This window comes from Triticum aestivum, chromosome 7B, assembly GCF_018294505.1.
Source record: "Triticum aestivum cultivar Chinese Spring chromosome 7B, IWGSC CS RefSeq v2.1, whole genome shotgun sequence".
Classification (NCBI taxonomy): Eukaryota; Viridiplantae; Streptophyta; class Magnoliopsida; order Poales; family Poaceae; genus Triticum; species Triticum aestivum.
Genome location: NC_057813.1, coordinates 217,429,933 through 217,502,021, shown reverse-complemented (window position 1 = coordinate 217,502,021; position 72,089 = coordinate 217,429,933). Strand labels below are relative to the sequence as shown.

The window sequence follows — 72,089 nt, the reverse complement described above, 5'->3', positions numbered from 1 at the left end:
TCGTGGTGCTCCTGGATGTTTTCAGGGTATGTAAGTATATACAGGCGAAGGAAGTCGGTCAGGGGAGCCACGAGCGGCCCACGAGGGTGGGGGGCGCGCCCACCCCCCTGGGGCGTGTTGGGGAACGTAGTAATTTCAAAAAAATTCCTACGCACACGCAAGATCATGGTGATGCATAGCAACGAGAGGGGAGAGTGTTGTCTATGTACCCTCGTAGACCGAAGCGGAAGCGTTGACGCAACGTAGAGGAAGTAGTCGTACGTCCTCCCGGTCCAACCGATCCAAGCACCGTTACTCCGGCACCTCCGAGTTCTTGACACACGTACAGCTCGATGACGCACCCCGATCTCCGATCCAGCAGAGGCGCGGGGAGGAGTTCCGTCAGCACGACGGCATGGTGACGATCTTGATGTTCTCCTGTCGCAGGGCTTCGCCTAAGCACCGCTACAATATGACCGAGGTGTAATATCGTGAAGGGGGGCACCGCACACGGCTAAGGAACGATCTCAATGATCAACTTGTGTGTCTAGGGTGCCACCCCGCCCCCGTATATAAAGGAGGGAGGGAGGAGGAGGCCGGCCCAAGGGGGTGGCGCGCCCTAGGGGGGGCAAACCTACTCCAAGTAGGTTTGGCCCCCCTTTCCTATTAGGAGTAGGAGAAGGAAGGAAGAGGGGGGAGGAGAGAAGGAAAGGGGGGGCCGGCCCCCCTCCCAATTCGGATTGGGCTTGGGGGGGCGCGCCCCCTCCCTTGCTCCTTCTCCCTCCCTTCCACTAAGGCCCAATAAGGCCCATATACTTACCGGGGGGTTCCGGTAACCTCCCGGAACTCCGGTATATTCCCAATCTCACCCGGAACCTTTCCGGTGTCCAAATATATCCGTCCAATATATCAATCTTTATGTCTCGACCATTTCGAGACTCCTCGTCATGTCCGTGATCACATCCGGGACTCCGAACAACCTTCGGTACATCAAAATACATAAACTCATAATGAAACTGTCATCGAAACCTTAAGCGTGCGGACCCTACGGTTCGAGAACAATGTAGACATGACCGAGACACGTCTCCGGTCAATAACCAATAGCGGGACCTGGATGCCCATATTGGTTCCTACATATTCTACGAAGATCTTTATCGGTCAAACCGCACAACAACATACGTTGTTCCCTTTGTCATCGGTATGTTACTTGCCCGAGATTCGATCGTCGGTATCCAATACCTAGTTCAATCTCGTTACCGGCAAGTCTCTTTACTCGTTCCGTAATACATCATCTCGCAACTAACTCATTAGTTGAAATGCTTGCAAGGCTTAAGTGATGTGTATTACCGAGAGGGCCCAGAGATACCTCTCCGACATTCGGAGTGACAAATCCTAATCTCGAAATACGCCAACTCAACAAGTACCTTTGGAGACACCTGTAGAGCACCTTTATAATCACCCAGTTACGTTGTGACGTTTGGTAGCACACAAAGTGTTCCTCCGGTAAACGGGAGTTGCATAATCTCATAGTCACAGGAACATGTATAAGTCATGAAGGAAGCAATAGCAACATACTAAAACGATCGGGTGCTAAGCTAACGGAATGGGTCATGTCAATCAGATCATTCAACTAATGATGTGACCTTGTTAATCAAATAACAACTCCTTGTTCATGGTTAGGAAACATAACCATCTTTGATTAACAAGCTAGTCAAGTAGAGGCATACTAGTGACACTCTGTTTGTCTATATATTCACACATGTATTATGTTTCCGGTTAATACAATTCTAGCATGAATAATAAACATTTATCATGATATAAGGAAATAAATAATAACTTTATTATTGCCTCTAGGGCATATTTCCTTCAGTCTCCCACTTGCACTAGAGTCAATAATCTAGATTACACAGTAATGATTCTAACACCCATGGAGTCTTGGTGTTGATCATGTTTTGCTCGTGGAAGAGGCTTAGTCAACGGGTCTGCAACATTCAGATCCGTATGTATCTTGCAAATCTCTATGTCTCCCACCTGGACTAGATCCCGGATGGAATTGAAGCGTCTCTTGATGTGCTTGGTTCTCTTGTGAAATCTGGATTCCTTCGCTAAGGCAATCGCTCCAGTATTGTCACAAAAGATTTTCATTGGACCCGATGCACTAGGTATGACACCTAGATCGGATATGAACTCCTTCATCCAGACTCCTTCATTGGCTGCTTCCGAAGCAGCTATGTATTCCGCTTCACACGTAGATCCCGCCACGACGCTTTGCTTTGAACTGCACCAACTGACAGCTCCACCGTTTAATGTAAACACGTATCCGGTTTGCGATTTAGAATCGTCCGGATCAGTGTCAAAGCTTGCATCAACGTAACCATTTACGATGAGCTCTTTTTCACCTCCATATACGAGAAACATATCCGTAGTCCTTTTCAGGTACTTCAGGATGTTCTTGACCGCTGTCCAGTGATCCACTCCTGGATTACTTTGGTACCTCCCTGCTAGACTTATAGCAAGGCACACATCAGGTCTGGTACACAGCATTGCATACATGATAGAGCCTATGGCTGAAGCATAGGGAACATTTTTCATTTTCTCTCTATCTTCTGCAGTGGTCGGGCTTTGAGTCTTACTCAACTTCACACCTTGTAATACAGGCAAGAACCCTTTCTTTGCTTGATCCATTTTGAATTTCTTCAAAACTTTGTCAAGGTATGTGCTTTATGAAAGTCCAATTAAGCGTTTTGATCTATCTCTATAGATCTTAATGCCCAATATGTAAGCAGCTTCACCGAGGTCTTTCATTGAAAAACTTTTATTCAAGTATCCCTTTATGCTATCCAGAAATTCTATATCATTTCCAATCAATAATATGTCATCCACATATAATATTAGAAATGCTACAGAGCTCCCACTCACTTTCTTGTAAATACAGGCTTCTCCAAAAGTCTGTATAAACCCAAATGCTTTGATCACACTATCAAAACGTTTATTCCAACTCCGAGAGGCTTGCACCAGTCCATAAATGGATCGCTGGAGCTTGCACACTTTGTTAGCTCCCTTTGGATCGATAAAACCTTCTGGTTGCATCATATACAACTCTTCTTCCAGAAATCCATTCAGGAATGCAGTTTTTACATCCATTTGCCAAATTTCATAATCATAAAATGCGGCAATTGCTAACATGATTCGGACAGACTTAAGCATCGCTACGGGTGAGAAGGTCTCATCGTAGTCAACCCCTTGAACTTGTCGAAAACCTTTTGCAACAAGTCGAGCTTTGTAGACAGTAACATTACCGTCAGCGTCAGTCTTCTTCTTGAAGATCCATTTATTCTCAATTGCTTGCCGACCATCGGGCAAGTCAACCAAAGTCCATACTTTGTTCTCATACATGGATCCCATCTCAGATTTCATGGCTTCAAGCCATTTTGCGGAATCTGGGCTCACCATCGCTTCTTCATAGTTCGTAGGTTCATCATGATCTAGTAGCATGACTTCCAGAATAGGATTACCGTACCACTCTGGTGCGGATCTTACTCTGTTCGACCTACGAGGTTCTGTATTAACTTGATCTGAAGTTCTATGATCATCATCATCAACTTCCTCACTAGTTGGTTTTGACGTCACAGAAACCGGTTCCTGTGATGTATTATTTTCCAACAAGGGAGTAGGTACAGTTACCTCATCAAGTTCTACTTTCCTCCCACTCACTTCTTTCGAGAGAAACTCCTTCTCTAGAAAGGATCCATTCTTAGCAACGAATGTCTTGCCTTCGGATCTGTGATAGAAGGTGTACCCAACTGTCTCCTTTGGGTATCCTATGAAGACACATTTCTCCGATTTGGGTTCGAGCTTATCAGGTTGAAGCTTTTTCACATAAGCATCGCATCCCCAAACTTTAAGAAACGACAACTTTGGTTTCTTGCCAAACCATAGTTCATAAGGTGTCGTCTCAACGGATTTCGACGGTGCCCTATTTAACGTGAATGTGGCCGTCTCTAAAGCATAACCCCAAAACGATAGCGGTAAATCTGTAAGAGACATCATAGATCGCACCATATCAAGTAAAGTACGATTACGACGTTCGGACACACCATTGCGTTGTGGTGTTCCGGGTGGCGTGAGTTGCGAAACTATTCCACATTGTTTTAAGTGTAGACCAAACTCGTAACTCAAATATTCTCCTCCACGATCAGATCGTAGAAACTTTATTTTCTTGTTACGATGATTTTCAACTTCACTCTGAAATTCTTTGAACTTTTCAAATGTTTCAGACTTATGCTTCATTAAGTAGATATACCCATATCTGCTTAAATCATCTGTGAAGGTGAGAAAATAACGATATCCGCCACGAGCCTCAACATTCATCGGACCACATACATCTGTATGTATGATTTCCAACAAATCTGTTGCTCTCTCCATAGTACCGGAGAACGGCGTTTTAGTCATCTTGCCCATGAGGCACGGTTCGCAAGTACCAAGTGATTCATAATCAAGTGGTTCCAAAAGTCCATCAGTATGGAGTTTCTTCATGCACTTTACACCGATATGACCTAAACGGCAGTGCCACAAATAAGTTGCACTATCATTATCAACTCTGCATCTTTTGGCTTCAACACTATGAATATGTGTATCACTACTATCGAGATTCATCAAAAATAGACCACTCTTCAAGGGTGCATGACCATAAAAGATATTACTCATATAAATAGAACAACCATTATTCTCTGATTTAAATGAATAACCGTCTCGCATCAAACAAGATCCAGATATAATGTTCATGCTCAACGCTGGCACCAAATAACAATTATTTAGGTCTAATACTAATCCCGAAGGTAGATGTAGAGGTAGCGTGCCGACCGCGATCACATCGACTTTGGAACCATTTCCCACGCGCATCGTCACCTCGTCCTTTGCCAGTGTTCGCTTAATCCGTAGTCCCTGTTTCGAGTTGCAAATATTAGCAACAGAACCAGTATCAAATACCCAGGTGCTACTGCGAGCTCTAGTAAGGTACACATCAATAACATGTATATCACATATACCTTTGTTCACCTTGCCATCCTTCTTATCCGCCAAATACTTGGGGCAGTTCCGCTTCCAGTGACCAGTCTGCTTGCAGTAGAAGCACTCAGTTTCAGGCTTAGGTCCAGACTTGGGTTTCTTCTCTTGAGCAGCAACTTGTTTGCTGTTCTTCTTGAAGTTCCCCTTCTTCTTCCCTTTGCCCTTTTTCTTGAAACTAGTGGTCTTGTTAACCATCAACACTTGATGCTCCTTCTTGATTTCTACCTCCGCAGCCTTTAGCATTGCGAAGAGCTCGGGAATCGTCTTATCCATCCCTTGCATATTATAGTTCATCACGAAGCTCTTGTAGCTTGGTGGAAGTGATTGGAGAATTCTGTCAATGACGCTATCATCCGGAAGAGTAACTCCCAGTTGAATCAAGTGATTACAATACCCAGACATCTTGAGTATGTGCTCACTGACAGAACTATTCTCCTCCATCTTGCAGCTATAGAACTTATTGGAGACTTCATATCTCTCAATCCGGGCATTCTTCTGGAATATTAACTTCAACTCCTGGAACATCTCATATGCTCCATGACGTTCAAAACGTCGTTGAAGTCCCGGTTCTAAGCCGTAAAGCATGGCACATTGAACTATCGAGTAGTCATCAGCTTTGCTCTGCCAGACGTTCTTAACGTCGTCAGTTGCATCAGCAGCAGGCCTGGCACCCAGCGGTGCTTCCAGGACGTAATTTTTCTGTGCAGCAATGAGGATAATCCTCAAGTTACGGACCCAGTCCGCGTAGTTGCTACCATCATCTTTCAACTTAGCTTTCTCAAGGAACGCATTAAAATTCAACGGAACAACAGCACGGGCCATCTATCTACAATCAACATAGACAAGCAAGATACTATCAGGTACTAAGTTCATGATAAATTTAAGTTCAATTAATCATATTACTTAAGAACTCCCACTTAGACAGACATCTCTCTAGTCATCTAAGTGATCACGTGATCCAAATCAACTAAACCATAACCGATCATCACGTGAGATGGAGTAGTTTTCAATGGTGAACATCTTATGTTGATCATATCTACTATATGATTCACGCTCGACCTTTCGGTCTCCGTGTTCCGAGGCCATATCTGCATATGCTAGGCTCGTCAAGTTTAACCTGAGTATTCTGCGTGTGCAAAACTGGCTTGCACCCGTTGTAGATGGACGTAGAGCTTATCACACCCGATCATCACGTGGTGTCTGGGCACGACGAACTTTGGCAACGGTGCATACTCAGGGAGAACACTTCTTGATAATTTTTAGTGAGAGATCATCTTAAAATGCTACCGTCAATCAAAGCAAGATAAGATGCATAAAGGATAAACATCACATGCAATCAATATAAGTGATATGATATGGCCATCATCATCTTGTGCTTGTGATCTCCATCTCCGAAGCACCATCATGATCACCATCGTCACCGGCGCGACACCTTGATCTCCATCGTAGCATCGTTGTCGTTTACGCCATCTATTGCTTCTACGACTATCGCTACCGCTTAGTGATAAAGTAAAGCAATTACAGGGCGTTTGCATTTCATACAATAAAGCGACAACCATATGGCTCCTGCCAGTTGCCGATAACTTCGGTTACAAAACATGATCATCTCATACAATAAAATATAGCATCATGTCTTGGCCATATCACATCACAACATGCCCTGCAAAAACAAGTTAGACGTCCTCTACTTTGTTGTTGCAAGTTTTACGTGGCTGCTACGGGCTTAAGCAAGAACCAATCTCACCTACGCATCAAAACCACAACGATAGTTTGTCAAGTTGATGCTGTTTTAACCTTCGCAAGGACCGGGCGTAGCCACACTCGGTTCAACTAAAGTTGGAGAAACTGACACCCGCTAGTCACCTGTGTGCAAAGCACGGCGGTAAAACCAGTCTCGCGTAAGCGTACGCGTAATGTCGGTCCGGGCCGCTTCATCCAACAATACCGCCGAACCAAAGTATGACATGCTGGTAAGCAGTATGACTTATATCGCCCACAACTCACTTGTGTTCTACTCGTGCATATAACATCAAACCATAAAAACCTAGGCTCGGATGCCACTGTTGGGGAACGTAGTAATTTCAAAAAATTCCTACGCACACGCAAGATCATGGTGATGCATAGCAACGAGAGGGGAGAGTGTTGTCTACGTACCCTCGTAGACCGAAGCGGAAGCGTTGACGCAACGTAGAGGAAGTAGTCGTACGTCCTCCCGGTCCAACCGATCCAAGCACCGTTACTCCGGCACCTCCGAGTTCTTGACACACGTACAACTCGATGACGCACCCCGATCTCCGATCCAGCAGAGGAGCGGGGAGGAGTTCCGTCAGCACGACGGCGTGGTGACGATCTTGATGTTCTCCTGTCGCAGGGCTTCGCCTAAGCACCGCTACAATATGACCGAGGTGTAATATCGTGGAGGGGGGCACCGCACACGGCTAAGGAACGATCTCAATGATCAACTTGTGTGTCTAGGGTGCCCCCCGCCCCCGTATATAAAGGAGGGAGGGAGGAGGAGGCCGGCCCAAGGGGGAGGCGCGCCCTAGGGGGGGCAAACCTACTCCAAGTAGGTTTGGCCCCCCTTTCCTATTAGGAGTAGGAGAAGGAAGGAAGAGGGGGGAGGAGAGAAGGAAAGGGGGGGCCGGCCCCCCTCCCAATTCGGATTGGGCTTGGGGGGGGGCGCCCCCTCCCTTGCTCCTTCTCCCTCCCTTCCACTAAGGCCCAATAAGGCCCATATACTTACCGGGGGGTTCCGGTAACCTCCCGGAACTCCAGTATATTTCCAATCTCACCCGGAACCTTTCCGGTGTCCAAATATATCCGTCCAATATATCAATCTTTATGTCTCGACCATTTCGAGACTCCTCGTCATGTCCGTGATCACATCCGGGACTCCGAACAACCTTCGGTACATCAAAATACATAAACTCATAATGAAACTGTCATCGAAACCTTAAGCGTGCGGACCCTACGGTTCGAGAACAATGTAGACATGACCGAGACACGTCTCCGGTCAATAACCAATAGCGGGACCTGGATGCCCATATTGGTTCCTACATATTCTACGAAGATCTTTATCGGTCAAACCGCACAACAACATACGTTGTTCCCTTTGTCATCGGTATGTTACTTGCCCGAGATTCGATCGTCGGTATCCAATACCTAGTTCAATCTCGTTACCGGCAAGTCTCTTTACTCGTTCCGTAATACATCATCTCGCAACTAACTCATTAGTTGAAATGCTTGCAAGGCTTAAGTGATGTGTATTACCGAGAGGGCCCAGAGATACCTCTCCGACATTCGGAGTGACAAATCCTAATCTCGAAATACGCCAACTCAACAAGTACCTTTGGAGACACCTGTAGAGCACCTTTATAATCACCCAGTTACGTTGTGACGTTTGGTAGCACACAAAGTGTTCCTCCGGTAAACGGGAGTTGCATAATCTCATAGTCACAGGAACATGTATAAGTCATGAAGGAAGCAATAGCAACATACTAAAACGATCGGGTGCTAAGCTAACGGAATGGGTCATGTCAATCAGATCATTCAACTAATGATGTGACCTTGTTAATCAAATAACAACTCCTTGTCCATGGTTAGGAAACATAACCATCTTTGATTAACAAGCTAGTCAAGTAGAGGCATACTAGTGACACTCTGTTTGTCTATATATTCACACATGTATTATGTTTCCGGTTAATACAATTCTAGCATGAATAATAAACATTTATCATGATATAAGGAAATAAATAATAACTTTATTATTGCCTCTAGGGCATATTTCCTTCAGGGCGCGCCCTCCTACCTCGTGGCCACCGTGTTTACTTCTTGACGTCCACTCCAAGTCTCCTGGATTGCGTTTGTTCCAAAAATAACTCTCCCGAAGGTTTCATTCCGTTTGGACACCGTTTGATATTCCTTTTCTGTGAAAAATTAAAATAGGCAAAAACAACAATTTGGGCTGGGCCTCCGGTTAATAGGTTAGTCCCAAAAATAATATAAAAATGCTTAGTAAAGCCCATAAACATCCAAAACAGGTAATATAATAGCATGGAACAATCAAAAATTATAGATACGTTGGAGACGTATCATGATCCTGCCATGGTTAGCAGCAATAGAAACACAAAAGAATATGATCCTACAGACTACTAGGAAGTGGTGGTGATGGTGGTGTGTCACAAATCCTTCAAGCGAATCTCAAAGTCTTACCAGTTCTAACCCAGCAGCAGGTGGTGATCGGCAACCATTGTAGTCAAAACTCTCAAAGCTTGGATAGAGCGATGGCCAGGCGGTGTCAAACGCACGATGTAGATGTATGTGGAGCTGGGAAGGCTTATAATATGGTAGAAAAAAGGGTCAGAAATAATCAATTCAGAGATGCAAAGTTGAATAAACGCTTAACGACGGTACTGTGCTGGTCCTAGGCTAGACCGTTCTAGAGACGCGAGCCTAGAACACTAACAAAATCACGGCGCGACACGTAATCAAGGGAGGAGCATGCTCTGAAAAAAATTCTCTCTTTTTTTTGCTCCGCAACAAATTTTTTTCAAAAAAGTCTACAAATGGTCTAAAAACTGCCTAACCAGAATTTTCCGGACTTAGTTTTTTTAAATTGGAACTATTTTTCTTGTACGGGTGGCACTAATGTTGGGAAGTCCGACTTGGTCATGACTCGGAGTATGGCGTGATCTGGAAATCAAAAACAAACCAACAAATATTGTACTTGGACTAGGACTGGTGGCGGAGATGAATTTGGTGGAAACTCAGACTTGTGGCGGATATATGTAGGGCGATGGAACACGGACTGGTGGAGAATCTCTGATGGAGGTGGACTCGGATTATCATGATGGCGGTGAATATGTGGTATATGGCAGCGGTGATGACAATGGTGGTATATGGCAGCGGTGATGACGATGGTGGTATATGTTAGCAGTGATGACGATGGTGGTATATGGCAGCGGTGATGACGATGGTGGTATATGGCAGCGGTGACGACGATGGTGGTATATGGCAGCGGTGATGATGATGATGCGGTGGCGGCGTGACAACTTGTGAACAGAACTCGAAACTCTAAAGGACTAGACACTAAGACCAGCAACTCGACACGACGATGCAACCGCAAATTCAACAAAGCAAAAAACTGAAAAAGAATATGCAATGGCTCAGACTGGTTCGGATAGGATGAACTAACCCTAATTTTTTTTGTGGCTTTTTCATGGACTGTAGGTATGATAACAGACTCGATCTAAACTACGAAAAACTGTAAAATCTCACCGAGCAACCTGGAAATCTGATACCACCTGATAGAGGCAAAGGTGTCCCGTCTTTCGATGAGATGGTGATTATTGTTTCGGAGGAGTAGACTTTGACGATCCGACTACGTACGTGCGAGGACGCCGCGCCTTAGCAATCGCTAAAACAAATTCGAGATGTTATTGACCACGCCGGAGCTCGATCAACCTGACCACGAGGGTCTATTTCCTGCGAGCAAACAAATAACAAGCAAGAAATTGAGAATTGCAATCTGGATATTGCGAATATAAGATGAAAGCTTTATTGATCAAGATGGGGTTCTATGACGTCTTGGTCTGGTCGTTGAACACAAACGAAGTACGCGAAGTTGCAGCTATGGTGAACTTTTAACCTAAACAAAACCCAAAGTCTAAACGGTGCCCTAAGGGCTGTATATATGGAGGAAGAGGGGGAATTTCGTGGCCCTTGGTGGAGGGGTCCGAAACCAACCCTATATCTTGTTTCCCCATACATACGGACTCTAAAAATAGCCTATACTTATGTATTTCGAAATTACATGGGTCTGGCCCAATAAAAAGATGACGCAGCACCTAGAATAGCCTCCGGACGAATTTATGAAGTGGCATCTTGTATATTTCGTCCAAGGCTTCATGCACTCATTATGGTGGCTTCAAAGTCTTGAAATCATCACTTGTAACTTCGTTCTTGTTCCCCTTGCGCATGCCATCATCTCCATGCTTGGTCTTGCTCCAGTGTTCATCCCTCTTATGCATGTCAGGCCCTTCATTTGTAAGCAAAACAAATGTATCCAATTTAGGCAGCATAATATTCTCATGAACATTAGAATCATTACCAAGAAACAAAAGTACCTGATAATTTTAATTGGCGTGCGTGAGCTCTAGTAATTGGTCCAGTATATGTAGCAGTAGGGGCTGTGGATGTAACAATGGTATTGATGTCCTCATCACAAATCTCTCTTCCTCTTTGGCCAACTCATGTCGTAGTACTTCGAAGGTGTGTGAAGCCACCAAGTCGACGCGTAGTCATGGAAGTTTCTTGTGGTGCACTTCACTTGATCTTCGGAACAAACTTGATGTAGCTTGAGGTAGTCGTCCATCAAACGCTCCCACTCGAGATACTCCTTGGGTTCTTGAGTCCCATAGAAAGGAATTTCATTGTCGGTGTCGAGGTCGTAGTAGCTCGTGGAAGTTGCGGACTTGAGCTTGGGGGGCTTCTCTTGAGCGTAGTCTTGAGGTGCTTGTTGGCGAAGATGTTGTATGTCTGTAGGTGAAGATGCCTTGAAGTTGCTTGGCGAAGATGCCAAGGGAGATGGTGAAGTCTTTGAGCGGTTGTTGGTGTAGAGCTCTTGACCTTCATGTTCTTGTTGGTGATGGTGTCGATGTCGATGTGATCTTGCCGGAGATGGTAGCTCGGAAGGATGTGCTCTTGAGCGTCTTCTCGAAGATGAGGAAGATCGCTTGTAGGACTTGATGAGGGCTTTGATCTCCTCCATTTGAGCTTGCATCTTGGCATCGAAGTTGTTGTTCGTCGCATCGAACTCATCATTGTTGTAGATCGAAGGTGAAATTCCTTGCCTATCCATCACAAGACTCGAGTGGAGGTGAGTAGGAAATGAGATAAACAATACCAAGTTACCTTTTCCCAAAGTTGAGGATGTATCCCGTTTCACTTAATGTGAAATGAAAGAATAGTGGAATTGGTACCGAACTTGTTCACTCACACCTATCAAGTAAAGCTTATGGTGTAGCTCGGTCAGGATAGTGGCACAAAATGGGCTAGGGGTTATCAAAGCAATGGCAAGGGAAATATACAATGGTGTCGTCGAGGTTACCGTCCGTGGCGATGATGAGTGGCGGTGTTGCCGAAGTGGCGATGAGTCGACCCGTTCCTAGTTAGCCGAAACACCCTAGGAAACGGAAAAACGGCAAACTCGAAATCTCCAAAGGCAAATGTCAAATGGTGGTAGTGGAGAGCGGTGGTGGTTTGCACTTGGCAATGTGAAAGTGGAATGATGGGTTAGGCAAGTGGAAGTTGAGGTTGCCGTCCCTAAGTAGTCGAAACACCTTAGGAGACACAAGCCACAACTCACACAAGCACAAACAAAATTGGGTTAAGTTGGGTTGTTGAAAGTGTATGCACGGCAAGGTTATGCGGAAGTGGTGGTGGTGGTTGATGAAGAAGCAACCATCCCTAAGTAGCCGAAACACCTTAGGAGACTCAAGTCACAACTCAAACAACCACATATACAATGGTGAACAAAATGGGTTAGGTTGCGGAAGTCTGTGGTGACTATGCGGATGATATGGTGGAAGCCCTAGGCAAAGATGCCAAAATTCACAAAATTTGATGGAGTAAAATGGTGTTGGTAGTATTTTTGTGGGATGGGGGATGTCAATAGCTTCAAAACGAGCTAAAGAACGTCAAAATCGGAGTTCGGATGAATTAGTTATGGACGAAACAAGAATCAGACGAAGTCTAAAACTACAGGTTACTTACGTCCGGGAATGGTTGAATGTTCGGTTGTCGGACGTCCGGTAAGCTTGGAAATTCGTAAATTTGGTTCTGTTGGCCGGTTCCGGTCATCCTATGGATGACGGACGTCCGGTGCTTCTGGGGGGCTCCGGACGTCCGTAAAACGCCGGTCGTCTGGTGGGTCGGGGTCAACGCGAGATCCGAGATCTGGGGCGCGATTTTGGGTGGAAAATGGAGATTTCGGGGTTAAAATTGATGAGATTTCATGGATGAAAGATGGGGAAACTTGGGGAGATTCTAGATCCACTAGTAACACAATGAATCCACGGATCAAAATCAACAAAACATCATCAAACCAACACAGAAATTTTTGGGGCTGTTTTTGGTGGGGATTTTGGAATTTAGGGAAGAACACAACAAAATCAAGCTAGAAAAAGAGGGGTAGGGGCTCCAAATACGTGATCAACGTGGCTCATGATACCAAGATGATGTAGGGTAGAACCCTAGAGGCTGATATTTCACGTTTGGAGCGGATCCCTACGATGAACACGAAGAACACGGGGAAGAACGGAGAGAAATCACAAGGGGAAACACTCAAGAACAAGCCCAATCACACATCCACTAGACAATCAAACACACAAGATCCACAAGGTACATAAACAACAAATAAAAATATACAAGGTAGAGTTCATCTCCAAGAGGAGGTCTTGATGGTATCCTAGACGGATCTTCCCACGAGGGGGTCTTGATGATATCCCGCAGGATCTTCTCACATGGAGGTCTTGAACTCCATGGGAGTGGTCTCTCTCTCTCAAGAGGAGGAGGTAGGATCAAAGCTCACCTAAGAATGAGCTATCATGTTTTCTAACCTTAGAAAGGAGGTGGAGGTGGTCTATTTATAGTCTAAGGCACGAAGGGGTAAGTCGGAGAGGGATACAAGGCCAAAGGCCCGCGGCTGCGCAGACAGGCGTCGGACGTCCGGTGGGTGTCGGACGTCCGAAAGCTCGGGACGGTCCGGACGTCCGGAAGTTTTCGGACTTCCGTAAATATCGTTCTGTCGCCGTGGCACCGGTCGTCCGGAGGCGCTCGGTCGTCCGTGGCCTGTGACATGGAATTAACAGGTCAGATGTCTTAGCAAGAGGACTTAGTCGTGGAGCCATCGCAATGAGATTAGCAAAAAGGGGTTAAACCGGATAAAGGACACGGGAAGTTTATACTAGTTCGGCCCCTTGCGGTGAAGGTAAAAGCCTACGATCTAGTTGTGGTGGAATTGATGGGGTCTCGATGAGCAGGGAGCGAATCCGCTTTACCTATCTCTCGAGTTATTGTTTCTTGTCCCTGAACCGCCACCGGGTCATCCCTTTATATACACAGGTTGACGCCCGGCGGTTTACAGAATACCGAGGCCGGCTCATACACGTGTCCGGCTCGGTTTCTACCTTTCCTAACTTACAACACAAGTTTACACATCTCATGCCGGTTTATGTTTATGGGCTCTAAATTGCCTTTGGGCCCTGGGCCTCTAAGCTTCAATGGTAGAGTGCCATACTCCTTGTCCTCATGAGCTTCAATAGAGATGAGCGTAAACCGGCCCCACCCTAGCGGTTTACACTCAGTAGTTATATCCCCAACATTAGGCCCCAGATTGATTTGAACCTGTTCATGTCAATCTTCAATACTTAGAAAAATTCCTTGAACATCTTTCTATGATCCTTGTAAACCGCCATGACATCTCCTCCATGTGAGCTTGGTAAACCGCCATGACATCATCTTCTAAAATTGCATTAAATCGTCATGACGTCATCTCTGTATAAAAACCTGTAAATGCTTCTTTTATTAATTAATCCCCGAAGACCGAGGCGACAGCTGTATCAGATATCCTATTTTTGGCTCCTCGATTCTAGCGCCTGTCATTTATCCTTTTGCCCTTATAAATAAGACCGGGGGTCCTTTCCATTCTCCCCCTTGCCTCTTCGTCTCTTCTTCTTCCACGCGACCCCGAAGAGCTCGAGCTCCGCCGCCGCCATCGACCTTCGCATCTGCACCGACAAGGCCGCTGCATCAACCTGTTCTTGACCAGATAAACTGCGACGCATCTCCACTACTCCACCGCACCAGTAAGTACTCCTCTTCCCAAACATCAGATCTGCATTAGGGTTCCACTGTTTGTTGGTGTTCTTCTGTTTGTCGGTGTTCTTCATCTTTCTCCTCTCCTGGATCTCATAAATAGATCTGAAACTGATAGCAAATGTGTGCGGCAGCAGTTCAGCACCCCTAGTCACCCTCGAAACCACTTTGTACTGCATGAGGTCCCGTCCTAGCATATGCGCTCTTCTGCTCTCGCGACCTTTAGGTTTAATTTTTTTCCCTTTTATAGAACTGCGGTAGATCCGAAATTATTACATCAAGTTGTAAAACCTATTTGTGCAACACTTAGGAAAATTTCATATCTGTCCCTTCCGCACCATCGTAGGCGGTTTAACTGTTAGAAATTAATAATCCGCCAGATACCATTAGCCCTCTCTTAAACCGCCATTTTCATCGGAGCATCAATATCCGGTTTAACATGTCTATTTTCCTTATTTAATCCCTTCCCTCGACCTGACGCCGGTTTATACATATCAAGCTTAAACCGTAATTCGGCATCTGAACTTCTTTTACAGCTTTTCATCAAAAATGACCAAACAGTTCTTCTCCTGCAATTGGGCTCCCTCCCGGGTTACGGAAGAGCAGCTTGCCAGTTATGATGTGACTGGCAATTTAGCAAAACAAGAGACCATCCATTGGAGAGCCCCGGGTACTGAAAACCCTCCTGAACCTCAAGAAGGAGAAGTAGTTGTCTTTGTACATCATTTGGACCGAGGGTTTATCCCTCCCGGATCAAAATTTTCCGGGATGTACTTGCCATCTTCCAACTCCACCCTCAGGATATTGGACCAAACTCTATGTCCAACATTTGCAACTTCCAAGTCTTTTGTGAAGTTTATCTGCAAGAAGAACCGACCGTTGAGTTGTTCAGAGACTTCTTCCACTTGAACCGCCGTACTGAGTTTACTGACGGCCCCAACACTGAACTTGGCGGGGTGTCAATTCAGAAAAGGAAAGAAGTCAACTTTCCTCTCGCCAAACACCACAGCCAACCCAAGGACTGGAATCAAACGTGGTTTTACTGCCGGAATACCGCTCCTGAAGATGAAAATCCTCTACCGGGTTACCATGCTCACTGGCTCAGTAATGAACATCCTCTGCCTCAATGGCTTACTGCCAAGGAACGATCCAAGTATGCACCACAGATTTCTAAGATCCGAGCCTTTATGGCAAATGGTTTAACCGGCATTGATCTTGTCCGTTGTTGGGTTTCATGGAGTATCTTGCCCTTAAGCTGGCGTCCCGGTTTAATGTGCGAGTACACAGGAGAGCTAAAAGATCCTCCACGCCATATTGATGTTCAGTTAACTGATGAAGCAATTACTGAAGCTGTCAAAATGATGTTGGATGAACCGATATCTGAATGCAGCAAGACTGGGTTGCATCCTTTTTATGCCTCCCATAAACCGCCAGCGGTAAGGATTGTATCTTTCTGTTTTTAATTCGCCCTCATTGTTGAAACTTTTTTGATAACCTGTTTATCTTTACAGAGCAATGACCCTTTCTAGAAAAGGAAATCTCAAGACAAACAGGTGAAACCACAAGACAAACCGGTGAGAGCGCCTCGTGCTAAGAGCAAGGCCTCAAAAAGACCAGCAAATAAGAGAACCGCCGAGTCCTCTGATCCGGCCGAAGCTGTTGATGACTCGGAATCAGAGGTAGAACTTGATTCCCTTGGCTCATTTTTCATGCACCTTATTGACAATGATCATTATCAGGATGATGCGGAAGCCAGCCGTGTTGATAATGTAGAGGTAAGTCCCCTTTCTTTCGATTCAGATATTGTGCCAGTACGAAAACTCCGTCGCGCAATCCGGAAAGTGAAAGTTCTCATCCTCTCACTCATTTGGATCCACACTTTTCTTTGAAGACACAACACCCTGAAGCTTGTCGCACAACCCGGCACAGTGGCCAACAAGTTACCTCCTCCGGTTTACCGGACACACCGGTTCGGAAACACCGTGCAGAGGTCTCTTGTACTTCTAACAAATCTTATCCCAAAGCGGGTTACTTCCGATACCCTCTTAATCCGTCTGATTCCAATTATCAGGGCACTTCCAATTCATCCTCTGGAGACTCATCAACCACGTAGATGCCTCCCCTCAAAACCGTCCCTGTGTAAGCATAGTAATTTTAGTTTTGCTTTCTTGCACCGGTTTATCATTCTAACCACTTTTTGTTACTTGCAGTGCCAAAGCCCGACTCAGCAAAAAGGCCAAGCTGACTGCTCCCACTGATGACAATCTGTCTTTTGAATCAGAGAGGACCTCAGAAGCTGCTGATCGAGATGCTGATATTGCTCTGGATGATCCAGCACCACAAGGTCAGGACACTTATGTCGATCCACCAGAAGTTAATCCGGCTAGTCCTCATGTTGATCCGCCAGGCCCAGTTGCCGATCCACCAAGTCCAGCTGCTAATCCTCCAAGCCCACCAAGAGCCCCTGCTAAACCGTCCAACACAGATGAGATTATTGATGGCAGGACCGATGATGTGGTGATTACCGGTTTCGGCCACACTACTCCTGGCGACCCTGTCGCTTTATCAAAGCACAGTGCCAAAGAGGAATTTACTGCTGTGGAAAAAGGAAAATGGAAGACTGATTTGTCAATTATGCTCATCTCAATGCTCAAGACATCCATTCTGGATATCTAAACCGCCTGTATACAAGTCATGATTACGAGGCCGGTTTAGTCAATCTGATGAAGGAGCACTATGAGGTAACTTCTATTCAAACATTTTATAAAGTTTTCTTTGTACTTTATATCAACTCCATTGTAGCCCGCAAGGGCCAGTTTATCTCTTCAAGATGAACCGGGACTTATGATAAAAAAATTCAACTGTGTAGCCCCCAAGGGCCGGTTTATCTCTTCAAGATGAACCGGGACTTTCTGTTGCAAAGCCTATCCTTGTTGAATTCCTTCACCTCCGATTTATCTGATCAATTAAGCATTAGCCCCCAAGTGCCAAGATTAATACTTATATTGAGCCTTGGGACTTAAAAGATTAGTTAAGAAGAAGCAATCCGCATTAGCCCCCAAGTGCCAGGTGTATAACTTGTTATGTGCTTGGGACTTTTGAGAAAGTATTAACAACTTTATTATCTGTCTTTTGCAGGCTGACTTGAGCAACAAAGACTCCCAAATTGCCGATCTTCAAGAAAATATCAAGTCCCAGAAGCAGAAACTTCCAAGGCCAAAGAGGAATTAAAGGGTGCTTTAACTGCCATGGAACAATTGAAGGATGGCTTCAAAAGCAAGCGGACAGACTGGGAAACTAAGAGGGCCACTCTGTTAAAACGGGTTGAGGATGTTGAGGCGGCTCTCAAACCGGTAGCAGAAGAGCTAACTGGGCTAAAGCGTCAGATCAATGCTATGACTTCTGCTATATTTGGTAAGTACTCTTTGCAAGAGACTTTCTTAAACATCTTTGAAAGCTATCGGTTTAACAGCAAATTCTTAAATCGTTGCAGGTAGTCATGTTGCTCATCTGGGCTCGGATATGCGGATGAAGTTGGAAGCAGCCTATACCTTGATAGAACAACTATATACCAGTGCTCAACGAGTCATCTGCGCGGCCTCATACAATAAACCAGCACCAACCTTGATCAAGGATACTTTGGCCAAATTATCTATGACTCCTGCCCAGATAGAAGAGGTAAAGAGATCTGCTGCAAGGGCTGGCGCTCCATCTGCACTGACTCGGGCCAAAGCTTGGATAGCTGATCTTGATTCGGAAGACATCGGAAAGGGCTATCCAAGCCAACAAGAAGACGGGTCGGAATTTGATAGTGAAGCCCTTAAAGCCTTGACAAAGGAGATGCGCCCGCTTGCAAGCAGATTGGCCGAAGAAGTTGACTTGTCTGTCCACCGGTCCAACTATGACGCGGACAACAAACGGGTTGATGCATCTGTGAAAGAAGTGCAGAATCTTATCCCACCAATCCGTAAGCACACTTATGCCCCTGACGTTGAAACGTCCAATCTTATAAGTGATGAAGCTGTCTTCCAAGCTTTAACCGGAATTGACTGGGCAACCGTTGACTTCCAGCCATTGGGTGGGGAGGAGGAGGTTGAACCGACGCAAGGTGATCCGCAAACTTCTCATCAAGCCGAAGAGGAATCCTAATCCAGATGCCAGTTTATCACTTGTGTACCGTCCTCTGTAGAAAAACAATGATCTTGTTGGGCGGTCCAAGCGCCTTGTAATAGGCTAGTTTAACACACTTGGTCTGTTATGCCATCGTGCATAGCTTGAAACATTTGGTCTGCTATGCTGTATAATCACTTTCCTGAGATTGCCACTTTGTCATAAGATGCATTGTGTCCTTATGATTTTTATCAGTGTGATGCAATCCTGTTTTCTGCATGTCATAAACTGAAAACTTATCCTGGCGGTTTACCGTCGGACGGGTTACAATGCCCAATATGAAGTCATAGTTTATAACCAAGGTTGTAAAGATAATAAAATATGAAAATACCTCATACCTATGATTTAAATCATCTCATTGGTTTACCAATCATTTTTGTAGTAAGGGTTATAACCCAAACCCTGAGTATTAACAACTCTCACCATGCTGTGCTGGTATATAACAAACCACGCCGGGTTATGATAAACACCGGATGATCATCCTGGCGACTTACAGTCAATGCCAGACCGGGCTAAGAGCACCGGTTTATAATTAATTTTGTGCTAACAACTGATAGTTGAAAGCTGCGCCGGGTCATGAAACACCGAGCTGATGAAGTGACTTATAATCAGGCCAGGTCAATGCACGCCGGTCTATCTTAAAACCTTATCAAAGGAAAGAGAACTTGCAAAAAACAAAGTCAAATAAAAACTTGTAGTCGAGGCTTTTCAAGGGCTGCCAGACCCAAACTCGAGGCTTTTCATGGGCTGTCAGGCCACTGAGTTAAACCATTTGACAAAGCCTTTTAAGATGGGCCTCCAATTAACCAATCGTCGTTCTAACTTTGACAAGTTCAGGGTCTGTATAAGATTGACTTGTCAAACGTTCGGCGGGTCATACCAGGATTACCTGGACGGAGTGGCTTACTTGATGAAGGCGGGTTAACCCGGGGTTTTAGGTGAATACACTTGGCTTCCAAGCCTGGCTTGATAGCCTATTACAAGGGTCCCTTCAAACTCTTTGTTGTTGTGCACAAAGAGCCCCCAAGTAACATTGTGAGCTGTGCTCAATGGGTACCTATGTTTGAGATGTGCGTGGCAACAGGCTCTCTTTGGTCCCTTGGGTGTGAAGCTCCCAAGCTATGTTGTGCCTTTATAAGCCGGATTACTGGAAAACTCTGCTTTGTAAGCATGAGCCCCCAAGTAACCAAGGAGACATATAAGACGAAAACGGCAGAGGCCCTGCCTTAGCAAGGATGTCGGTTTATTTATTGATCATAATATGTACATTGTCAAAAATATATACATAGTAGGATCCTATGGCTCAGGTGTAGTAAGGACGAAGATGAGCTATATTCCACGGCCGGCGAGTCTCCTCCTCTGATTTGCGCGAGTCTTTGTGCTCTCGAACATCGATGAGGTAGTATGACCCGTTGTTCAAATTCTTGCTGACCACAAAGGGTCCTTCCCAAGGTGGAGACAACTTATGCATGTCAGTCTGATCCTGGATAAGCCGGAGCACCAAGTAGCCTTCTTGGAAAGTCCTGGTTTTAACCCGGCGGCTGTGATAACGCCGCAGGTCTTGCTGATAAATCGCCGAGCGAGCTGCCGCAATATCCCGCTGTTTATCTAACAGGTCCAAAGCATCCCGGTGTGCTCTTTCATTATCCGCTTCAACATAAGCTGCCACTCGGGGCGAGTCATGACGTATATCACTTGGGAGGACTGCTTTTGCTCCATAAACCATGAGGAAGGGTGTGTAACCTGTAGATCTATTGGGGGTGGTGTTAATACTCCATAGAACGGAAGGCAACTCCTCCACCCAACAACCCGGCGTCTGCTTCAAAGGGACCATGAGTCGGGGCTTGATACCCTTTAAGATTTCCTGATTAGCTCTCTCTGCTTGACCATTTGATTGGGGGTGGGCTACCAACGACACATCAAGCCCGATGTGCTCACGTTGACAGAACTCTTCCATAGCTCCCTTGGAGAGATTTGTGCCATTATCTGTTATAATGCTGTGTGGAAAGCCAAACCGGAAGATTACATTTTTCATGAACTGAACCGCCATGGCCGCATCACACTTGCTCACTGGCTCTGCCTCCACCCACTTGGTGAATTTATCAACCGCCACCAGGAGGTGGGTCTTCTTATCCTTTGATCTCTTAAAAGGTCCAACCATATCTATTCCCCAAGTTGCGAACGGCCAGGTAATTGGAATCATCCTCAACTCCTGAGCCGGAACATGAGCTCGGCGTGCAAACTTCTGTCAGCTGTCACACCTTCGGACCAGATCTTCCGCATCAGCATGAGCTGTTAACCAGTAAAAACCGTGCCGAAAAGCCCTAGCCACCAAGGATTTTGAACTGGCATGATGACCAGAATCTCCTTCGTGGATTTCACGCAAGATCTCACAGCCTTCTTCAGAAGAAACGCAACGCTGAAACGCCCCTGAGACAGTGCAGTGATGCAACTCGCCATTGACAATAGCCATGGACTTAGAACGTCTGATTATATGTTTGGCCAAAAATTCATCCTCTGGTAACTCGCCCCGGTTCATGTACGCCAGATACGGCAATGTCCAATCAGGGATAGCATGAAGAACCGCCACCAGTTGAGCCTTCGGGTCAGGAATTGCCAGATCCTCCTCCGTTGGTACCTTGACCGACGGATTATGCAGAACATCCAGAAAAACATTAGGCGGCACCGGTTTACGCTGGGATCTGAGCCGGCTTAAAGCGTCTGCTGCTTCATTTTTACGTCGATCAATGTGCTCGACCTGATAACCCTTGAAGTGACCAGCAATGACGTCCACCTCTCGCCGATAAGCCGCCATGAGTGGGTCCTTGGAGTCCCACGTACTGGATACTTGGTGAGCCACTAAATTGGAGTCACCAAAGCAACGTACCCTGATTAAGTTCATCTCCTTAGCCATCTGCAGACCGTGGAGCAAAGCCTCATACTCAGCTGCATTGTTAGTACAGGGAAACATTAAGCAGAGAACATAACAAAATTTGTCACCTCGAGGGGAAGTAAGGACAACTCCAGCCCCCGAGCCCTCCAATTGTCTGGATCCATCAAAGTGAATAGTCTAGTATGTGTTATCCGCTTTATCCTTCGAGGCCTGCAACTCTGTCCAGTCGTTGATGAAGTCTACGAGCGCTTGGGATTTGATTGCAGTATGAGGCATGTATTTCAACCCATGAGGCCCAAGCTCAATAGCCCACTTAGAAACCCGGCCAGTTGCCTCCTTGTTTTGAATGAGGTCTCCCAATGGAGCAGAACTGACCACAGTGATGGGATGGCCTTGAAAGTATTGCTTGAGCTTCCGGCTCGCCATAAACATTCCATACACCAGCTTCTGCCAATGGGGGTATCTCTGCTTGGACTCGATAAGCACCTCACTGATATATTAAACCGGCCGTTGAACCGGATATTCCTGACCAGCTTCCTTGCGCTCCACAACAATAGCCACGCTGACAGCTCGGGAATTAGCAGCCACATATAACAGCAATGGTTCCTTATCAATGGGGGCAGCAAGGACGGGCGGCTCGGCCAACTGCTTTTTCAAACCCTCAAGCGCTGCATCAGCAGCATCACTCCAAACAAAGTTGTCTATTTTCTTCATCATCTGATAAAGCGGGATCGCCTTCTCTCCCAACCGGCTGATAAACCGGCTTAGTGCTGCAATCCGACCTGCCAGTCTTTGAACGTCATTGATACACGCCGGTTTAGCCAGGGATGTGATAGCCTTGATCTTTTTCGGATTAGCCTCAATGCCCTTGTTGGACACCAGAAAACCCAAGAGCTTGCCTGCCGGTACACCAAAAACACACTTAGCCGGATTGAGCATCATTTTATAAATCCTTAGATTATCAAAAGTTTCATGCAAGTCAGTTATGAGTGTCTCTGCTTTCCTGGATTTCACCACGATATCATCCACATAATCATGAACATTACGGCCAATCTGACTATGAAGGCAATTCTGCACACACTGCTGATAAGTCGCCTGAGCACTCTTGAGTCCAAAAGGCATAGATACATAACAGAAGGCTCCAAAAGGAGTTATAAAAGTTGTCTTCTCCTGGTCTTTAACTGCCATTTTGATCTGATGGTAACCTGAATAAGCATCCAGGAAACTCAAACGCTCACAACCCGCTGTAGCATCAATGATTTGATCAACACGAGGGAGGGCAAAGGGATCAGTGTCACGCCCAAGATGCGACCCTATCCTAAAGGAACTCGAAGGTCCCACCAAGGATAGAAGCGCATCTTGAAGACGCTTTTGCAAGGTGGATATCATTACATCAACATTACATAATAGATGGGGATACATACAAAAGGCATACAATGCCACAAGAATCCATCAATACATCATACAAGAACAACATGCGACTATGGATGAATCATAAACAGAAACTCAAACAATATCCACCCTGCTAGCCCAGGCTGCCGACCTGGAACCTATCCCCTGATCGAAGAAGCAGAAGAAGAACTCAATGCAATCAAGCATCGCTCTCGCGTCATGATCATCGTAGAACCTGTACCTGCAACTGTTGTTGTAGTAATCTGTGAGCCACGAGGACTCAGCAATCCCATTACCATGGGTATCAAGACTAGCAAAGCTTAATAGGAAAGGAAGGGGTAAAGTGGTGAGGTTGCAGCAGCGACTAAGCAATGATATGGTGGCTAACTTACGCAAATGAGAGCGAGAAGAGAAACAAAGGAACGGTCGTGAAGCTAGCAATGATCAAGAGGTGATCCTGAACTCCTACTTACGTCAAACATAACCCAGAAACCGTGTTCACTTCCCGGACTCCGCCGAGAAGAGACCATCACGGCTACACACACGGTTGATGCGTTTTATTTCGGATCTGGTGACAAGTTATCTACAACCGGACATTAACAAATTCCCATCTGCCACATAACCGCGGGCACGGCTCTCGAAAGTTTATACCCTACAGGGGTGTCCCAACTTAGCCCATGACAAGCTCTCGCGATCAACAAAGGAATAGACCTTCTCCCAGGAAGACCCGATCAGTCTCGGAATCCCGGTTTACAAGACATTTCGACAATGGTAAAACAAGACCAGCAAGACCTCCCGGCGTGCCGACATCCTGATAGTAGCCGCGCGTATCTCGTCTCAGGCCACGATCAGATGAGCACTACGTACAACTAGAACCAGCCCTCAAGTTTCCCCGAGGTGGCGCTGCAAGTGGCTCTAGTTTGGACCAACACTTAGACAAGCATTGGCCCGGGGGGGCTAAAATAAAGATGACCCTTAGGATGCGCGACTCCCAAGGGAAAAAGGTAATAGGTGATGCAAATGGTAAAACCAAAGTTGGGCCTTGCTGGAGGAGTCTTATTCAAAGCGAACTGTCAGGGGGGTCCCATAAATCACCCAACCGCGTTAGGAACGCAAAATCCGGGAACATAACACCGGTATGACGGAAACTAGGGCGGCAAGAGTGGAACAAAACACCAGGCATAAGGCCGAGCCTTCCACCCTTTACCAAATATATAGATGCATTAATAATATAAGAGATATTGTGATATCCCAACATAACCCTGTCCACCATGGAGCAATCTTCAACTTCACCTGCAACTAGCAACGCTATAAGAGGGGCTGAGCAAAGCGGTAACATAGCCAAACAACGGTTTGCTAGGAAGGGTGTCAAAGGTTAGAGGTTCATGGCAATTTGGGAGGCTTGAAGAGCAAATGATAGGTAACGCAGCATAGCGATAGAACGAAGCAACTAGCATAGCAATGATAGTAGTGAGATCCAGGGTAGCGGTCATCTTGCCCGAAATCCCGCAAGGAAGAAGAACGAGTCCATGAAGAAGACGAACGGGAGTAGTCGAACGAATCCTGACATTCGCAACATTACCGGAACTAAGAAGCAATACCGGAAACAAACAAACAACATGGTAAACACACAAGCATAAACATGGCATGATGCACAACCAGGTATGATGCATGTCCGGTTTAATAAGGCATGGCATGGCAAAGTGCAACAAACAATACCACAAGTTAAGTGGAGCTCAATATGCAACGTGTTGCATATTGACAAAACACCACATAGACATATTTAGTTCTCTCTCGGTTATGCTACTCATCAATATTAAATGTTGTTAAACATGGCAAGGGGTGAATCAAAAGTAAACTAACTATTTAGTCAACTTTAAATGAGGCCGGAACAACAAACAACAATTCCGGAAAATCCCCATATGCATATTTTGAATTTGGTACTGTTCTGCCCTAAACACAATTTTAAAGTTGTTAAACAGCAAAATAAAGTGCATCACATTAAACTAGGCATTTTTCCACCCCATTTGCATATAAAGTTTATTAAATTCCGAGTTACGGTTAATTAGTTATGAAATAAATCATTTTAACATGGTATTTGAGCAAATTTAAACAAACAGCATTTTAAACATTTTTAACAGGGATGAAAGTGGCATATTATTAATCTACACAAAATTCTAAGCATTATACATATTTAAATCATTTTAATCCGGTGCACGGTTAATTAATTATTACATGCATGAACATGAGGGGTTTTCTGAAAAACTGCAGTCTCTGGATAAATAGACAAATTCGCAGATCTGAAGAAAAAAAAGGTACACGGGCCAAAACTGCTGGGCGCTGGGGCGCTCACCATGGGCCAAGCCCAGTCGGTGGAGATGATGCTGGCAGGCAGAGCCCGCTGGGCCTTGGAGAGGCTCGTAGCCCACACGAGCAGGAATAGAGGAGGCGGGCGTCTGACGAGCGTGCTCCTGTTTGTTGCAGAGGAAGCAGAGACGAGGGACTGCAATGGCGCTGGTGGCCTCCGACGACGGCACCGGTAGCCGGGGACGGGTCAGCGAGGCGGCGAGCAGATCCCGGTGGCGGCGTGCTGAACGGAGGCCGATGGAGGCGGGTCCGGCTAGGGCTTGTGGGCAGAGCTGAAGAAGGCAGCACCTATCCTCTGTAAAACGAGGGAGAGAGTTTCAGAGAGAGATAAATCGGGAAAGGGAACGGGAAGGCCGAGAGGGGCCTTGTCGAACGGCGGCAACTCACCGGCGGCGAGGTAGGCGGGAACGGGCCAAGGAGCTCGAGGACGACGACGTCGGGGCGAGGGAGGCGAGGATGGCCGGCGCAACCTCCTCCGGGGCTCCCTGTTGGACGAACAGAGAGAGCAGGTGAGAGAGGGAGGAGGGAAAGAAGGGGAAAGGAGAGGCAGGGGCGCGGGGCCCTGCTAAAGGTGGTCGACGGCGACGTTCACGGGAGGCGGCGGGGTCGCGAGGGTGAGGCAGAGGCGCCGGTCACCGGCTACTGCTGCTACTCCGGCGAGGAGGCTCGGGGCGAGCTGGTTGGTCCGGGATGAATCCAGAGGGGTTGTGGGAGCGAAGGCAACGCCTTGATCCATTCGGGATCGAGCGTGGGGTCGATTCGAGAGGGAGAGGTCGGGGAGGATTTGGATCATGGGTGCGGGCTCTCGTTGGTGGGAGGCAGTGGATCGATGGATTGGACCGAGCAGGTGGAGAGGTGGTTGGCTCGGGATGGATCCCGAGGAAGATGGTGGCGGCGGAGATGAGGACAAACCTCCTAGAAATTAGGGTTGGGATGATTTGGTAGGTGATGGTCTTATATATAGCAAGTGGATTTTTAGGTACGGGTATTTGGTCCCTCCGATCGTAATCGGACGGCCCGAAATAAATAGGCTAGAGCGTCCAATTAAGAAAACGGAGATGTTTTATAGATGTTAGGGGATGATCTGGATCCAACGGTAACGACAGACCGGTTCGGTTCGGGCAAGTTTCGGGCACGGGTGAGGGGTCGATGCACGGTGCCAAGAGGTTCAAAAGGTCGGACAACAAAAGAACGGTTGGTCTCGAAAGGGATAATGAAGGCAAGGGGGGACGCGGCAACTACGAGCCGATACGGGTTTTATGAAAACAATGCCGATGCAATGCGAATGATGACATGAGACGAGATGCAAAACAAGAACAAAATGCAAAACAACAGACAAAAACCCAACCACGGAGGAAAAATAAATCACATAGCCGGAAATGGCAAGAGTCGGAGTTACGAATATGGAAAGTTGTATCCGGGGCGTTACAACACTCCACCACTACGAGAGGATCTCGTCCCGAGATCTACGATAGCACCGGAGGGAAACGGAAGAGGAAGAGAAGAGGTAAAACTAAGTTGCTTCTTTGACGAACGAGTGAAACCACAAACCTTGAGAGGTTGAGCAATTTAAAAGAAAGAGTACAACAGAGATAAACGAGATTGCAAACAATCCGTTAGAAAAGAGGAACAAGGAATATTACAAGAACTTGAAGGTTGAAAGACATGGAAATAAGAGCTTCACGAACGAAAAGAATATGACCACATTGGTATAATGAGATAGCCAAGGAACAAGAATGGCAGAATTTGGACAGCACTCCGGTAGAAAAGAGAAGAAAACTTGATGAGATGAAAAGAAATTGAAGAGATGATACAACACTCCGGTTAAATGGATAAGCAAGAAAAGAACATGATCCTCACAAAACGAGGTGATGGGTGAAGAGCACAACATCACAATGCCTCCGTAACGAAAGAATATAAGTTAGAACGTTGGGATAAAGGGACGGAGGAGAAAATGACAACTTTTGCCACAAGTGAACTCGGAAAGCATCCTTGCAAAGAAGAATCGAACGGAGTTGTTGGAAAATCAACAACGAGAAGCACAAGCTTGTTGTGGGCTTATGGAAAACATCTCAAAATTATGAGGTGACAACCGGTCACGGAAGAGAGAAAGCTTCTTCCACCGAGGTGAGAAGGAGAAAATTGGATCATTGATAAGCACCAAAAATAGCTACATTCCTTAGGGAAGGCTGTAGGTGAGATATAACCCAATATAACTCCAACAAAAGATTGATGGATTTAAACTACCTCATTCTTGACAACATATGAATCATGAGACATGAAGGAAATTGTCAAGAGTGACATAACACCACCTCAAAAGATAAGGTAGAAAGAATTGCACTCCGAAATGCAAGAAGAAGAATACTTGAACTCCTCAAAACAAAACATGTGTTAAGCACCATGTTTATTTTTGAGTATAGCTTGGCTGATCTTAACTTCAAGATAAATCTTGAAGAACAATTGAAGAATGAAAAGAATCCTTGACGAACCACCATGTAGAGCCTCAATGAAGAACTCCGGTAATAAAAGGATGATAAAAAGAAAGAGAGGTTGAAAACACAAGGTGAATCCTTGCAATGATTTAGATGGAGCTTCGCGATGATATAACCGAGAGAACTTGGAACTCCGGAAAGAAAAGATGAACACTAGAACCGAGAATTACTTCATCATGAACAATCTCCGGAAGAAAAGAATTGAATCACCTCGAGGAAATAAGAATAAGATTTATTGTATGCTTATCCTTCATCAAATTAAATTGATGGCAAGCAATGGATTTTGCATATTACTTATTCTCGTAGAAAGGATTAAGAGGGATATAGCATAAACTTGAGAAGGTATTGATGGAACCACCGGTGGGATTTGGAAACAACGAATATTTGATATGATAACGAAGGAAGTGAAATCTTGAACGAACCACCATAAGAGTTGAAAATGAAAGTAGCAACGGCACAATTCACCAAAAAGAATGAAGATACTCGAGAGGATTTAGATACAAGTGAACGAAGAGATCATGAGCTTATTAGAGAATACTTGAATTATGCACCGGTAGAATATGGAGAAGGAGAGCTAAAAGCTGAGAATGAATAAACCCGAAATGATGGCCTTCGGAGGAAAGAAATTGAAACAACTCATGAAATGATCCGGATGGTGAAAAGAATTCTTACAATGAAAAACAATTATGAGAGGATGGCATCAAGCTTGGACTACGCATCTTTGGAAGAACGGGTAAGGATTTAAGAGGAACTCTTCTTCAGTCTTCAAAATTCGAGAATGACAAGGAGAAACACCACCAAATAGTTGAGGCACTCCGGAAGGATTAGAAGAGGAAAGATTGAGCCAAAGATGAAAAGAATTTGAAAACGACCTCGGAGAAGGCATGTGACTGATGAAAATTCATTCTTACGTCAAACTCCGAAAAGAATTTGAGAATGGCTCCGAAATAATTAGAAGAGTCAGGTAAGATCCTGGGGAAAGACCTGTGGGTTAGGGCCCACTCAAAAGAAACACCGTTGAAAATGATTTTAAAGAGAGATTGCACCGGTTGAATTAAATGGCTTGAATGAGATAACAATCTCCAAATGGCTTGAACGGATTAAGAATGGAAACACAAATCTTCTGAGATATCTTCAACACTCTGGAACAAATGAATAGCAAGAGGTGAGTGATTGAGAGGTGCACCGGCATGAGAAAGCATTTGACACGAGTAAAGGAATATGATCAACACTGAAATCTTGAATTGGATCCACCGGAGAAGAAAAAAGAACGAAGGATGATGAACTCAAAGCTCCGTTAGTATCTTTCTGAGAATCACCGGATAAGAACATTGACGGGAAAAGAGTGAAGTGACTTCACATGAATAAATGGATACTTGATTAAAATAAATGAGTCCTTGAAGAAAAGGGTGGGAGGGTGGGGAAAAACAAAGACAACTTGGGATGAACGAAACAAACACCGTTGAGAAAACTTAGAATTGATCTTGCGGATGTTGAAATGATCGAATCCACTTGAAGAGAAGCACACCGGTTGGAAAGAATTGACATGACAATCTCGATGAAAAAAAGGACTAGCACTCCCATAGAAATATGAGAACACCATTTAGGAAAGGTATGGATCAACACTTGACATCGAAGCAACTCGAATACCACAAATAAAAACAAAACAAAGGATTGGCTTGCAGAATAAGCCGGAACAAATACATATGATAGAGATTTCGTCCAAAGTTTTCGTGGTGGGGCCCACACGGGCTCAATCGTACAGCACCATCATGTGCAAGGCAGTGCACATGACATACGAAGTGTCCCCGAATCGGCATAGCCAAGGATTCTTTAAGACACAACGAGACCACTGTAAAACCAACCGTGGATAGGCGGACCACTAAACGTCGAACCCCAATCTCATATCATGCATCTGTCGAAAAGATATTCTAGGAGCTACTTGAATTCCCACCTATAAAACTCCCAAAACTTTCTGGTTATGCAATCTGGTGTTGGGGATACAGGGGAAGCAATATATCTCACCCAAACTAACAATACCTACATCCAAGCTGTATCCATCCGTCAACACATAACCAAGAAACCTCCAGAAATCGTGTACCTCAACCTTTGAAAAGCATCTGTTATACAAGTCATGGCAATACTCCCGTACTCACCTCAGTACTGGGTTATCGGGGTTATCTCACCAACAACTGCATAAAAGAGATTTTCGATGTCGGCGTACTAAACTCAAGTATTCCAGAACTGCAACGATAAAATTATGACGACAACACCTCAGAGCTCAACTCCCCGGGACACTTCCACTAAACCCCTGACAGGAGGCACCAAGACAATGTTCTCATCATAAAACCATCGGAATGATTCCAAGATACCCGTGTGATCCTAAAAATTTTTTAGTGAAATTTGAGAAGAGAAGAGTCAAAACTCTACGTCAGGATGCCTTACCAGAGCGATGAAGAGACTGGGGAGTAAAAAGAATTCCTAACTCTCCGATATATATAATCCTAAATGACTCAAAACATTTTTCTAGACACAACTCGGCCGCTAAAAACGATCAATCAAGGGGGCTCCTAAGGTCGGTCGAGGCTCTGATACCAACTTGTCACGCCCAAGATGCGACCCTATCCTAAAGGAACTCGAAGGTCCCACCAAGGATAGAAGCGCATCTTGAAGACGCTTTTGCAAGGTGGATATCATTACATCAACATTACATAATAGATGGGGATACATACAAAAGGCATACAATGCCACAAGAATACATCAATACATCATACAAGAACAACATCCGACTACGGATGAATCATAAACAGAAACTCAAACAATATCCACCCTGCTAGCCCAGGCTACCGACCTGGAACCTATCCCCTGATCGAAGAAGCAGAAGAAGAACTCAATGCAATCAAGCATCGCTCTCGCGTCATGATCATCGTATAACCTGTACCTGCAACTGTTGTTGTAGTAATCTGTGAGCCACGAGGACTCAGCAATCCCATTACCATGGGTATCAAGACTAGCAAAGCTTAATAGGAAAGGAAGGGGTAAAGTGGTGAGGTTGCAGCAGCGACTAAGCAATGATATGGTGGCTAACTTACGCAAATGAGAGCGAGAAGAGAAACAAAGGAACGGTCGTGAAGCTAGCAATGATCAAGAGGTGATCCTGAACTCCTACTTACGTCAAACATAACCCAGAAACCATGTTCACTTCCCGGACTCCGCCGAGAAGAGACCATCACGGCTACACACACGGTTGATGCGTTTTATTTCGGATCTGGTGACAAGTTATCTACAATCGGACATTAACAAATTCCCATCTGCCACATAACCGCGGGCACGGCTCTCGAAAGTTTATACCCTACAGGGGTGTCCCAACTTAGCCCATGACAAGCTCTCGCGATCAACAAAGGAATAGACCTTCTCCCAGGAAGACCCGATCAGTCTCGGAATCCCGGTTTACAAGACATTTCGACAATGGTAAAACAAGACAAGCAAGACCTCCCGGCGTGCCGACATCCTGATAGTAGCCGTGCGTATCTCGTCTCAGGCCACGACCGGATGAGCACTACATACAACTAGAACCAGCCCTCAAGTTTCCCCGAGGTGGCACTGCAAGTGGCTCTAGTTTGGACCAACACTTAGACAAGCATTGGCCCGGGGGGGCTAAAATAAAGATGACCCTTAGGATGCGCGACTCCCAAGGGAAAAAGGTAATAGGTGATGCAAATGGTAAAACCAAAGTTGGGCCTTGCTGGAGGAGTCTTATTCAAAGCGAACTATCAGGGGGGTCCCATAAATCACCCGACCGCGTTAGGAACGCAAAATCCGGGAACATAACACCGGTATGACGGTAACTAGGGCGGCAAGAGTGGAACAAAACACCAGGCATAAGGTCGAGCCTTCCACCCTTTACCAAATATATAGATGCATTAATAATATAAGAGATATTGTGATATCCCAACATAACCCTGTCCACCATGGAGAAACCTTCAACTTCACCTGCAACTAGCAACGCTATAAGAGGGGCTGAGCAAAGCGGTAACATAGCCAAACAACGGTTTGCTAGGAAGGGTGTCAAAGGTTAGAGGTTCATGGCAATTTGGGAGGCTTGAAGAGCAAATGATAGGTAATGCAGCATAGCGATAGAACGAAGCAACTAGCATAGCAATGATAGTAGTGAGATCCAGGGTAGTGGTCATCTTGCCTGAAATCGCGCAAGGAAGAAGAACGAGTCCATGAAGAAGACGAACGGGAGTAGTCGAACGAATCCTCACAATCGCAACATTATCGGAACTAAGAAGCAATACCGGAAACAAACAAACAACATGGTAAACACACAAGCATAAACATGGCATGATGCACAACCAGGTATGATGCATGTCCGGTTTAATAAGGCATGGCATGGCAAAGTGCAACAAACAATACCACAAGTTAAGTGGAGCTCAATATGCAACGTGTTGCATATTGACAAAACACCACATAGACATATTTAGTTCTCTCTCGGTTATGCTACTCATCAATATTAAATGTTGTTAAACATGGCAAGGGGTGAATCAAAAGTAAACTAACTATTTAGTCAACTTTAAATGAGGCCGGAACAACAAACAACAATTCCGGAAAATCCCCATATGCATATTTTGAATTTGGTACTGTTCTGCCCTAAACACAATTTTAAAGTTGTTAAACAGCAAAACAAAGTGCATCACGTTAGACTAGGCATTTTTCCACCCCATTTACATATAAAGTTTATTAAATTCCGAGTTACGGTTAATTAGTTATGAAATAAATCATTTTAACATGGTATTTGAGCAAATTTAAACAAACAGCATTTTAAACATTTTTAACAGGGATGAAAGTGGCATATTATTAATCTACACAAAATTCTAAGCATTATACATATTTAAATCATTTTAATCCGGTGCACGGTTAATTAATTATTACATGCATGAACATGAGGGGTTTTCTGAAAAACTGTAGTCTTTGGATAAATAGACAAATTCGCAGATCTGAAAAAAAACGTACACGGGCCAAAACTGCTGGGCGCTTGGGCGCTCACCATGGACCAAGCCCAGTCGGTGGAGATGATGCTGGCAGGCAGAGCCCGCTGGGCCTTGGAGAGGCCCGTAGCTCACACGAGCAGGAATAGAGGAGGCGGGCGTCTGACGAGCGTGCTCCTGTTCGTTGCAGAGGAAGCAGAGGCGAGGGACTGCGATGGCGCTGGTGGCCTCCGACGAGGGCACCGGTGGCCGGGGACGGGTCAGCGAGGCGGCGAGCAGATCCCGGCGGCGGCGTGCTGAACGGAGGCCGGTGGAGGCGGGTCCGGCTACGGCTTGCGGGCAGAGCTGAAGAAGGCAGCACCTATCCTCTGTAAAACGAGGGAGAGAGTTTCAGAGAGAGACAAATCGGGGAAGGGAACGGGAAGGCCGAGAGGGGCCTTGTCGAACGGCGGCAACTCACCGGCGGCGAGGTAGGCAGGAACGGGCCAAGGAGCTCGAGGACGACGATGTCGGGGCGAGGGAGGCGAGGATGGCCGGCGCAACCTCCTCGGGGGCTCCCTGTTGGACGAACAGAGAGAGCAGGTGAGAGAGGGAGGAGGGAAAGAAGGGGAAAGGAGAGGCAGGGGTGCGGGGCCCTGCTGAAGGTGGTCGCCGGCGACGTTCACGGGAGGCGGCGGGGTCGCGAGGGTGAGGCGGAGGCGCCGGTCACCGGCTACTGCTGCTACTCCGGCGAGGAGGCTCGGGGCGAGCTGGTTGGTCCGGGATGAATCCAGAGGGGTTGTGGGAGCGAAGGCAACGCCTTGATCCATTCGGGATCGAGCGTGGGGTCGATTCGAGAGGGAGAGGTCGGGGAGGATTTGGATCATGGGTGCGGGCTCTCGTTGGTGGGAGGCAGTGGATCGATGGATTGGACCGAGCAGGTGGAGAGGTGGTTGGCTCGGGATGGATCCCGAGGAAGATGGTGGCGGCGGAGATGAGGACAAACCTCCTAGAAATTAGGGTTGGGATGATTTGGTAGGTGATGGTCTTATATATAGCAAGTGGATTTTTAGGTACGGGTATTTGGTCCCTCCGATCGTAATCGGACGGCCCAAAATAAATAGGCTAGAGCGTCCAATTAAGAAAACGGAGATGTTTTATAGATGTTAGGGGATGATCTGGATCCAACGGCAACGACAGACCAGTTCGGGTTCGGGCAAGTTTCGGGCACGGGTGAGGGGTCAATGCACGATGCCAAGAGGTTCAAAAGGTCGGACAACAAAAGAACGGTTGGTCTCGAAAGGGATAATGAAGGCAAGGGGGGACGCGGCAACTACGAGCCGATACGGGTTTTATGAAAACAATGCCGATGCAATGCGAATGATGACATGAGACGAGATGCAAAACAAGAACAAAATGCAAAACAACAGACAAAAACCCAACCACGGAGGAAAAATAAATCACATAGCCGGAAATGGCAAGAGTCAGAGTTATGAATATGGAAAGTTGTATCCGGGGCGTTACAATCAGCTGGGCAAGCTTTGTTCAAATCTGTGTAATCCACACACATACGCCAAGTGCCATTTTTCTTAAGTACCAGCACCGGATTAGCCAACCACTCAGGGTGAAACACCTCCACAATAACCCTGCCGCCAATAGCCGGGCTACCTCTTCACCAATGGCCTTGCGTCTCTCTTCATTAAAGCGACAAAGAAACTGTTTGACCGGTTTGAACTTCGGATCAATATTAAGAGTGTGCTCACCGAGTTCCCTCGGTACACCTGGCATATCAGAAGGTTTCCATGCAAAGATGTCCCGGTTCTCACGGATGAACTCGATGAGCGCGCCTTCCTATTTCGGATCCAAGTTAACGTTGATGCTGAACTGCTTGGATGAATCGCCAGGAACAAAATCAACCAATTTAGTCTCATCAGCCGATTTAAACTTCAAAGCCGGATCATGCTCTGTAGTGGGCTTCTTCAGAGAAGTCATATCTGCCGGATAAACATTGTCCTTATAAAACTTCAACTCCTCCGTCGCACAAACCGACTCACCATAAGCCGCATCACCTTCCTCGCACTCCAGAGTGATTTTGCAGCTACCATGAACCGTGTTGGTCCCCTTATGACCCGGCATCTTGAGCTGCAGATAAACATAACACAGCCTTGCCATGAATTTAGCATAAACCGGCCATCCAAACAGGGCATGGTACGGACTTCTGATTTTTACTACTTCAAAGATCAATGTCTCAGACCTTGAATCATGATCATCTCCAAAAACCACCTCCAGAGCTATCCTACCGACCGGGTAAGCCGATTTACCAGGTACCACACCGTGAAAAACGGTGTTTGACGATTTAAGGTTCTTATCTATTAACCCCATACGCCGGAAGGTTTCATAATAAAAGATATTGATACTGCTCCCTCCATCCATGAGCACTTTGGTGAACTTATAACCCCCAACTTGTGGTGCAACCACCAACGCTAGATGACCAGGATTATCAACCTGGGGCGGATGATCCTCCCGACTCCACACAATAGGCTGTTCAGACCAGCGCAGATAACGGGGCACCGCCGGTTCAACAGAGTTTACTGCCCTTTTGTGGAGCTTCTGAACGCGCTTGCACAGACTAGTGGCGAAGACATGATACTGTCCACCATTTAACTGCTTCGGGTTGCTCTGATAACCCGACTGCTGATGTTGCTGATTCCCCTGTTGATTATAACCACCTTGGTTGCTCTGATTGCCTTGATTGCCCTGTCCATCTTGGTTACCCTGAAAACTGGAACCAGAACTACCTCCACCGTAACCCGGTCCGTGAAACCCAGGTCCTGATCCACCGGACGGTCCATGATCATACCGGAAGAGGTCTGAATTTTTGAACTCTCGCATAATGAAGCAATCTTTCCATAAATGCGTAGCCGGTTTTTCTTGCGTCCCGTGCTTTGGGCAAGCCTGGTTCAACAGACGCTCCAGATTCATCCCTGATCCTCCGCCCCGTGGGGGTGGTTTACCCTTACGATGCTGATTATTGCCTTGAACATTGGTGTTAGCCACAGAATCAGAATTATTGCCTGCCTTGCGCTTACCGTTATTCCCATGGCCAGCCTGGTTATGCTGTACTTTTGTGCCGGCATGCTTCTTTCCCTTCTCCGGCTTCTCTTCGTCAGACTCAGGATCCTTGGTATTATCAGGATCGGCATACTTAACCAGAGCTGCCATGAGCGTTCCCATGTCATTGCAATGACGCTTGAGCCGTCCCAATTTCATCTTCAGCGACTTAAACCGGCAATTGCCCTCCAATGTTATAATCGCGAATCAGCTTTGATGCGGTCTCATGAATGCAAGATTTCCGAAACCCGACGCACCCAATGAGTTGTTGACTCGTTCTCTCCTTGGACAAAAGCAACCAGATCTACAATGGACATGGGTTGTTTGCACGTATCCTTGAAGTTTGCTATAAACCGGGCCTTCAACTCGTCCCACGAACTGATCGAGTTAACGGGCAGACTCTTTAGCTAGGTGCGAGCCGTTCCATCTAACATCATGGTGAAGTATTTTGCACACGCTGCTCCATCCACATCCAGCATCTCCATTGCCATCTCATAACTTTCAACCCACGCCTCGGGGGGTTGATCAGCGGTATAATTAGGCACCTTACGCGGACCCTTGAAATCCTTGGGTAGCCTACACAGAGCTGGGGTGAGGCACGACTGTAACGCCCCGGATTTGATGCGCCAGGTGTCTGCCAGTTATTCGTCGTTGTTGCCATGTCTTTTGCTTGCGTGTTGCACTTTGGCATGTCCTCATATGCATTTCATATCATGTCATCATGTGCATTTCATTTTGCATACGTGTTCGTCTCATGCATCCGAGCATTTTTCCCGTTGTCCGTTTTGCAATCTGGCACTCCTATGCTCCCCGGCGCCCCCCTTTACCTCTTTTTGTGAGCGGGTATTAAACTTTCTCGGAATGGCCCGAGGTTTGCCAAGCGGCCTTGGTATAGCACCGGTAGACCGCCTATCAAGTTTCGTGCCATTTGAAGGTCGTTTGATACTCCAACTGTTAACCGGGTAACCGTAAAGCCCTCTTTTGTTGCAGCCCAACACCCCTTCCAAAGTGGCCCAAAACCCAACAAACTCCCCTTCATGCTCTCGGTCGTTCGATCATGATCGCGTGGCCGAAAACCGCTCCTCATTTGGACTCTCCTAGCTCCCTCTACCTATAAATATGTGCTCACCCCCCCCCCCGGATTTTCGCGCACATGAAACCCTAGCCCCGCTCCTCCCCGCCGCCGGACATGTCCGCCTCCGCGTCGGACGTGTCCACCGCCGCCGCCACGTCGCTCCGGCCAATGAGAGGCCGCCACGTCACCGCGCCGCCTCCCACAGCCAATTGGGGCGCGCCACGCGTCCCCGCCAGATCCCCACCGCGCCGCGGCCCGCGGAGCCCATCCGGGGCCCGCGCGAGCCCGGCCGCGCCGCCGCCCAGGCCCAAGCACCGCCGCCGCTCGCCCCGCTCGCCCCCGCCGCCGGCGAGCCTCCTCCCCGCCGCCGCGCACTGCCCCGCCACGCCGGACCGCGCGTCGTCTCCCCGGCGCCCCGTCGCCGCCCCGCCCGCGGTACCGCCGCCGCCGTCCTTCCCCGGCTCCGCCCGCGCCCTCTGCCCGGCCAGCGCCTCCGCCCGTCGCCGGAGCAGGTCCTCCCCGCCGCCGCGCTTCAACCCCGCCCGGGCGCGCCTCTCCCTCCGCTGCCTCGTGCCTCGCCGCCGGCCCCGTCTCCGGCCAGATCCGGCGAAGGACCGGCCGGATCCGGCGTCCCCGAGCCTCCCCGGCCTTCGTCTCCCTCCTCTCCGGCGTCCAACTCCGGCGAGCTCACGACATGCCTCGATTTCCGTGCAGGTTGACCTCCAGATTCCACAAAGTCCCCGATTTGTTTTATATTATCATGCCATGTTCATCATGTTGTATCTCTACATCCGTAGCTCCGTTTCGTGCGTGTAATATATCAAATTGTTCGCCTCGACGAGTGCTTCAATTCATTCCATTGCATCATTTTCATTTGAGCTCATCTTGATGCCCGAAATGCTGTTGGAAGAGTGCATGTTGATGTTAATCTGCTGAAACTTATAACTTGCTCATTTGTCATTTTTGCCATGATTGATGTGTGCATCCTATAAGGTTGATGTCTTCATGTGTTTTGATCTATGCCATGCCATCTTTCCAGGGGTGCATGCCATGTATTTTTGTGATCAATGTGGTGACTAGCAAAGGCATGCAAACTAGGCTTCGTGATATTGCTGATTTTAGTCCCTGTTCTGCTGTTATTTTCATGCCATGTAAACTTGATGCTACAGAGAGATCCATGCATATTTAGAGATACTTCAGTAAGGGTGTTTTGAACATATGGTTATTGTCTATCCATTCATGCCCTTGTTTGCAATTATGGAGTAGTCTAGCATGCCATTTGAGTGCTCTACTTTTGCTTCAAAATGTTTCCTGGCAGATTGTTTACATGTTATTCAATTTGGCCAAGGTTGCTATAGTTGATCCTTGCATGCTATTGACTTGTTCTTGACTTGGTTTGTTTCACAAACATGCCTTCTTGATGATGCTATGCTTATATTGTCATGCAATGACTTGTGGTGAGTGAATCGAGCTTGTTAAGTAGTGTACATGATGTTGCTGTTTTGCTAGACAGATTCTGTTATATTTTGTTGCTATGTAAACATGTTGCTACTAATCATTATATGCATAATCTGGAGATGTTCTATAAACATGTCTACATGTTATGCCCTATCCATCCATGCCCCTGGTTGCATTTATAGCTTGCTGTAGATTGCTCATATCTTGCTCCAAAGTTGCTTCATAATGTTGCTGTCAGCCTGTTTACATTAAGTTCACTAGTTCCCATGTGTTTTGCTAGTGTTCCATGCGCCCTATGACCTTGCTCTTGCCATGCTTAGCTTCATAAACATGTCTTATTACTATTGGTTGCCTTGCTATGCCATGTATTGCTCTGTGGTGAGTGGTTGAGGCTCACCAACATGCCTACTTATTATTGTTCCTGCCATGTTTGAATCTGTATTATAACTTGCCATGTTTACATGGGTGCCATCTTATCTTCTGATCCTTTTTGGCTCATGGTCAGTAAGGGTCTTTTGATCTATGCAATTAGTAGATTCATGCCATGCCTTTGTTTACCATGATAGCTTCCTATAACATGTTGTTTGATAGCTCTAAACATTGCAACCTGATGTTATTTCTGCTAAAGTCTGAAACTGTTATTATTTGCAATCTTCCCATGTCATTTTGAGCATGTTCTATTCTTTTTTGGAGATATCTTAGTGTCCATGTTTTATTATGCTTTACCTGTACTTCATGACCATGCCTTTGGTTATTATGTTGGGGTGTTGTAGCTTGTTGTTTTGATGCTTGTAAGATGCCTAGTTGCTGTTATGGACAGATTGTTGTTATGACTTGTACAGAGTGTGTGTGTGTTACACCGTTGCTCCGTTTTGAGTGCGCTCTATATGAAACTTGCTTGATTTTGCATGTAGCTTCATATTATCATGTTGCATCCTTGTTTTGGTGGGTTTGCTTGATGTTTGTATGCATTTTGCATCAATGCCATGTTTAACATGTTTTGCTCATATCTTCTAGGCCGTAGCTCCGAATCTAATGAACTTTATATGTAACTTGACTAGAATTTCGTGTAGATCCTCTTGGTGCCCTTTAACTTGCTGTTTAACAACTTGAACATAAGGTTTATTCAGTTCTGGACCAATTTCGAAATATGCATATGAGGACTTACCGGAATTGTTATATGTTGTTCCCGGCCTCATTTAAACTTGCCTTGATGTGTTGTTCTTGTTTGCATCATCTCTTGCCATGAGTAGCTTCATGTAGCTTGGTCATGCATCATGCTTGTTGTGCATCATGCCTTGTTCATGTGTGGTGTGTTTACCATGTTGTGTGCTTCTTCTCGATAGTTCCTGTTTCGTTGCGATCGTGAGGATGCGTTCGTCTACGCTTAGTTCGTCTTCGTAGCTTCATCTTCTTCATGGACTCATTCTTCTTCCTTGCGGGATTTCAGGCAAGATGACCGCTACCCTGGATCTCACTACTATCATTGCTATGCTAGTTGCTTCGTTCTATCACTATGCTGCGCTACCTATCACTTGTTCATCAAGCCATCCCATATTGCCATGAACCTCTAACCCTTGACACCTTTCCTATGCAAGCCACTGTTTGGCTATGTTACCGCTTTTGCTCAGCCTCTCTTATAGCGTTGCTAGTTGCAGGTGAAGTTGAAGATTTCTCCATGGTGGACAGGGTTATGTTGGGATATCACAATATCTCTTATATTATTAATGCATCTATATATTTGGTAAAGGGTGGAAGGCTCGGCCTTATGCCTGGTGTTTTGTTCCACTCTTGCCGCCCTAGTTTCTGTCATACCGGTGTTATGTTCCCGGATTTTGCGTTCCTAACGCGGTCGGGTGATTTATGGGACCCCCCTGACAGTTCGCTTTGAATAAAACTTGTCCAGCAAGGCCCAACCTTGGTTTTACCATTTGCCTCACCACCACCTACTTTTTCCCTTGGGAGTCGCTCTCTCGAGGGTCATCTTTATTATAGCCCCCCGGGCCAATGCTTGTCTAAGTGTTGATCCAAACTAGAGCACCGTGCGGGACCATCCCTTAGCAACTTGGGTTACGTCGGTACCTGTACGCTTAGCTTATCCGGTGTTACCCTGAGAACGAGATATGTGCAGCTCCTATCGGGATTGTCGGTGCATCGGGCGGCTTTGCTGGTCTTGTTTTACCATTGTCGAAATGTCTTGTAAACCGGGATTCCGAGACTGATCGGGTCTTCCTGGGAGAAGGTCTATTCCTTCGTTGATCGCGAGAGCTTGTCATGGGCTAAGTTGGGACACCCCTGCAGGGTATAAACTTTCGAGAGCCGTGCCCGCGGTTATGTGGCAGATGGGAATTTGTTAATGTCCGGTTGTAGATAACTTGACACCAGATCCGAATTAAAATGCATCAACTGTGTGTGTAGCTGTGATGGTCTCTTCTCGGCGGAGTCCGGGAAGTGAACATGGTTTCTGGGTTATGTTTGACGTAAGTAGGTGTTCAGGATCACCTCTTGATCATTGCTAGCTTCACGACCGTTCCTTTGTTTCTCTTCTCGCTCTCATTTGCGTATGTTAGCCACCATATCATGCTTAGTCGTTGCTGCAACCTCACCACTTTACCCCTTCCTTACCCATTAAGCTTTGCTAGTCTTGATACACATGGTAATGGGATTGCTGAGTCCTTGTGGCTCACAGATTACTACAACAACAGTTGCAGGTACAGATTATGTGATGATCATGACGCGAGAGCGATGCTTGTTTGTTTTGGAGTTTCTTCTTCTGCTTCTTCTTCGATCAGGGGATAGGTTCTAGGTCGGCAGCCTGGGCTAGCAGGGTGGATATTGTTTGAGTTTCTGTTTATGATTCATCCGTAGTCGGATGTTGTTCTTGTATGTTGTATTGTTGTATTCATGTGACATTGTATGTATTGGATGTATCCCCATCTATTATGTAATGTTGATGTAATGATATCCACCTTGCAAAAGCGTTTCAATATGCGGGTCTATCCTTGGTGGGACCTTCGAGTTCCTTTTGGATAGGGTCGCATATTGGGCGTGACAACGGCACTCCCCAAGAGCTAAAAGCTAATCCACGTTCAACTGATGCCGCTGGTTGAACCGGAGCGGGTGATGATTCGGGTATTGTGCCGCCAACTGCGCCGCTAACTTTGCCTCTCGTCGTGCTCTGCCACTGTTTACCACATCCTGAGCATTCATACCACCGCGCGCCGGATTAGGCCCTCTAGGGGCGTCACGGTGCCGCGCACTGCTTGACATAGCCGGTTCGGCAATGTGCATGTTGTAACTCTTTCTCGGATGGGGGGTTGAATGTATCCTGTCCCGACTATATGAATAAGCCTGCTGTTGCACCATGGCAGTTTGAAGAAGATCCCTGGCCCGTCGCGTTTCAACCGCCGCTAGTGACTCGCCCTCCATCGGAATAGCTGCCAAACGAGACGCCGCAGCGATCATGTTATCCAAAGGGCTAGAGATGTGACCTGGCGGCGTTGGTACGTATTGCGGCGGGTTATCCGTCCATCGAGGCGGGTCCATCACCCGTGGCTGACCCGGAGCTCCGGTCCCAGGCGCCTCAGTCCGGTTCACAGCTGCCGGATCACTTGGCCCGGCCCCCGGTGTATTGAAGAGATTCATTCCCTCGTAAACCGGCGGCAGACGAGATCGGTGCCTCCTCCTCAGCACTTCATTTGACGCGTTCTGATCCAACATAAGCCTGTAATTCTGCGCCTGGATCTGCTATGACTGGGCGTCTAAAGCGGCCCGTTCTTTAGTCGTCCTGGCTTCCTCAGCCGCCAAGTCCTCCTTGGCCTAAGTTATCTGATCCCTCAGCTTTGTAACCTCCGCATTATGTTGATCCTGAGTCTCCAGGGTAACTGTCGCAGTCAGCAATGTCGTCAAAGCATCCAACAAACCGGAAAGAACTTGAGCCGGCAGGCGCGCAGGGCCTCCTGCCCCGGCTGCTGATCCCGGAAATCATTGCTGCTGCAGATGAAGATTGCAACGTGGGTTTTGTACCGGCCATGAAGATTGCAACCCAGTTCGGCGGTTCAAAGGGGTCTAGAATACTGTCGCCATCGAAACAGCCCCCGATCCGGTCATCTTGCAATTGGTACAGCGACTCGGTTTCGCCAGTGGATGATTCGCCATTTGAGTAGATGGCCGTCTCACCGTCAGACACCGGTTCAGATCCCGCACCATGGATGAATCCTACGAACGCACGCTTCATGGCAGGCTGAACCTGGGCAGGATTCGCACACTGAGCCGTTTCGACGAGGTCAGAGGAGATGTCCGGCTCAGGGCCCGGTTCGCCGATCTTGCCGATATAAACGTGAATTCCACCAAAGGGGACCCGGTACCCGTACTCAATTGAGACGGCCTCGGGGGCCCATCCTGCGTCGTCGATGTAGAGCTTGCCGCAACGACTCTTGGTCATCCAGCCAACCGCGTATCCCTTGAGTCCTTCAAAGTTGCCCTTTAAGAACTCGAAACCATCGTGCGATAGCCCAACGGTGGGCGCCAACTGTCGTGGAATTAACACGTCATATGTCCTAGCAAGAGGACTTAGTCGTGGAGCATCGCAACGAAATTAGCAAAAAGGGGTTAAACTGGGCAAAGGACATGGGGAGTTTATACTGGTTCAGCCCCTTGCGGTGAAGGTAAAAGCCTATGATCCAGTTGTGGTGGAATTGATGGGGTCTCGATGAGCAAGGAGCGAATCCGCTTTACCTATCTCTCGAGCTGTTGTTTCTTGTCCCTGAACCGCCGTCGGGTCGTCCCTTTATATACACAGGTTGACGCCCGGCGGTTTACAGAATACCGAGGCCAGGTCATACACGTGTCCGGCTCGGCTTCTACCTTTCCTAACTTACAACACAAGTTTACACAGCTCATGCCGGTTTATGTTTATGGGCTCTAAACCGCCTTTGGGCCCTGGGCCTCTAAGCTTCAATGGTAGAGCGTCATACTCCTTGTCTTCATGAGCTTCAATATCGATGAGCGTAAACCGGCCCCTCCCCGGCGGTTTACACTCAGTAGTTATATCCCCAACAGCCTGGGAGGTATCGGACGTCCGATCTCGGTCGGTCGTCCGGTCGTTGTAGATCTCGTCGGCTGGACTGTTGGGCTGGCTGGAGTTCCAGGTGTCGGACGTCCGGCGTAGTCCGGTCGTCCGGTGGCTGTAGCATGTAGCAGCTCTGTTTCTTCCGTCTTCTCTTCCACGCTTCCCTCGCGGATGGTGTAGTTGTTCCTTGGCGCTTGCACTCCTCCTCGTTGTCCGTAGCGTTCTGATAATACCTATGTATGCACACGAGTGGAGTGTTAAGTAGTATACCATCCTCGAAGGGGTCAAGTGAACACGTGTAAAGGAGAATATTCACCTTTATGTATGAGAAGTAGAGGTCGCACGTGTCACTTGCCAAACGGACTCTTGACATGGTGATGACCGTAGGATGCTCTGCATCGGAGTGCGTTGGTCGGGGTTCAGACCAGAGGGTGAGGCACGCGGCGGCGCGCCATGTGGGAACGTGATGTTGGGGTTGAATCGACCATGCGTGTCACCATCGGAGTAGCTAGGCGAGGGTGCGTACCCCCAGGGCGGCGGTGGCGGCAGAAGTTGGCCGGCGACGCATTGACTCCCCCACGTAGCTTGCGGGCCGTGGCCGGGCGGATTCATCATCCCCGCGCGAGACGCCTCTGCCTGCTCCACCGCCGCCGCCGCCTTGGCCTTCTTGGCGTTGAGCCTGTTTCGCCGGTCGGTGGTGACAGCCTCCCGGCGCTGAACCTCCGCCCTCCACTCGGCGTTGGACACGCCCGATGGTTTTGCCTGCGGCGCCCTCAACGTCCTCTGTTTCGGCTGGGTGGAATCGGCAGTGGCAACGGGGCGAGGGCCCGAATACTTCTTCGGCGGCATATGGTGGCCGAATGGCGGGGCGGGAGGAGATGACGGGGCAGGAGGGGGGAAGCAATGTGGAAATGGAGGGAAGGGGGGCGGGAAAAGGCTTACGCGCCTTTTCACTTCGACCGGCGCCCACAGGCGGCTGGGTTCGGCTCAGGTTCGCCGGCTATTATTTCGACCCAAACAGGCGATAAACAAGGACCTGTGGGCGTGACTAGGCTGATTTTTCGCCGCCGGTGTTAAAAAATGCGCCCTAAGGAGCCTGTTGGGGGAAGGGAGGCGAGTGGAGATGCTCTAAAGAACCATTGTGTCAGCAGTAGTGACATGTCTGTCTGTCTATCATCCATCTAATCTCAATCATTGTCTGTAGAATGTCCGACCATTCTAGTGAAATTGTACAAGTACATTTCTTTAGTGTGCCAGCTCAATTTGGTGTGCTGAGTCCTGCATTCTGCACCTTACTGCTTCTCACCATCCCCGGTACATCCTGCATCATTTATTTGCATCATTTATTTGGTCAATCTGCTCGCTCCTGACTATGAATACTCTAACTTAACTAGAGATTATAGTTAATTTTTAGCTCATGAAACTCTAGCCAAAGAGATGTTTGGATGACAGGGTTAGATTGGCAATAATGCACTAGAAGAACTAGCTCCAATTAATACCTCTTGGGTGGGATAGTTTTTTTGAATGGGTTAATTTTTAGCTCATGAAACTCTAGCCAAAGAGATGTTTGGATGATAGGGTTAGATTGGCAATAAATGCACTAGAAGAACTAGCTTCAATTAACACCTCCTGGGTGGGATAGTTTTTTTTGAATGGGTTAAATGCGACGCTCAAACTAGCCCTCGGCTCCGCAACACCGCTCCTGAGTAGCCGGTGTGGCACCACACTGAACGCGTTAGCTTCACGCTTTCCTCGAAGCGGAGCGGAGCGGCCAGTAGGTCATTTTCTCGGAGCGACCGAAATGACGCTCCGCGCGCTCCGCATCTACGTAGCAGGGAGTTGAGAAGTGAGCAGAGGGCTGCCAAACATGCCCCAACTATGAGCATTCACTAAGGCTATTTTGTTGCTTTGCATAATTTAGTTGTACCTTCCTTGCAAATGACTAATCTACTCCTAACTGCTATCTCAATATAGGGAAACCCCTGCCTACCAAACAATTGTTTTTATACTTGTGTGGTTCCCCAATCGCAAGTGTAAGTGGCGAAATACTTTGCAGAAGGAGCGTCGACACACTTCAGGTTAACTCTGAAATGAGACACTCGAACGAATGAGCAGCGAAACCACAACACAGATTCTTAAGGCAGGACCATCTATTTCCCGGAAAGCACACACTATAATATGCAAAGGTCTAAACATGCATTGTTCTTGACAAGAAAAAATATTGCCTGGCAACCTCAAAACTGAAATTTCTCTAGTTTTTAGCAACTCCAAGCACATGCGTGGTCTAACCAGCCCATAGAGCTGAGCAGACAAGCTGGCCCTTCCGTGAGCGCACTCCGGGACTCCTATCCTTCCTTTGGGTACTGCTCCAGTTCAAGCTTTCTGTGATTGGGGAAACCAATTAGATTCTGCTGCGTGGACACGAAATTAAACAGTGAGATGCAGATGTGCTTACGCTTTCTTCTGCTGAAGGCTTGGTCATCTTAGAGAACATATTGCTGTAGAATTTGGCATCCTTCTTGTTGATTTCCTTGATCTTTTCCTTCAGAGTCTTGTATGTCAACTTCACATCCCTGTCAGTAGCAGTGACTTCGTCAAAAATCAAATCAACATGGTGTAACCTTGTAGGTATCAGATTGAGGTTTAGATAATAGACCCTTCTGTGGAACTTGCCTGTTTTCAGGATCTATTTCCAATGCCTTCTTAATGTCGACCTCTGCTAACTCTAGGTCCGCAAGCTGAGTGTAAGCTTGAGCCCTTCTGTACAAAGCCTTAACATTTCGGCTGTCCAGTTCCAGAACCTGTCAAGAAAAGCCAGATGTTGCCTTGGTTTGTTATGAATACTAAAAATACACTATTGCAAGATCATCATCAGTGATAAATGTACCTTGGTGCAAAGCTTTTCAGCTTGCTTATAGTCTTTCAGCTTCAACTTGCAGGCAGCATTGTTTAAGTTGCAGGTGATCTTCAGTTGCTTGGATTGCTTTTTCTCATCCTCACTGAACGAAGTGTCATACTCAATGAACTTTGCAGCCTGGGAGTAAATGGATTTCAGATGGTCAATCAGGCACCATAAAGAAGTCGAGCAAAGATAAATGAGAACACAAAGGATATGTTTTACATATGTAAAACAAAAGGAAGACGTCAGACCTTCTCATAACGCTTGGAAGCTCTGGCATATTTGCCTGACTTGAACAAGGCATTCCCCTCTTCTTTCTTGGTTCCAGCTGCCTCAATCTTCTCTGAGTTGTTCAAGTCCCATGACTCCTTATCCTATATATCAAAAAGATGCTCATAATTTTGGCTGTACACAGAATGTTGAATCAGAAGAATGCACATTAACATTTCAAAGAGAAGCACACCTTTACAAATGATACAAGCTCCACTTCGTAAATCACAGTACTGTTAGGTGGAACTATAGCATCCTGCTTCGACTCCGTTGAGCCATAAGCATATTCAGGAGGAATAGTGACAAGAGCAACCTCGCCCTTCTTCATGTTTAGCACAGCACGATCAAGACCCTCAATAACCGCCTCTGGAAATAGAGTATAAATCAAAAGGAACAAACATATTATTCACACATCACAGTGTAACAGTGGAGTTCAATGGAGATTACTTGATTTGGCCAAAACATGCACAGACAAAAGCAAAGAGAAAAGGCACCTTCATCAGTCTTAAATTCAAATGGCTCTTGTTCATCATGCCCCTTCTTCAAGAATACTGTCCCATCTTGAAGTTTTCCAGTTATTTTGACTGTCAATGACAAGATACAATTCAGTTATAACTTATTACAGAACAATTAGTTCATACTCAAACGCAGTGCAGCGTGTAGTTAATACAATAACCATCATGGTTAAGCTCATATACCTGTAACAACTGCACCCTCATTGGGACGTTCATATCCTTCGCCCTCCTTGAGAACTTTTTTGAGGATCTTCTTATCATCCCCTATTTCTGTGACAGTCTTCCATGAAACCAGCTCAAGGTCAATAACAAGGCTGGCATTTGGTGGCACAGCACCTCCCTCACCAGCTGCTGGTCTACCCATCTCACCAAATCCATCTGCCATTGCAAAAGTTCAAGAACCTGCCCAGAAAAAGGGAAACAATGCAAATGAAGGTAGCGTCAAATAGGCTTACACTGTGGCTTGACCGCGAGGAGCACCTTCTCTCCTTTTTTCATGGTTTTAACAGCTTTGGCCAGTGCAGGGCAGAGGTGTCCTGAAATCAGATTCCAATTTGTTAGCAAGAAGTGGACTGAGCACAACAAGAGAGAGAGAGAGAGAGAGAGAGAGAGAGAGAGAGAGAGAGAGAGTATCACCATCTTTAACAGTAAATTCAACCCCCTCAGACTTGGACACAACAGTACCATCCTCAAGCCGAGCCTCATATTTCACTACAGCACAAGAAAGGTCAGTTACAGACATAAGATGGGGAATAATACATGTGATAGGAAGCTGATTCAATTAGCAAATTACCAAATACTTCATCAGGATCCTTTGGGTTCTCCCATTTATCTCCCTCCTTCAATATCTTCTTGAATATGCCACCATCTTTTGCAATGTCCCTGACACTGGTCCAAGAAAGCAGCTCAACATCGAACTGCAGCGTGGCATTGGCCGGAATAGTTGGAGGTGAACCAGATTCGCCATAAGCCAATTCAGGAGGAATGGTGAAAAGAGCATTTTCCCCTTTCTTCATGGTCTTGATGCCTTGATCCCATCCCTTTATTACTTGACCTGGAGATAAGTTGGCAACAAAGTAGCAACTGAGTAACGAACACACACTAGAATGTGCAATCCCAACATCATGGAGCATATAGAAACAAACTTGCGGCGATTAACTTGTTATAATAAATGATGAGCATGACCAAACTAAAGACAGAACAAGATTACTCCCCATTGGCACCGAAATTTGCTGAACTAGCATTTAGTTGGTCATCAGCAACTTTTGTCAAGCAACTACAGTCCACTTATTTTTCATGAATGGTGAGCATTACCAAAGCTCAAATGCTCGCGGGAAGTTGTTTAGCACACAAGCACATTAAAGGCCCAAAACAAACTTGCCTGACAAATGAAGGATCTTTTAATAATTACCCAATTTAACCAACTACAAGAAACACCATAATTCTGTTATGTACCGCACTAGCCAAAGGTAAACATGTGCAGCACACTGTTCACAATCAAACATGTATGTATAATACAAATAAAGGGAGGAAGAAATGAACCTTGTCCCAACTTGAACTTGAAAGTGTCATCACGATCACGGCTGGAGTCAAACTTTTTACCATCAAGGAGGGTGCCAGTGTAATGGACTGAAATATCAACACAATGGTACATCAGCCAAAATTTACCTATCCAAATCCTCGCCAACAGGATGAAGCAGTTTATACACTCCTATAAATACATAGATATAAATACACTCATATAAAACTCAGTAGGTGATGATGGTGTTTCTGTCATCGGTCCTTTTTGACCATCCGGTCTTGCATCCAATGCATACTTAACTTGTGGTAATTTTGAAAAAGATCCCTGCCACTCTGCTACACATTTGCAGAAAACCCCTCTGTATCCCCAGATCAGCCCCATCCCTCCCCCACCTCGTCCAAAGAAGTAAGAGGGATAGATTTTGGTGAAACCTAACATATTTTTAGTGATATATACCAAAAATAGTATGTTTTTTTTCAAGCTTGTGAGCATGTACCAGTCTATTTTGGATCCATCATAACGCACTGTCAATTTGCTAGTATACATAATCTGTTTAGGCATGGAACAATAAGTAACACAGCAGCAACAGCAACAACAATAAATCCCCCTAATGAGCACTCTCATTAAAAAAACTCTCATTGTCTCATTATTCAAGCGCCATACGCTTTCCGCAGCAGGTCATAACCATGTGGTAGAGCTAGCAACAACAAACGATGCTTGAACACCTCAAGGACCAAACTAGCATAATGCTACATAAATGATTGAAACTTCAGACAAATGTCACAAAAACGATTCAAAATTCACAGGTGACAGCATGAGCGAAGCCGTCTGCAATTTACTCCTAGTTTCACCACTAAGGCACTAACTACGCATCCCACAATAAAACATCTTGGTAATTTCAAAACTTCACAGACCGTGTCACAGAAATGATTCGAACTTCACAGATGACAGCATGAGAGAAGTCATATGCAATTTTCTCCTAGTTTCACCACTAACTCCGCATCCCACCAAAAAGCACCTCACTAACTCCGCATCCCACGCATCACAGCATCGCAGCAACATTCAAAATTCACAGGCTACAGCGTTAGAGCCAGTAGCTCCGCACCTCACAACACTCCATCTGAATCCTAAAGCGGGGCAAGGGCTGGATCAAGCTGCGACATGCCATCTGCGATTTGGGAGGAAAACAGTAGCAGTAGTAGTGCGGATACCTTCGACCTCGTCGCCGACCTCGGGTGTGTCCCACCCTTCGCCCTCCTTGAGCAGCTTCTTCTTAAGCCCCTGCTTCCCAATCTCCTTCTCCTCGCCCACCTTCATCCCCGGCCCTTCGGCGCCGCCGAAGTCACCCATCCCGTCTCCCATCATCATGTCGTCGCCCGCGGGGATGTCGAAGTCGTCGTCCATGGCGTGGGATGGGTGAGATCTGAGGTTTGTGTCTTGGGGGAGGAGGAAGGGAGCTCGCTAGGGTTTGGACTTCGGAAGGTTCGAGAGCGAGAGAAAGAGAAAGCACGAGGGTGAGATGATGAGGGTCAGGGTTTAAAGAAGAGAACCAAATTGGGCTTCTAGAGTGTTCCGGGGGAAATTAGAAATGGAAAGTGAACGGCAGCAGCTGCTTCCAGATTTGGTGGGTAGCATCGTAAATTCGTAATCCTCCCTCTTGAGTGTGATCACGTGGTTACATTTCATCAAATTCAAATCCCCACGTACAGGCCATGCGTTTAAAGCTTGTCTTTCGGAGCCTCTCCATATTGTAGGATTTTTTATGAAGTTTGGAGAAAATTGAATTCAAAGGACCTTTTAGAAAGACCTTTGGGTTATAAGATTTACCAAATTCATATAAATACTTTATATGTTGTGGAGGACGCGGGGGCGAAGGGGCACCGAGGAGGAAGGGGCGGGACGGGGAGGTGGTGGTTGGCAGCGATATGGGCTGTCCCTGGCGATGGACGGGAGGTGGGGCGGTCCGCAGGGAGGAGAGAAAGGCAGTGGTGGTAATCCTGATGGCACGTCTTGTGGAAAGACGTCAGCAAACTCCTGCAAAATGTTAGTGACAGCAGGGGGCAAAGAGGAAGGCACGTCCACGAATGAAAATAATGCCTCCTCATCTTCCTCACCCAAATAAGGCTTCAAATCTGCAATGTTAAAGGTGGAACTAACCCCAAAATCTGCAGGCGGGACAAGTTTATATGCATTATCTTTTTTTTCTTCTTTCCATAATATGAGCTCAAATCCCTCTTTTTTAGCATAACAAGATTTTTATTCCATTAGCAACATTTTACATAGAGGAGTGTAAATGGACTCACACTTAGACATGAAAAATAACATCCCTACCAAGGGACCTGTGACTGAAGAAAGACACCTAACAGTTAGAGGCCTATTCTGAATTTTGAGAGTTAGCTTTGCCTAATGGTGAGCCTTAATATTACAGTGCCTGTTGACATGATTGGTCCCGCTGGAATGGAAAGTTGGGGACGACCGAATGGCATGCATCCTTGAAGATGAATGTCGCATTTGCCGCCGATGCCAAGGCAAAGCTATCCGTGTAGAAATATGGTTCTTGTAAATGAAGTGCTTCAGCTAGCATGGCAGCAAGATGCAATCCAAATGCTTCAGCCTGGAGGGGAGGCGATGCTGGTGGAGACAAAGTAGAGACATGCAGTTGTTGGCAATATTGATTGCCTCTAGTTTGGGTGATGAAGCCAATGCCCGCTGGAGATGATTGGACATTTCCTTCGTTTTTTCAAGCCACGTCACAGAAGATGGCATTGCCCGCAAGCAGAAAAATATCCCATTGTGGCACCACCTGTTGGTCTACCGAGCGAGTGGAGCGATGTTCGTGAGGAGTCAACATATCTTCAAGCTTCGAGCCCTGCATGATTGCATTAGCTACAGAGAACACATGTGATGGTTTGCAAAATTTTCTACCAAATAGAGCACCTTGTCTTCCAAATAGACCACAAAAAAGTGTATAAACTAGCGACGTTGATATGGGATGAGCCAAAGTGAGCAAAGCCTGAATTATTTGAGGAATTGAATGATGATTTGTTGCAATAACCTCTATTCGATGAACAAAGGAGAGGAGAACCATGCAGCTTTAGAGAAACGACACAGAAAAAACATGTGCATTTCATCTTCTAAAATACCACATCTAACACATTCTTCTACAATATGTTTGGAGAAATTACTTGCTCATTTACCAGCGGGAAGTGCTCGGCGAAGAAGCCTCCAAGCAAAAGTTTGAACTCTTGGCACCATCTGTTTTCCTTGTCATACCTGATTAAGAAGAGCAACAATCTACTGGGGAACTATTTTTGGTATCTGGTTAGCCGGTAGAGCAAGATTATTGAAACAATGTTTGTAAGCACTTTTTGAAGAGCAATCACCTGCAGGAGTTAGTTTCCAAACAAGCACATCCTGCCCCGAAGAATTAATAATTGGAGTTTGTAGAATAGCATTGGCAGTATGTGAAGTGAACAAAGAGTTGATTAAATCTACGCTCCAAGTTTTCTGGTTCGGAGTCCAAAGGTCCTAAACCGTAGCAGGATAAACAAAAGGAGATTGTTGAATAGTCAAATTATCATAAATACTTTGCCATTGAGAGAACCAAGGGGAACTCCAAATGGAGCTACTGCCGTCAACAATTTGGTAAAATGAGGTCGAAATCAGAAGAGGTCTCACCTTGAGAACTGATGTCCAAAATGCATATTTTGGTATATTTGCCTTAGCTCTCCAAATGGATGTGTCACTATGGTACTTCGCCTTGAGGATGAGGGCAAGATGGCTTTGGGGTTCCTTTGCTAACCTCCAAGACACCAAAAGGATTAGTCCTTGATTAATAGCTTGCAAATTTCTAACTCCCAAGCCATCAATTTGTTTTTCGGATACAAATATCAACCCAAGCTCTAAGACAAAGACTTCTTGCAACTTGATCTTCCTTCACAACTGTCCACAAAAAGTTTCTTATAATGGTCATGAGTTTTGCTATATTTTTTTAAAAGAGGACACTGGACATATAGTAGATAGGGATAGACAAGAAAACAGATTTGAAAAGTGTTGGTCTAGCAGCATGTGAAAGCATGTTGGCTTTGTAAGAACTTAACCTATATTTGAATTTATCATAAACAAAATTGTAAGTTGTGGGTCTGTCTTTTGCAGGAAGGATGAGAGGATGGCCCAAATGAATGGTGTTATAGTCAATATCCGAGACCGGGAAGATTCTCTTGATATCTTGCTTGGCCTTCAAAGGATCGATATGGACCTAGAGGGGGGGAGTGAATAGGTACAATTACAAAATTTAATTGTTACTTAGCAATTTTACGCAATAATGCGGAATATGAAGTTGAGCCTAACAATTGCAAGTGTGAAGCTATGAGCTAAGCAAGGTAAACAAGTAACTCTATGAGAGTAAGCAAACACAATATGATATAAGTAAAGACTAAGAGACAAGTAACCACAAGTAGGGAGTTGGGGTTAGGGATAATCGCAACTCCGAGAGACGAGGATGTATGCCGATGTTCACTTCCTTGGAGGGAAGCTACGTCACCGTTAGAAAGGTGGGTGTTACCACGAAGGCACACCAACGCCATGAAGGCTCACCCTATTCTCCCTTTAAGACAACACCACGAAGGCGTTTCTCAACCACTAGTGGTAGACCTTGGGGTGGCCTCCAAACCCTCAGAAACTTTCTGGGGGTAATCACAAAGAACGATTCCTCTCCGAATGACTCCAACCGCCTAGGAGTCTCCAACCTCCAAGAGTAACAAGAACGATGGGGAAAAGCTCAAGACTTGCTCAAATCACGGATTCCTTTGGTGCAAAGAAGCGGAAGGAGTGGATCTATCACTTGGGTGGACAACTTCTCTCAAATGCTCTCAAATCCCTTAGGGATCTAAAATTTGGTGTTGGAGAGTGCAAGAGAGAGAGTGAAGATGTGTTCTTGACGATGCTTGAAGTGAATGGTCAACCCTCTCACGGGATAGGAGAGAGATATTTATAGTATGCCTCAATAAGTGTTGGATCCCAAAATAGCACAGAAGCGTCGGACGTCCGATGCATAGCGGACGACCGAGGGCATGATAGACACCGGGCGTCTAACAAGGATCGGACGTCCGATGGTTTGGCACGGTCTAGTGGGTACCGGACGACTGGAGGATCCGGACGACCGATGTTTAGGCTCTATGGAGAAAGTACCGGACGACCGAGGGCTCTGCAGACAACGGACGTCCGACATGGACCAGACGGCCGATGTTTTGGTTCTGGATCGGATTTGCCGGACGTCTGGTGCACACCGGACGACCGATGTTTTGTCTCTATATGGAAGTGGTCGGACGTCAGGTGAGTACCGGTCGTCTGACAGAGATGAAGATCAGACACTGACTTTGAAGAAGTTGTTTGAGCAAGACTTTAGCAATAACCCATGTTCCCCTCTTAATAGTGTGGGATCCTATACTCAAGAATAAACGTAAAGATAGTCTTGTTTCTTCGTTCTTGATGAGGTTAAACATTTCCGAAGTCATAATCCACACACATAATTGATTCCGAGGGGACTAAAACCTGAGATATACTTGACAAACTTTGTTAGTCCCCTATGAGTATATTGTCATCAACATCAAAAAAATATTTAGGGCATGATTGCACTTCCAATCTCCCCCTTTTTGGTAGTTAATGACAATATACTCATAGCACAACAGAAATCAAGTTGCTCTATGCTTTAAGACACATTTATTGAAGAGCTCCCCCTCTCAACCATAATTATTGCAACATTATATGGAGAGCTCTCCCTCACAGAGACAACCAATCTAGAATATATGAGCAACATATCACAAGAACCAAATAAAACCATCATCATATAAGCACAACCGCATAATATCATAATATCTCAACATTCATAGAACATAGAGGTTCAATAAGTTTAACATCACATCATAAGGCATAGATATAAAGTCATACACCCACTCAAGGTAAATGGTTCAACATAAGAGCAACATGAATAGAAAGCTAGAACTAGTTCTCCCCCTTGGCAACAACTACCTAAAAAGGGACAAAGAGAACCCTCAGACAATCACAGGTCATCATCATCATCATCTTTTGGAGCTCCACTCGCACCAGCTTAATCGAGGAAATCAGCCCACTCAGGCCCCGAAGGAAAACCAAAGTCAGAAGGAGGAGCAGCTGGGAGGCGCTCATCCTCACTCACATCAGTAGCCCCAGAGTCATGGAGACGAGACTTCAAGGCATTCTTGGAAGTGATCAAGCGAGAGACAACATCATGATTGTGTGTGCAGTTGAAGAAGAAGGCCTTCATCATGGCAAAGTGAGCCTTGCCGATAAAGCGAGCAGAACACCCAAAGGGCACCGAGCTGGCATGAGCAGGATGGTAACTAGCGGCAGACCTATGAGCAGGAGCAGACTTGGAGGAACCTTTTGGAGCAAAATCATTGGCCATGTGAGGAGGAATAATCCACTTCTCATGCACATGGGTGCGGACAAGGGAGAAGGGAGCCACACTCTCAATAAGAGCCTGAATGAATGGAGCATGAGGAAAGACACGCTTATACTAAAAGCAAGCAAGTCGGATTTCATGCCAAAGGAAATGAGGAACATTAATCTTGCCTTTGGGAGACTCAGAGACGAGACATGAGATCAATGCAATAACTAGTGCAAGAACCTTTGTCACCCATCTTAGGATAGATGGTGCAGATGATGCATTGATAGATGACGTAGTACGGAGATCTCCAAATAGAAACTTGATTCAGATCCTTCAGCTTTTCCTCCTCAGTTAGTTCATCAATTCCCTTTAGGAGATAGCCACATGCCTCAACCCCTTTGGGTCTATGATTTGGATCATCTTTATGGATCTTGATCCAGTGTCCAAAAACCCAAGAGCAGCGATAAATTGAGCATAAGTGGCAGTGAGCTCGGTGTCAGAGGTCATCCAGGTGACGGTCTTGTTAGGAGCAAAGAAGCAAGTGGCATGAAACTGATGGATTGCAGCCTGATTAAAATCATGTTGAAAAGCAAACGGAGCAGCAAGACCAGATGACTCAATGAGCTCAATGGCACCCGGATACTTCACGGAATGTTTCCGAATATAATCTAAGACAGCGAAGTGGTGGAGAGACAAATCCTTTGGGAGGACAACAGAGGTGTAGATTTCAGCATGAACATTGGTGCGAAACCATTGATCCAGAGAATCTTGAACCACTTCAAATTGATCAACATCACGCCAAAACTTAAGATATGCTGGCTTGGGCACTTTGGTGAAGTCCTTGAGGATACACCCATGAAGTTGAGGGGCCTCAAGAGGTATGTGGCGACCATCGGCATGCGGCTGATCGGGAGGAGGAGCAGGCATGTGAGAGGCCCGGCGAGAACCGCGGGGGAGGTACAAAAATGTCACACGCGCACCACGCTCCTCCTCCTCCTCCATCTCTTCTTCATAGTCAGAACCCTCGGAAGAGGAGGACTCCGAGATCATGGGACGTTTTCCAGCACGCTTGCGGGGACTCAGCTCCTCCTGAGAGTCACCAAAACCACCACGACGGGAGGCTGAAATCAAGAGGAGAGGAACATGTACAGCCATAGTGAGCCCCAGACCCGAATGGAGACGGAGATGATGAAAATTGGAAACTTAAAAAAGGACATAATTACCGCGGGCAGAGGTACCCCCGGCATCCTTGTGAGCGGTATGCTTGATTTTCACCATCGTGGGACGAACCTCACCTGAGAGATTATCCAAGAGAGAAAGGGGATCACAACCGTTTGCATGAAAGAGTGACGAAATCGAGAGAGAGAGAGAGAGAGAGAGAGAGAGAGAGCCAAGAAGCACAACAAGGGAGGAGTACCAGGTCGGGAGGAGGGGCGAGGAGGAGGAGAGGGCGCAGCGAGGCAGCACCCTGCAGGCGACGGCGAGGCCCTCCAGGCGGCGTGGCGGTGGACTCAAACGAGCGACTGGGGAAAGAGGGGATAGGGCAACCGTTTGGCCCGACCCCAGAATATATATGTGGCTCGCACTATCATCGGACGACCGACCGTGGTCGGACGTTCGTGCACTGGTGGACGTGTTAGGCGACGGATGACCGGTGAACCACGGACGTCCGAGACCTGGGGGGGTGATTTTTGGGCTTGTGCAAGATTTGCTGCACAACAATCGGATAGCCGAGAGAAGTCGGTCGACCGGAAAACTGTGAGTCATCGGACGTCCGAGAACCATCGGACGACCGATGGCAAAGGGTTTGGCAGATGACACACGCCATGTCTAGAGGAACCAAAAACCAGGAACAGGTGTATGACAAAATGTGATGTACAAACACTGGTACGCGTTGGTGTTATACAAACGGTTTAAAACCCCTTTCCGCGATGACATTTGGAACCGTCGCCTAGTGAGTGTGGGCGATTAGGGGGTCCTTCCCACACGACCCAAAAACCATCGGCGATATGCCCTCCTGGCACACACGCTCGGCAAAATGAGGTCGTGTGCGACCGACGAGCGACCAGATGTGGTTATACGTACAGTAGTGCTAAAAAAGTACAATTATACAGGCGAAATCATTTCCGGTCATAAGTACATCCCACACAGTTCAGTCCCCGCGAAACGTTTCCATTCGTATATACATCCCACACAGTCGCTGCAAGGAAAACGTTTCCGTTCGTAGGTACATCACACACAATTTTCCTCGTTAAATCATTTGTGATGGCATTCCCATCACACACAATATTAAAAAAATTATCATTTGCGTTATTGAATGCAACACACACGGTGCGTAGAAGAAACTATGTGGCAAAGGCTATCCATCACACACAGTTTTATATGCGGTAAACGTTTGTGCAAGGTGGCCTAACACAAACAGTTTTGAAGAGAATGTCGTGTGTGATTGTTCATTGATCCAACACGGTTTATTCCTAAAAACTGTGTGCGTTGCCTTAAGTCATCGCCCACGGTATTTTCTCAATAACCGCTTGCAATAGCAAAAACAATTAGAAGGCTAATTGCCCTATTATTAATAATCCATTTATTAATCTAATTGACATTCATATGAAACACATAATATATTCCATTCTCATATTAAGGAAGCAGGATTTCATAATTGAAATACATCAGAGCACAACATGATAGCTTCAGCACTCAGCTACCCCATTACACAACTGCACCAGCACCAAGTTTCACATGACCTTTCAAAATTAGCATCATAGACGGTACATAGATAGATGCATCTCATCGGGAAAACTGCTGAAGCGGAAGGCGAATATTGAGCCTTCATTGATGTTGAAGGTCTTTACAACTTTAGGCCAGTGCCTGTGGATGATTTACTGTCCATCCTTCGTCCTCTTCAGGAACACTTCAATATTAAAACCGTGGGTGTTGTATGAAAACCTTCCTCGCCTCCTGACCATAGAGGTGGTTTGAGAGGTAATCATCAGTGAACTGCTTTGGAAAGGCCTGAAAACAAGGATGTGCATAAATATCTTCTCTATATTGGAAATGGGGGCAAAGGAATAAAAAGGTAAGGTATAATAGTTAGTACCATCTTGTAGTGAACTGATGTCTTCTTCATTGTGCAGACAAAGATCTTGTTGTTTTTTGTCGCCAATTTCTTTATCCTAACAATCTTTCTGAATTTCTTGACTTGATTGATATTCATGGACAACTCATTTCCCCATATGCAAAAAGGGTCGAACAATGGGTCAAAACCTCTGACAGCAGGACCTATGTAACGCCCCGGATTCGATGCGCCAGGTGTCTGCCAATTATTCGCCGTCGTTGCCATGTCATTTGCTTGCGTGTTGCACTTTGCCATGTCATCATATGCATTTTATCATGTCATCATGTGCATCTCATTCTGCATACGCGTTCATCTCATGCATCCGAGCATTTTCCCCGTTGTCCGTTTTGCAATCCAGCACTCCTATGTCCCCCGGCGTTCCCCTTTTGTCTCTTATTGTGAGTGGGTGTTAAACTTTCTCGGAATGGACCGAGGTTTGCCAAGCGGCCTTGGTATAGCACCGGTAGACCGCCTGTCAAGTTTCGTGCCATTTGGAGGTCGTTTGATACTCCAACGGTTAACCGGGTAACCGCAAAGCCCTCTTTGACTTGCAGCCCAACACCCCTTCCAAAGTGGCCAAAACCCACTAAACTCCCCTCCATGTTCTTGGTCGTTCGATCATGATCGCGTGGCCGAAAACCGCACCTCATTTGGACTCTCCTAGCTCCCTCTACCTATAAAACTAGCCCCTCCCCCGAAATTCGCGGATGATTTCGCAGACGAAACCCTAAAATCGCCCTCCGCCGCCACCGGCCGCCGCCGCGCACCTGGCGAATCCCAACCTGCCACGTCGCCTCCCGCGCCCGACCCCGCCGCCGGCCCGCTGCAGGCCCGCGGGGCCCGTGCGCCGCCGCCGCCCGGCCCGTAGCGCGCCCGCTCGCCCGCGCCCTCCTGCCGGTGCGCCTGGCCGCCGCCACCCTCTGCCGCCTCGCCGCCGGCGTCCTCCGCCCGCCTCCTCGCGCGCCTCGCCGGCGACCGCCGCCGCCGGCCGCCCGATCTGCCCCGCCGTCTCCCTCCATCGCCGAGGCGCCCCGCGCCGCCCGGATCCGCACCAGCGCCGCCGCTCGCCGCCCTCCGCCGCCAAGCTCTACACCGCCGCGGATCGGACCTCGCCTCCATCGGACCTCGCCGGAGCCGAGCCCTCCACCTCCTCTTCCACCAGATCCGGCCGGGAGCTGGCCGGATCCACCTCACGCCGACCTCCTCCGCCCTCCGCCGGCTCGCCGGAGCTCCCTCCGTCGCCGGCGACGACCTCGTCGCCGATCTGCACCACCCCGTCCCGGAACGCCCTAGACCCACCAACCAAACATCCCTGCTGCACCGTCTCGTCCCCGGGACCCCGAGATCCAGTTTGATCCGGAGGTATAATTTCCACTAAGTCCCTGGAATCTTGCATAATCATGCCATGTTCATCGCATTGTATCTCTGCATCCGTAGCTCCGTTTCGTGCGTGTAATATGTCAAATTGTTCGGTCCGACGAGTACTTCATTTCATTCCATTGCATCATTTTCATTTGAGCTCATCTTGATGCCCGAAATGCTGTTGGAAGAGTGCATGTTGATGTTAATCTGCTGAAACTGTTATAACTTGCTCATTTGTCATTTTTGCCATGATAGATGTGTGCATCCTATGAGGTTGATGTCTACATGTATGTTTGATCTATGCCAATGCCATCTTTCCAGCGGTGCCAACCATGTATTTTTGTGAGTTGTGTGCTGAGTGCATCGAGCTTGTTAAGTGGGGTACTTGCTGTTGCTGTTTTCCTGACAGATTCTGTTATATTTTGTTGCTATGTTAACATACTTCTACTAGTCATTTCGTGCATAATCTGGAGATGTCCTATAAACATGTTTTGATCTACATGTCTTGCTCTATCCATTCATGCCCTTGGTTGCAATTATAGCCAGCTGTAGCTTGTTGTAATCTTGCTCCAAAGTTGCTTGATAATGTTGCTATCAGCCTGTTAACATTAAGTTCACTAGTTCCCATGTGTTTTGCTAGTGTTCCATGCACCCTATGACCTTGCTCTTGCCATGCTGAACTTCACAAACATGTCTTCTTACTGTTGGTTGCCTTGCCATGCTATGTATTGCTCTGTGGTGAGTGGTTCAAGCTCACGAACTTGCCTACTTATTGTTGTTCCTGCCATGTATGAATCTGTAATATAACTTGCCATGTTTACATGGGTGCCATCATATCTTCTGATCCTTTTTGGCTCATGGTCAGTAAGGGACTTTTGATCTATGCAATTAGTAGATTCATGCCGTGCCTTTGTTTGCCATGATAAGTTCCTGTAACATGTTGTTTGATAGCTCTAAACATTGCAACCTGATGTTATTTCTGCTAAAACCTGAAATTGTTATAATTTGCAATCTTTCCATGTCCTTTTTGAGCATGTTCTAGTAGTTTCTGCAGATAGCTCAGTGTTCATGTCTTATTATGCTTTACCTGTAGTTCATGCTCATGCCTTTTGTTCTTATGTTGGGGTGTTGTAGCTTGTTGTTTGGATGCTTGTAAGATGCCTAGTTGCTGTTATGGACAGATTGTTGCTATAACTTGTATAGAGTGTATGTGTTGAACCGTTGCTCCGTTTTGAGTGTGCTCTATATGAAACTTGCTTGATTTTGCATGTAGTTTCATATTACCATGTTGCATCCTTGTTTTGGTGTGTTTGCTTGATGTTTGGGTGCATTTTGCATCAATGCCATGCTTAACTTGTTTTGCTCATATCTTCTAGGTCGTAGCTCCGAATCTAATGAACTTTATATGTAACTTGACTAGAATTTCGTGTAGATCATCTTGGTGCATCTTAACTTGCTGTTTAACAACTTGAACATAAGGTTTATTCAGTTCTGGACCAATTTCGAAATATGCATATGAGGACTTACCGGAATTGTTATATGTTGTTTCCGGCCTCATTTAAACTTGCCTTGATGTGTTGTTCTTGTTTGCATCATCTCTTGCCATGAGTAGCTTCATGTAGCTTGGTCATGCATCATGCTTGTTGTGCATCATGCCTTGTTCATGTGTGGTGTGTTTACCTATGTTGTGTGCTTCTTATTAGTTCCTGTTTCGTTGCGATCGTGAGGATTCGTTCGTCTACGTGTGGTTCGTCTTCGTGGCTTCATCTTCTTCATGGACTCGTTCTTCTTCCTTGCGGGATTTCAGGAAAGATGACCGCTACCCTGGATCTCACTACTATCATTGCTATGCTAGTTGCTTCGTTCTATCGCTATGCTGCGTTACCTATCTTTTGCTCTTCAAGCCTCCCCAAATTGCCATGAACCTCTAACCTTTGACACCCTTCCTAGCAAACCGTTGTTTGGCTATGTTACCGCTTTGCTCAGCCCCTCTTATAGCGTTGCTAGTTGCAGGTGAAGTTGAAGATTGCTCCATGGTGGACAGGATTTTGGTTGGGATATCACAATATCTCTTATATTATTAATGCATCTATATATTTGGTAAAGGGTGGAAGGCTCGGCCTTATGCCTGGTGTTTTGTTCCACTCTTGCCGCCCTAGTTTCCGTCATACCGGTGTTATGTTCCCGGATTTTGCGTTCCTAACGCGGCCGGGTGATTTATGGGACCCCCCTGACAGTTCGCTTTGAATAAAACTTGTCCAGCAAGGCCCAACCTTGGTTTTACCATTTGCCTCACCTAGCCCTTTTTCCCTTGGGTTTCCGGAGCCTGAGGGTCATCTTTATTTACCCCCCCGGGCCAGTGCTCGTTGTGAGTGTTGGTCCAAACTGTCAGCCGCCGGTGGCCACCAGGGGCAACTCTGGGCTCGCCTACCGGAAGTTTGGACAATCCGGTGTGCCCTGAGAACGAGATATGTGCAGCTCCTATCAGGATTTGTCGGCACATCCGGGCGGCTTTGCTGGTCTTGTTTTACCATTGTTGAAATGTCTTGTAAAGCGGGATTCCGAGACTGATCGGGTCTTCCTGGGAGAAGGTCTATTCCTTCGTTGATCGCGAGAGCTTGTCATGGGCTAAGTTGGGACACCCCTGCAGGGTATAAACTTTCGAGAGCCGTGCCCGCGGTTATGTGGCAGATGGGAATTTGTTAATGTCCGGTTGTAGATAACTTGACACCAGATCCGAATTAAAACGCATCAACCGCGTGTGTAGCCGTGATGGTCTCTTCTCGGCGGAGTCCGGGAAGTGAACACGGTTTCTGGGTTATGTTTGGCGTAAGTAGGTGTTCAGGATCACCTCTTGATCATTGCTAGCTTCACGACCGTTCCGCTTGTTCTCTTCTCGCTCTTCTTTGCGTATGTTAGCCACCATACTTGCTTAGTCGCTGCTGCAACCTCACCACTTTACCCCTTCCTTTCCCATTTAGCTTTGCTAGTCTTGATACCCATGGTAATGGGATTGCTGAGTCCTCGTGGCTCGCAGATTACTACACCAACAGTTGCAGGTACAAGTTATGCGATGGTCATGACGCGAGAGCGATGCTTGCTTGCGTTGAGTTTCTTCTTCTGCTTCTTCGATCAGGGGATAGGTTCCAGGTCGGCAGCCTGGGCTAGCAGGGTGGATATTGTTTGAGTTTCTGTTTATGTATCATCCATAGTCGGATGTTGATCTCTTGTATGATGATGTTGTATTCGTGTGGCATTGTTTTGCCTTATGTATGTATCCCCATCTATTATGTAATGTTGATGTAATGATATCCACCTTGCAAAAGCGTTTCAATATGCGGTTCTATCCTTGGTGGGACCTTCGAGTCTCTTTAGGATAGTATCACATATTGGGCGTGACAAGTTGGTATCAGAGCCTCGACCGACCCTAGGAGCACCCCTTGATTGATCGTGTAGTTTGGTCGTTGTTGAGTCTAGAAGAAAACTTTTCTGAGTCTAGTTATATCGGAGAGTAGGAATTCTTTTTACTCCTCAGCCTCTTCGTCGCTCTGGTGAGGAATCTTGACGTAGGTGTTTTGAATTACTCCTCTTCCCATTCAAATTTTTCTTTAGGTTCACGCAGTTGGTTTTCCGATCGTTGGTTCTCAGCTCTTTTTATCCGGTGCTTCTCTCGTCAAGTCGACTCGAACCTCTTTGTCTTTTGCGAGATCAAACCTCAGTTGTTTTCTTTTCCCGCCCGCCCTCCCTTCTTCTTCTCGAATCCAGAGTCCGTAATCGAGTATCCATCCTACTCGTGCGAAGTCTTTGCTTTCTTCCCTTAATGATTTCAACCGGTGTTCTCTCATCTAGATATTCGTCGGTTTCCTTTTCCAAGTTGCCTTTGTTTTCCCGCCCTCCCACCCTCTTCTTTCCGGAGTTTGAGTCTCTTTCGACCGTCAATTCCATTCGTGTGGAGTCTCTTCAGTCTTCCCTCAATTATTTCAACCAGTGAATTCTCGTCTCGTTCGTAATTCTTCATCCATTTCTTTTCCGCTGGATTCAATTCAAGCTTTTCGTTGTCAATCATATTTTTTCCCTCAGCTCAAATATTTCCCTTTGCTCGTTCGCCTCTCGACATTTAATCATCCCGGAGTTCGGAAGACATCTCAAGAGATTCTTCTGTGTTTGAATTATTTCGAGGTTGTTACCTCATTCAAATATTTCATTTGTCCGGTGCATCATCTATCTGTTCAACATCCCTTTCCAATGGTGTTTTTCTCTTTAGTGGGCCCTAACCCACAGGTATTTTCCCAGGATCTTACCTGACTCTTCTAATTCCCCCGAAGTTATTCTCAATTCTTTTCAAGTGTGACGTAAGAATGGTTTCCATCGGTCACATGCCTTTTCCAAGATCGCTTTCAAATTCTTTTCATTGTTGGCTCAACCTCTTCGTTTTCATTCTCCCGGAGTATCTCAGTAATTTCGGTGGTGTTTCTTGTCGTCATTCTCAGCTTGGAAGATCGAAGAAGAGTTTTTCCTCTAAATCTTGTCCATTCTCCCGGAGATTCGCGGTGCTAGCTCGATGGTATCCTATCAAATTGTTTCTAGTCATGCAAATTCTTTTCACCCATTCGGAGTATTTCGGGAGTTGCTTCCCTCTTGATCATCCGGAGGCCATCTTTTCGGAAGATTTCTTCGTCCTAAGATTTCAGATTCGTTCTCCAATTATTCTATATCCATGCCCCTTCGTTAATCTCAATATTATTCCGGTGCTTCGTTCAAGTGTTCCCTAATCAGCTCGAGTTCTTCCTGTTCTTTTGCATCTAAATCCCCTCTAGCATATTGGTTCTTCTAATTCTTCCCAGTGATTCAATCTCTTTCGTCAGTCATTTCCGAATTCTTACGGTGGTTCATTCAAGATTCTTTTTCTTTGATTATCATATTAGTTCATTCATTCTTTCCAATCATACCGGCGGTTCATGAAGACCTTCTCAAGTTTGCGATATGTCACTTCTCAATTCTTTTTCAAGAAGAATTAGTAGTATGCAAAATCCATTGCTTGTCATCAATTTAATTTGATGAAGGATAAGCATACAATAAATCTTATTCTTATTTCATCCAGGTGATTAATTCCTTTCTTCAGAGTTTGTTCTCGGGGAATAAATTCTAGTTCCGAGTGTTTTTCATCTTTTCTTTTCCGGAGTTCAAATTTCCTCGGCCATTTTGTCGGAACCTCCATCTAAATCACCGCAAGGCTCATCTTATTCTTTCATCCTTCTTTTCTATCTCATCATCCTTTTGTCACCGGAGTTCTTCTTGGTGGTTCTTCATGATCTAATTCATTCTTCAAGAGTTCATCAAGATTTTGTTGGTGGAGTTCAAGTACCTTTTCGTCTTGCATCTCGAAGTGCAATTAAGTTTTGCAGTTCTTCGTTCTTCTCAGATATTCAAATCCATTCAATCCTTCCTTCTAAGTTCTTTTCATTCTATTTCAATCCTTTCTGGAGATTTGGTGTCATGTCTTCATCAACTATCATTCCATCCTCTCAAGTTCATGTTCTTTTCTTTCCATGTTCAGCCGGAGTGCTACCTAAATCCTTTCAGTCTTATTCGTTTCTTTTCTCATTCTAACCACTCCGGTTAGAATGAGTGCTTACATAGTCTATCCGATTCCATGAGCTTTCGATTCTCGTCATTCTCGTTGTTCCTCTCTTTTCTCGAGTGCTCTCGAGTCTTTGCTTCTTCTCTTGAGTTCTTGTTTCACCTCATCCCTTTGTCTCTTCCGTCTCGGTCCTAAGATCTCGGGACGAGATCTCTTGTTAGTGGAGGAGTGTTGTAACGCCCCGGATTCGCTGCGCCAGGTGTCTACCAATTATTTGCCGTCGTTGCCATGTCATTTGCTTGCGTGTTGCACTTTGCCATGTCATCATATGCATTTTATCATGTCATCATGTGCATCTCATTCTGCATACGCGTTCATCTCATGCATCCGAACATTTTCCCCGTTGTCTGTTTTGCAATCCGGCACTCCTATGTCCCCCGGCGTTCCCCTTTTGTCTCTTGTTGTGAGTGGGTGTTAAACTTTCTTGGAATGGACCGAGGTTTGCCAAGCGGCCTTGGTATAGCACCGGTAGACCGCCTGTCAAGTTTCGTGCCATTTGGAGGTCGTTTGATACTCCAACGGTTAACCGGGTAACCGCAAAGCCCTCTTTGACTTGCAGCCCAACACCCCTTCCAAAGTGGCCAAAACCCACTAAACTCCCCTCCATGTTCTCGGTCGTTCGATCATGATCGCGTGGCCGAAAACCGCACCTCATTTGGACTCTCCTAGCTCCCTCTACCTATAAAACTAGCCCCTCCCCCGAAATTCGCGGATGATTTCGCAGACGAAACCCTAAAATCGCCCTCCGCCGCCACCGGACGCGTCCGCGACGACCGGACACGTCCGTGGCCGCGCGCCCGGCGAATCCCAGCCTGCCACGTCGCCTCCTGCGCCCGCCGCCGGCCCGCTGCAGGCCCACGGGGCCCGTGCGCCGCCGCCGCCCGGCCCGCAGCGCGCCCGCTCGCCCGCGCCCTCCCGCCGGCGCGCCTGGCCGCCGCCACCCTCTGCCGCCTCGCCGCCGGCGTCCTCCGCCCGCCTCCTCGCGCGCCTCACCGGCGACCGCCACCACCGGCCGCCCGATCTGCCCCGCCGTCTCCCGCGGCGACGAGGCGCCCCGCGCCGCCCGGATCCGCACCAGCGCTGCCGCTCGCCGCCCTCCGCCGCCAAGCTCTGCGCCGCCGCGGATCGGACCTCGCCTCCATCGGACCTCGCCGGAGCCGAGCCCTCCACCTCCTCTTCCACCAGATCCGGCCGGGAGCTGGCCGGATCCGCCTCACGCCGACCTCCTCCGCCCTCCGCCGGCTCGCCGGAGCTCCCTCCGTCGCCGGCGACGACCTCGTCGCCGATCTGCACCACCCCGTCCCGGAACGCCCTAGACCCACCAACCAAACGTCCCTGCTGCACCGTCTCGTCCCCGGGACCCCGAGATCCAGTTTGATCCGGAGGTATAATTTCCACTAAGTCCCTGGAATCTTGCATAATCATGCCATGTTCATCGCATTGTATCTCTGCATTCGTAGCTCCGTTTCGTGCGTGTAATATGTCAAATTGTTCGTCCCGACGAGTACTTCATTTCATTCCATTGCATCATTTTTATTTGAGCTCATCTTGATGCCCGAAATGCTATTGGAAGAGTGCATGTTGATGTTAATCTGCTGAAACTGTTATAACTTGCTCATTTGTCATTTTTGCCATGATTGATGTGTGCATTCTATGAGGTTGATGTCTACATGTGTTTTGATCTATGCAATGCCATCTTTCCAGAGGTGCTAACCATGTATTTTTGTGAGTTGTGTGCTGAGTGCATCGAGCTTGTTAAGTGGGGTACTTGCTGTTGCTGTTTTCCTGACAGATTCTGTTATATTTTGTTGCTATGTTAACATGCTTCTACTAGTCATTTCGTGCATAATCTGGAGATGTCATATAAACATGTTTTGATCTACATGTCTTTCTCTATCCATTCATGCCCTTGGTTGCAATTATAGCCTGCTGTAGCTTGTTGTAATCTTGCTCCAAAGTTGCTTGATAATGTTGCTATCAGCCTGTTAACATTAAGTACACTAGTTCCCATGTGTTTTGCTAGTGTTCCATGCACCCTATGACCTTGCTCTTGCCATGCTTAACTTCAAAACATGTCTTCTTACTGTTGGTTGCCTTGCCATGCTATGTATTGCTCTGTGGTGAGTGGTTCAAGCTCACGAACTTGCCTACTTATTGTTGTTCCTGCCATGTATGAATCTGTAATATAACTTGCCATGTTTACATGGGTGCCATCATATCTTCTGATCCTTTTTGGCTCATGGTCAGTAAGGGACTTTTGATCTATAAAATTAGTAAATTCATGCCGTGCCTTTGTTTGCCATGATAAGTTCCTGTAACATGTTGTTTGATAGCTCTAAACATTGCAACCTGATGTTATTTCTGCTAAAGCCTGAAACTGTTATAATTTGCAATCTTCCCATGTCCTTTTGAGCATGTTCTAGTTGTTTCTGGAGATAGTTCAGTGTTCATGTTTTGTTGTGCTTTACCTGTACATCATGCTCATGCCTTTTGTTCTTATGTTGGGGTGCTGTAGCATGTTGTTTTGATGCTTGTAAGATGCCTAGTTGTTGTTATGAACAGATTGTTGTTATGACTTGTATAGAGTGTATGTGTTGAACCGTTGCTCCATTTTGAGTGTGATCTATATGAAACTTGCTTGATTTTGCATGTATCTTCATATTATCATGTTGCATCCTTGTTTTGGTGTGTTTGCTTGATGTTTGGGTGCATTTTGCATCAATGCCATGCTTAACTTGTTTTGCTCATATCTTCTAGGCCGTAGCTCCGAATCTAATGAACTTTATATGTAACTTGACTAGAATTTCGTGTAGATCATCTTGGTGCATCTTAACTTGCTGTTTAACAACTTGAACATAAGGTTTATTCAGTTCTGGACCAATTTCGAAATATGCATATGAGGACTTACCGGAATTGTTATATGTTGTTTCCGGCCTCATTTAAACTTGCCTTGATGTGTTGTTCTTGTTTGCATTATCTCTTGCCATGAGTAGCTTCATGTAGCTTGGTCATGCATCATGCTTATTGTGCATCATGCCTTGTTCATGTGTGGTGTGTTTACCTATGTTGTGTGCTTCTTGTTAGTTCCTGTTTCGTTTCATCGTGAGGATTCGTTTGTCTATGTATGGTTCGTCTTCGTGGCTTCATCTTCTTCATGGACTCGTTCTTCTTCCTTGCGGGATTTCAGGCAAGATGACCGCTACCCTGGATCTCACTACTATCATTGCTATGCTAGTTGCTTCGTTCTATCGCTATGCTGCGTTACCTATCTTTTGCTCTTCAAGCCTCCCCAAATTGCCATGAACCTCTAACCTTTGACACCCTTCCTAGAAAACAGTTGTTTGGCTATGTTACCGCTTTGCTTAGCCCCTCTTATAGCATTGCTAGTTGCAGGTGAAGTTGAAGATTGCTCCATGGTGGATAGGATTTTGGTTGGGATATCACAATATCTCTTATATTATTAATGCATCTATATATTTGGTAAAGGGTGGAAGGCTCGGCCTTATGCCTGGTGTTTTGTTCCACTCTTGCCGCCCTAGTTTCCGTCATACCGGTGTTATGTTCCCGGATTTTGCGTTCCTAACGTGGTCGGGTGATTTATGGGACCCCCCTGACAGTTCGCTTTGAATAAAACTTGTCCAGCAAGGCCCAACCTTGGTTTTACCATTTGCCTCACCTAGCCCTTTTTCCCTTGGGTTTCCGGAGCCCGAGGGTCATCTTTATTTACCCCCCCCCCCAGGCCAGTGCTCGTTGTGAGTGTTGGTCCAAACTGTCAGCCGCCGGTGGCCACCAGGGGCAACTCTGGGCTCGCCTACCGGAAGTTTGGACAATCCGGTGTGCCCTGAGAACGAGATATGTGCAGCTCCTATCAGGATTTGTCGGCACATCCGGGCGGCTTTGCTGGTCTTGTTTTACCATTGTCGAAATGTCTTGTAAACCGGGATTCCGAGACTGATCGGGTCTTCCTGGGAGAAGGTCTATTCCTTCGTTGATCGCGAGAGCTTGTCATGGGCTAAGTTGGGACACCCCTGCAGGGTATAAACTTTCGAGAGCCGTGCCCGCGGTTATGTGGCAGATGGGAATTTGTTAATGTCCGGTTGTAGATAACTTGACACCAGATCCGAATTAAAACGCATCAACCGCGTGTGTAGCCGTGATGGTCTCTTCTCGGCGGAGTCCGGGAAGTGAACACGGTTTCTGGGTTATGTTTGGCATAAGTAGGTGTTCAGGATCACCTCTTGATCATTGCTAGCTTCACGACCGTTCCGCTTGTTCTCTTCTCGCTCTTCTTTGCGTATGTTAGCCACCATACTTGCTTAGTCGCTGCTGCAACCTCACCACTTTACCCCTTCCTTTCCCATTTAGCTTTGCTAGTCTTGATACCCATGGTAATGGGATTGCTGAGTCCTCGTGGCTCACAGATTACTACAACAACAGTTGCAGGTACAAGTTATGCGATGGTCATGACGCGAGAGCGATGCTTGCTTGCGTTGAGTTTCTTCTTCTGCTTCTTCGATCAGGGGATAGGTTCCAGGTCGGCAGCCTGGGCTAGCAGGGTGGATATTGTTTGAGTTTCTGTTTATGTATCATCCGTAGTCGGATGTTGATCTCTTGTATGATGATGTTGTATTCGTGTGGCATTGTTTTGCCTTATGTATGTATCCCCATATTATGTAATGTTGATGTAATGATATCCACCTTGCAAAAGCGTTTCAATATGCGGTTCTATCCTTGGTGGGACCTTCGAGTCTCTTTAGGATAGTATCGCATATTGGGCGTGACAACCTACATGTGCAAGACCAAATTGTTAAAAACCTAGGTATTCGAATGGTTCCTGCAATTGCAAAATAATGTGCTATTAGACAACAGCCCATGCATGTGCTACAAAACCAGATTGCTGTGCCATAGGAAGGATAGCTATACTAATTCGGTATACCCAAAATACACCTTTGGTACAAAATTGACAATATAATGCTTCCCATTATATTGTTTCCCTGCAACACATATAAGGTAGTTAGTCATCAGGTTAAGTAAGGGTTCGCATGATATCAGTAAAATATGTTGATGAAAAATAAGCACATTGCAGATTCATCAGATTAATTCAAGCCACATGGAAAACCCATTTATGCAAACCAAGCAAGATTAAGAACTAGGAAATATAGGACTTGTATATGTTTCTCATGTATTAAGTGCAGCCAAATTCGATTTATTCCTCACATGCACAACAATACAAAATTCCAACCACGACAATTGGACATCGCATTGCAGAATTGAACCAAGCAGTTAACTAAACACCACAACAAATGAACCAAACATTAACTGAGCACCACATTGCACAATATAACATACTCCTAATAGAAGATCAGACAATTAATCGAACCAAGCATGCTTAACAACTTGGAAATATAGCAATTGTATTTGTTTCTCATGTATTTAGTACAACCAAATTTGATTTACTTCTCACATGATATACAATAACAGAATGCACCCACAACTATTGTACATCCATTGCAGAATTGAACCAAACAGTTAACTAAACACCACAACACAAATGAACCAAACATTAACTGAGCAACACATTGCACAATGTATAACCAAACTAAGCATGCTTGACAACTTGGAAATATAGCAATTGTATTTGTTTCTCATGTATTTAGTACATCCAAATTCGATTTACTTCTCACATGGTATACAATAACAGAATGCACCCACAACTATTGAACATCGCATTGCAGAATTGAACCAAACAGTTAACTAAACACCATAACACAGATGAACCAAATGTTAACCGAGCACCACATTGCACAATGTGTAACCAAACCAAGCATGCTTGACAACTTGGAAATATAGCAATTGTATTCGTTTCTCATGTATTTTGTAAAGATAAATTCGATTTATTTCTCACATGGAAGACAATACAAAATTGCAGCCTGAAGAATTCAACATCACATTTGCAGAATTAAACCAAACAGTTACCTAAAGACGACAACTAATTAACCAAATAGTTAATAAGTGAGCACCACATTGCACGGCATATAGAACATATACACAGGAGCAACAGATTGCATGGTAAAATTAGATAGCACAATTCACTAGAATTTGTTAAGGAAAGGCAACAGCAGCACACGCAACGGGTAAACCGAGCATGCTTAACCAGCGTAGCTAGCAAATGGAAAGGTGCTCCTCCAAGATCTGGGGGTCGACACGGATGGTATCCATCACGACCTCATCCGTGCGTGCGGCCACAATTTGCTTCTTCGCTGCCAAATGCTCCTTGAGATGCTGGCTATATTGCATGCACCTTGGCTTAGGACAGCGCTTATTTGGTGGAGGGGTCGGTGATTTGGGTGGAAGGTGTCATGCTCGCGCCGGCGGTCGGGGCATGTGGGATGTGGAAGGAGGAGGAGGATGGGGTTC

The 72,089-nt window shown here is 46.4% G+C and overlaps 1 protein-coding gene across 1 annotated transcript; it reads right to left on the bottom strand.

Annotated features, from left to right (window-relative positions):
* Window positions 1–45,941: 45,941 nt before the first annotated feature.
* LOC543314 (70 kDa peptidyl-prolyl isomerase-like) lies at window positions 45,942–50,735 on the bottom strand. The gene is made up of 13 exons (NM_001405783.1): window positions 50,339–50,735; window positions 49,148–49,234; window positions 48,399–48,659; window positions 48,242–48,316; window positions 48,061–48,141; window positions 47,789–47,983; window positions 47,585–47,674; window positions 47,284–47,456; window positions 47,072–47,194; window positions 46,809–46,955; window positions 46,595–46,722; window positions 46,377–46,494; window positions 45,942–46,303 (listed from the first exon to the last, which is right to left on the bottom strand). The coding sequence occupies exons 1-13, from the start codon at window positions 50,529–50,531 to the stop codon at window positions 46,295–46,297; spliced, it is 1,680 nt and encodes a 559-aa protein (NP_001392712.1). The 5' UTR covers window positions 50,532–50,735; the 3' UTR covers window positions 45,942–46,294.
* Window positions 50,736–72,089: the final 21,354 nt, after the last annotated feature.

Excerpts from the sequence above, each read along its gene's own strand:
- LOC543314 (NM_001405783.1), bottom strand. The coding sequence starts at position 50,531 with ATGGACGACGACTTCGACATCCCCGCGGGCGACGACATGATGATGGGA. Across the intron at positions 49,235-50,338 it reads GGTCGGCGACGAGGTCGAAG|TCCATTACACTGGCACCCTC; the intron begins GTATCCGCACTA and ends TTGATATTTCAG. Across the intron at positions 47,457-47,584 it reads TGAATTTAAGACTGATGAAG|AGGCGGTTATTGAGGGTCTT; the intron begins GTGCCTTTTCTC and ends CTCTATTTCCAG.